Genomic DNA, 72089 nt, shown 5'->3' on the forward strand with positions numbered 1-72089 from the left:
CAGCCTTATTATTTTATGTAGATTATGCGGTACGATTTAGGGAAAGATTAACCGTAACTGGAACTAAAGCATATTGGGCAGTTCCTTCTATGAAAAATATTTTGTACGTTCCAATTGCTCAAATGAATCTCAATTCAGCCTTGGCAAAGAAAAAACAATTGGACAAACTGATAGCTCCTCAAGAAAATACACATTCGAAAATTACTGAAGCTGACTCTTCAATTTCAACAGAAAGTACGAATGCTGATAAACCAAAATCTTGTGTATTGGTTCTGAAGGCAGTCCCCATGATAAACACTGCTGAGCATAACAGGTAAGCTGCCAAATTATATAACTGTGGTGTGAAGGTATCATATTTCAGCGTTGATAGAAACTGCTAAGCAGAATTTATACCAAAAGTTATGGATGTTGGCTTCCCTTTACTCTTATCGGAACTGTTTGATGAGAAAACTAAGGGGCTATCATTGGAGGAGCTTGAAAATCATTGCAATACTATTAACACTAACTTCACTAATGAACAGGGTCAATAGGTTGAGCATGAAAGCAAGGTTCAAAGCAAAACTAAAATTTGGAACCATTTTCGTACTGGAAGGATTACGGCTAGGGTTGCAATCCAGCAGGGTTTTCAATCCAGCTGGATTTTTGCTGGACCGACATCAATCCAGCTGGATCCAACGCGGATCCAGCAATTTATATATTTTTCAAAAAACAAAAGAATTTTATCAAAAATGCCCAACAAGTTAGAAAGTCAAAATAAACCTCTTCTCGGAAGATTTCCATGCTAGCGTTACCTGGCTGCCATACTGTACTAATTTTAATTATATCAATTAACTTTAATTTAATCTATAAATAATAAAAATCTTCCTTAATAAATAATATATATAATAAATAATATCATGAATCTATTTAACCCATGAATATCCAACTCTATCATTAGCCACGGTATACTCTGAGGGAACGTGGGGCGGAGCCTATTTTCGCGCCATACGAGTGATTTACTCTTTAAGCCAATAAGAACGAATTAGGAAATGATGTCATTTTAGCGCCAGATAGTTTACGAGAGCTCGGAGAGCAGAATAGCCACGAAATGACTTCTCAGGTACGGTTCACGTTATTTTGTTCAAAATAAGCTTTACAGTTATAATTCTTTCTAGTATAAAAATATAAATTAAAAAGGAATGTTACTCCGATATTTTGAAAGCAATCTTACGCTATCGAGTGTCTGTGAGATTTATAACAATTTAAACATACAAACTATCTCTGAAAAGCTAAGCCTCGGTGAAACTTTGGAAGAAAACCTGAGTCAATTTTTGCCATATTATTATTAAATAATAAATGCTCTGTTATCATTTTATTCTAATAAAATCTATTCTAATAATAATATGAAATAGATCTATTTATTTAAATAGATTAATGATAAGTACTGCAAAAAGGAAACATAACCATAACGCGTCATTTTAGGAACTAACGCTTCGACTGCTTATAAATAACAGCTGACACAGCTGAGTTCTACTTCGACTCCGTCACTATAAATTGGCTCCGCCCCACGCGTCGCCAGAGGTGACCTAGGGTATTCCAGTTGAATATTCATGGGTTAAATAGATTCATGATAATATAGAATAAATTACGTTAATGAGTTCATAAAAACGTAAAGGTTGACGGACTTTTCCCAAAGTTGTTTGTATAAATATCGTTGCAACATAATATACCGTAACCCTAAGCACTCAACCCGTCACAAAAGTAGAGAAGAAGCCCCATACATACAGAACACATACAACATTCGCCCATGTTTGAACACAAACACACAGTAAACAAAACATTACAAAAACACGAATTTGAATACGATGAGTTTAGCCGTTACACCGGTTTTACCCTGGTGAACCTTTTCCAAAGTTCATGAAACTGCCAACGCGGTGAATACACTTTGCCAACAGTCACACCAAAAAATGGTAAAACCCCTCCTCTGGAACTCGGTTATGGTAAAGTTATATTAGAAATAGGAGTTATAAAATATTATTCTTGAAGTATTTTAAAGGATAAAATCAATCACGTTTGTATAATTTGTAACGCACGTAGGTTGGGGGCATCTATCTACACCAACTAGTTAAGTAGATTCTTGTTCACATCTTGGAAGAAAAGGTAGACAATTACAAAAAAACCAGACTATTGTAAATACTGGCAACTAGCTACATTTTATTAAATATTAAATCACATACATTAATACAAGAGGCCTTTTTTAAAACTTTTCTGGAAGGACAATCTCAAGAAACAAATGGTATCGATTGTCTTGTCTCACGCAGGGCCGTAGCCCACCTATCGAAGCGGCAACGTTCACTTTTGTGCCATTCGCGCCGCGCGAATCGCGATTCACGTGCTAATTATTTAAAAGTTAATTACTTGCGAATCCGCATCGCTGGATCCAGCTGGATTGCTGGATGAGGGATCCAGCAATTGCAATCCCTAATTACGGCTTCTAAATTCCATAGAAAATGTCATAGCAACCCTGAAAAACCATCTGCATCTTTAATTTCTATGATTTGCTATCCAAATGCCACAAAATTTGAAAGCGTTGCTACCAATTGAGGTATTGAAAATGAAGAAAGAATGAAAAGGCATATGTGATACAAATGCAAGAACAGCATATTAATTTTAAATGTGAAACTGCGGGTCTTTTTCTAAATCCACGATATCCTTATCTTGGTGCATCTCCGGATGGATTGGTGAGTTGTGACTGTTGCGGAAGAGGTATTTTGGAAGGGAAATGTCCAAATTATCTGAAGGACAAATCATACAAAGAAGGGTTTGGAACTAAAAATTTCTGCTTAAAATTAACAAAACACATCAATATTACTCTCAAGTCCAGGCCCAATTATTTGTTACTGAAAGAGACTACGTTGACTTCTGCGTATGGACTAACGTTGATTTTCATGTCGACAGAGTTTTTCCAGATGAGGGTTTTTGGGAAACTGAAGGTCCAATAGCAGAAATATTTTTTAAAAAAGCTATTTTACCCCAATTAGTTACTAAATTTTACACGGAAAATCCTACCCTTAAAGAAAACCAATCAAAAAGAAACAGAGGAAAAAAGGTTTCTTCTTTAGAAATGAACAAGCCAGAAAAAGCAGATCATATTTCGATACGTTCAAACTCTTCAGTTAGCGTAAATTCTACCTCGGTCAAATCTGGCAGACTTCTAGCCCAAGAAATTTTATCTCCTAGCAAAAGGTTTGACAGCAATCGCTCTCACAGTATTACTATGATAGATGAAAACCATGAGCATAATGATAAAAACCAAAATAAGCAAGCGATAAGTTTAAATGGTGATAATGAGCTTTGGTGCCACTGTAAAAAACCCGAATCAGGAGGAATGATTTTATGCGAATCAGAAACTTGTTCTATAAAATGGTTTCATATCCACTGTTTGAATTTTAAGAAAATACCTAAGTGTAAATGGTTTTGTACAGAGTGCAAGGATAAGGTTAAAAAAAACAACTAAAAAAAATTAAAACTTTGAATGAAACATTTAATTGTAAATTGAATTAAAAAATCTAATAGAAAAGGTAAAGAAAGGACCCTGAAATGTTTCAAAAAGTAAAAAAAAATTAAATTTAATATGTGATAATCAATACTTGTTTACATTTTATGATAAACCGTTCCTACTTAATATTTTTGTGATAAACCGTTCCTAGTTAATATTTTTGTGATAAACCGTTCCTACTTAATAATTTTGTGATAAACCGTTCCTAATAACATTTAATTTGTGATTAATATCTAGTTCAAATGTAATTGTCTGCTAGAATTTATGTACCAAAATTTTTTTTATTTTAAATTTGATATTAGTTCAAAGATTTTAAAATTGATTAACAAATCACCTCAAATTGGCCATGAAAATTAATGAAAAATAAAAATAAATTTATTTCCATTCCAAATTTTTAAATAATTATTCAATAGAGTAGTAATACTCCGTAGCTTTGGCCATGGCCGCCATTGTGGGCGTGAATTTTTTAATAATTGGAAAAAGCATTACTTTATAGACACAACTGATGGTGTAAAATTTGTTAATGCACAACAGACTCGAGCAATTTTATCAATGGTAGCTACTGTTTCACCAGGAGAACGCCCTAATCTCCGAGCTCGGAGAATTCTAATACAACATCGTGCCAAGTGGTATTCTTTGTTATTTTTTCTTGGTCTTGTTTAGCCCCTTTCCCAGCGAATAATTGTCGAGGTTTAATTTTAAAAATTACTTCGCCGACTTTTGATTGTCTAGCGTATACTTCGGGCAACTGCACTGGTGCTATTGGGGGAGTGTCATAATCGAGCTTATTGTCGTCTCGGGCTGCCTAAGACATATAGAGATTAAAAAACTAATATAGCTTAAAAAATTTTTCAAAAACATAATTTCCAATTGACCGTTGCGCGATTTCTTTTATACTGGCAAGGTAAGGGGTGGAAAGAACAATAAAATCGCGTGACGGTTAACAAATGAGTCATTTTAACAGGTGTTTTCAATAACCCTTTGAGCTGTCAAAATGATTAATAGTAGAAGGAAAGTGAGGGCGAGGCTCCGAACCCGGGTTCGGGTTTGGGTTCGGGATCGAAATCCGGGATTTAAGGGATGAAATGGGGGTAAAATCATCGAAAAGTCAATGTATTTAGGGTATTTCTCGCGACGATTTGTTTTCCCGTATATCAACATATTGTGTCCAGGCCAACTTGTTCATTTATCTACGCTTATCTCGAAAGATACTTGAACGTATATCTTATCAAGTTTTATCGTACGGAATAAGTTGAAATGATGTAAAAATTGATAACCTAGGCGACGCGTGCGCAGATTACCCCGGGGGACGCGGTTAATTTGAATTTAAGAGTGTTTTGACGTCATGGAATATTCGTTGTTAAAGTAGAATGGAAATATTTTTAAACTTCATTTTAATATCATTGTAGTACTTAAATATGCTTGACACTTGAACCAATCTCACGAGTATTTCTTAAAACGAATATCTCGATCGCGTTTTATCGTACGGAATAAGTTGAAATGATGTAAAAATTGATAACCTAGGCGGCGCGTGCGCAGATTCCCCGGGAGGCGCGGTTAATTTGAATTTAAGAGTGTTTTGACGTCATGGAATATTTGTTGTTAAAGTAGAATGGAAATATTTTTAAACTTCATTTTAATAGCATTAACGTGTAAGTAGTACTTAAATATACTTAACACTTGAACCTATCTCACGAGTATTTCAAACGAATATTTTAAGTATGAGAAACGTATTGTTCTCAAATGATACTTGAATATACTATAAAAGAGGTTGTATAGCGTTGTAGGAGGTCATTCCACGGTTAACTGCGGTAGCTATATTCAAGATGCCTAAAGCCCAACATATTTGCCCTACGTGCGCGAAAAGTTTCGCTACCAAGTCCTCCTTAAATCGGCATGTTAGAGAAGTACACGGTGATAGACATACGTTTGTCTGTGAAGTATGTGGTAAGAATGTTGCTAGATTGGAACATTTCAAGAGCCATCAACGAACTCATGACTTGAACGCACCCGGCCCTTCCGAACCCATGGACCTGTCTCGCACACCGTCACCAATGCAACGTTCGCTAGCATCTTTCCGTCCACCATCGCCATACCGTCCACCTTCACCTAGTCTGCTTCAAGAAATTCAACTGGAATCTACCCATACACAACCATCTACAGCGGATTTACCCAACAACCCAACGCCATCACCTGTTCCCGCCTCATCAATACTTGATGAAACACCACCAGCATCTCCAAGTATGGTCCAGGCCTTGAATGATACGTTAGCATCTATCCGTTACAATGCTGAAGACTATGATATTGATGCGGGGATGTTTATCGGACGTTACCGAGCCGCTTTCAGTAAATTTCTAATGGAAAGACTCACCAGTAAACGTGGAATTAAATGGTTCCTACTCGTAAGATCTGTTTATATGAGACCTTTAGGGGGTGAGGAACAAAGAGCGGAAGTACGACCCTATTTCCGGAGCACTATGCAAACAACATTAACGCCCGATGTCATTGAAAGCCAGCTGAATGAATGTCTTGAAACAATACAGTCAGCAGCGGAAAACTTTGAAGCGACAGGTATGTACTAAATATAAAAGTTATATTTTGAACTAAAACATTATATTTTTGATAGGATCGGGTTGGGTAATTGACCGTGTTCTGTATGTAGAATTAAATGTAGCATCTTACCAACCGTTGCGGGGGTCATCGTATATGGAACTACCTGAAAAACTATCTCGACGTCACGCGATTCTTAATATTAGAAACGAAAATGATGAGAAATGTTTTCTCTGGTCAATTCTAGCTAAACTTCACCCAGTTTCTAAGTTTCATCACCCTAACAGTGTTTCCAAATATACACCTTATGAAAACGAACTTGATACCACTGATATATCTTTTCCTTTCAAATTAAACGCTACGGAACTTAAAAAATTTGAATTAATGAATAATTTATCAATATCTGTGTTCGGCTTCTCGGGAGATATATTCCCTCTTTACGTAAGCTCCAACAAGTGTGGTAAGGAAAGGGAGGTTGATTTGCTATACATCACCGATGAAACTAAAGATATTGACGATGGGAATAGACATTACTGTCTTATACGAGACCTAGGAAAACTGTTACAGCATCTAACAAAACACAGAAATACAAGTTATTACTGCAGGTAATTTAATTTCCAATATATTAGTTTGCAATCTACTAATTATTTTCTGTATTAGAATGTGTCTTCACCGATTCAGCGGAAACAACGCTGAACAGCGACGTGATGCGCATATCGAAGAATGCGCCACCCACGGCGTCCAAAAAACAGTTTTCCCTACCAAGAAGAAGACGCTTTATTTTGTTAAATATGAGTGGACGGAAAAAGTAAAAATAAAAATTATTTAATTTAACTCTTAATGAAATGAAATTATTAGGTGCAGTATGTATTTTACGCCGATTTTGAAGCAATCCTACCGAGAGTTCAAGGATGTGATCTAGATCCCGATTTAAATACCAGCAAAGTAAACATGCACATCAGCTGCGCGTATTCGTGGGTGCTTGTTGGACCTAACGGTAAGTTATTTGGCAAAATTCCCTTTTAGATATATTATAAGAGAATACTTATAGGTGTACCTGTTCGAACCAATTGCTATCGAGGTCAAGATGCAACTCGAAGATTTCTGGAGTATATTCTGGAATTAGAGACGGAGTTGATGGAACTCATTGAGACCAATGTACCAATGATTATTACCCTGGAGGAGGAGGAACAGTTTCAAGCTGCTACGCATTGCTACATTTGTCAGAAGCAGCTAAATCAGGGAAATATGCCCGCTGTTCGAGATCATTGTCATTTCAGCGGTAAATATAGGGGGCCTCTGTAATCTTCAAAAGAAAGTTCCAGAATTTATCCCTGTTTTCCTTCATAACCTTAGCAGGTGATTTTATTAAGTTAATTAACCAGGAAATAAACCTAATAATAATAAATCTTCATAGATACGATTTACATCTTATATGTCAGGAGATTGGTCATTTTAAGGAACAGGCACTTGACTGTATTCCTTCCACTAGCGAAAATTATATTTCACTCAAACTAGGTTAAATATATTTAATTATGAATTAAACCTTAACAGTAATTTTATTATTATTTTTAGGGAGATTTAGGTTTTTAGACTCATCGATTTCTAAGCGATAGCCTCGATGCTCTAGTATCTAATCTCGTTTTGGAAGGAGCCAGTAAATTTCAGATTGTTAAGAAATATTTTGAAAGTGATAAAGTTCAACTGCTTTTGCGGAAGGGAGTCTACCCGTACGAGTATATGGATGATGAAAAGAAATTTGACGAGACGATGCTGCCACCTAGAGAAGCGTTTTTCAGTTCATTGAAAAATCAAAATATTTTAGAATCTGATTATTTACACGCCCAAAATGTTTGGACAGCGTTTAATATTCAAACATTAGGTAAAATTACTATAGTATAAATATTTCAAATCTCTTAACCTCGGTTTTCGTAGGGGAATACACCGACCTCTATGTGAAAAGCGATGCGTTGCTCTTAGCCGACGTTTTTGAAAATTTTAGAACATTATCTATAACTCATTATAAATTAGATCCCGCTCACGCTTACACCGCACCAGGTTTAGCCTGGCAAGCAGCTTTGAAGATGACCGATGTTCGCCTCGATCTCATACTTGATATAGATCAACACTTATTTATTGAAAAGGGTAACGCTTTTTGATATTTTAAATATTATTGTATTTACATTGAATTTTTAGGTATTCGAGGCGGTGTTTCAATGATCTCAACTCGTTATTCTGAAGCGAATAACAAATATATGCCCGACACATATGATTCGTCTAAAGAGAGCAGTTATATATGCTATTTAGGTAATTTACATTTAAAAAAAAAATTATTTTTTTAATTTTTTTTTTAATTTTAATTTTTTTTATTTTAATTATATTAATTTAACTTAATTGAAGATGCGAATAATTTGTACGGTGCTGTTATGTGTGAACCACTACCGCTAGGCGACTTCCAGTGGGTTCAGGAGGATGATTTGCAAACACTCTGTGAAAATATTCTGAGTATTCCCAATAACGTTGAAAACGGATACATTTTAGAGGTAAATAACAAGTGTTATAATTATTGAATTATATTTTTAAAGAATTGTTTCCTTTGCAGGTGGATCTTGAATATCCTCCAGAGTTGCATGACTTACATAACGATCTCCCAGTAGCGGCGGAATCTAAAGTTATTACACATGATATGCTATCTCCATACTCCAAAGATCTCTTAGGAAAATTAAATATTAAGGAGAATCAAAGTCTACCAAAACTTCTTCCTAATTTAAATAATAAAGAGAAACACATAGTACATTACCGCAATTTAAAATATTATGTAGAATTAGGTTTGAAAATAACCAAGGTTCATCGAGCTCTAACCTTCACTCAAGGAAAATGGTTAGAAAAATATGTTAGATTCAACACTGAACAGAGGAAATTATCCAAGAGTTCATTTGAAAAGAATTTCTGGTAACTAATGGTTAACTCTGTTTTCGGGTAAATCAATTTAAATAATTTATTGCTGTTTTTTCCCTTACTTCATTTAATTCTTTAGAAAAACAATGGAAAATTTACGGAAGCATATAAATTTCGAGTTGATTCATAAACCAGAAAGAATGTTAAAAGTTACAAGTTCCCCGCAGTTTGAACACTTTACCATCTTTAATGAAGAGTTAGCCGGCGCTCATAAGAAGAGAGCTAAAATTGTTCTTAACCGGCCTATATTTACCGGATTCACCATTCTAGATTTATCCAAGGAGCTCATGTATCGGTTCCATTATGGATTCATAAAAAATACGTACGGGGACAAAGCATCACTATTATTTACAGACACTGGTAATTTAATATAATATGCATTTTTTTTATTTAAATAGTACTAATATATAAAATATTTACAGACAGTCTAACGTACAACATTAAGACGGATGATGTTTATATAGACTTTGAAGTTCATAAAAACCGCTTTGACTTCTCTGATTATCCACCTTCGCATTTCCTTCATTCTAATCAGAATAAAAAAGCTCTCGGTTATTTTAAAGACGAGACAAATTCGCAGTTAATTCAAAGCTTTGTAGGACTTCGTCCAAAGCTTTATTCTATTAAATTGTACGGGGAGTCTAAGACCGCTGAAGAGATAGAAAAGGAGTTGCAATTGGGGAAATCTTTAGAGTCAATTTTAAACCATAAAAAGGTTTGTAAGGGCGTTGCCATGAACGTTATTAGAAACGTCATCCGCCACGAAGACTATGAACGTTGTCTTTTTAATCAAGAAACCATGTCAGCCGAGATGATGCGTATAGCTAGTTTCAAGCATGAACTATTTACTTTAAATACTAGAAAACTTTGTTTATCACCAAATGATGATAAGAGATACATTCTACCCTGCGGGGTTCGTACATTAGCGCACGGTCATAAAGATATTGAAAAATTATAATGAATGCTTGTATTTATGTATATATATATATAAAAAAAAACTGCTATTGCTATAAATTGTAAAAAAAATTATTTTATTGAATACATTTTGCACATGAACTCTTTAATCATTTTATCGTTTACATATTTATCTTTCTTAAACCTAGACACAATGTTATACATTTCTATTCCTTTACACCTGTTTATAGCAAAATAGATACAGAATGCTCCACACGTATTACTAGAATTACTCTGTAATTGATTAGAATTAAAAGTTACAGTTTTACTGTTTCGTTTAATAAAGTCATTAAATTTAAAATAATCTGGCGGGTTTCCAAAGGAATCCATGAATTCACAATTTTTATGTTTAGAAAAATATATTAGAACCCAGTGTTCTCCAGGTTCAGCACTCGTATCGGTATTTACAATAAATAGAGAAGGGAATATGTTTACGTATTTAGGTAGCTTGTCAGCCGCGAACACGCCTTGAAATATACTTTTAGTACTTAAATTTTTTCAAGAATTTTAGTTATCTGTAGCGAATCCATTAATTACTGTAATCGAAAATCACGGTTCGATTTTTATCAATTTCAATCAAATTTTGAAACTCAGCGTAAATTAGAATGGAAATCGTCTCCGGTAACGGTTTTGCAAATTTTAATTCTAATCTCAGGTTACTGTTTTTTACAAGATGCAAGTGATTAGCGTTGTTATTAAGATCCGAGGTTAAATTGTACGCGAATAAACAATTTCCGTTAGGGTAATCTTCCCGACTTATCTGATTCCCTTCATCTACGTTCCACTGATTAGTTTGAATGAAAAGATTGCAATACGCTTGAATATATTGATTCTCCTCAAAGTTTAGAGATAACGCTTTATGAGGGACGCTGCTACCGTCAATGTACAATCCAATGCTTGATAAATCGAAATGTTGAAAGTTGTACGGGGATTTTTTCAAATCTCCTAGAAACGCTTTTTGTTCCACAAACCCGATAACAACTTTCTTGGGTGCTTGTCCGGTAAATAAATGATCTTGCACACTAGCCATAAGACCAGCGGGTATAGAAAATGAGGTGCACTCCGAACGAGTTACAGGATATTTAGCGGTTCCATATTGTAACGCCTTGGCTTGAGCGAGCGATAGTTCCGGTATCACTTTAACTTTCCTCAGATAAAGGGAAGCTGATAAAATCTCCACTTTACATTTTACGTCGGAATGAACGCAAAAAGCTGCTCTATTTTTATCGAATTTAAATTTCAAATCAACCATATTTAATAAAAAGCGTGGTTGTTGACATAAATCAGTATGGACTACGCCTAACAAGTCAATCGCCCCTTTTTGCGCTAAACTCGCTCGTTTAGAGAAACCATCGTTATCGAAAAATGAATCGAACTTTCCAGGCGTATCCCGATAGAAAAGTGAACTCGTTAAATAACTTTTTTTCGCAGAATCTCCGAACGTTAATAAAGTTTGTATCATACTTTTATAAGCGTAATTTTGACTGGAAGGTGTTACTGATCTTTCATTAAGAAATACGTGGACGTCGCTAAAAAGCGAATGAAGAAACAAATTCTCGCGGGCGATATTGTCGGCTGGAGTTCCGGCGGCCCCACCCGCAACACCTGGAACCGCGGGTTGCGGTAGTTGACCATTATCTTTAGTTACCTTAACTCGAACGTGCAGCAAAGTTTGTGAAAGGTCTATATACGTTTCAGAGTTACCGTTGATAGAAAATGTAATTGAGGCGTTATCAACTATATTTGATATTGGATTATACTCAACCCATTCTCCACCAATAATCGAAGATTGTGTCATAGGTACTTGAAACAAATCTAGCTCGGAATTTATACACTCAACTGAGTGCGGGTGTAAAAGGGACATTATGAGAATAAATCGGAACGTTTAGGGAACCGTCCTTTCGCTATCCTGCCTGCTGTTGAAATGGCGCTTTTCGACTGAGTTCGTTTCCTTTTATTTCCGGAACCCGTCATTCTTTTAATATGATCCGTAGCTGAAGATGTTAGTCTCATGGCTTCATCAGCTGCTGAAGCTAAAGTTTCCCTTCCAGCGTTAATAGAATGCGATTTAAGCGCTGTTTTAATTGGGACTCCGCTAACAACATCGGTCGCTACTTTCGCTCCGGTACTTAAAAGTTTTTTTCCCAAGTAAGTAGCGCCTTTCTTCAGTAAAGGTACCGCGAATCTAAACGCTGAAGATAATATATTTCCTAGTCCATGTCCTCTTTGCACGGCTAAACCTCTATATACAGGTATTCCACCGAAACCAACCTGGTTTAAATAGTAACTTTCATAATCAGTTCTTGAAGGTGAATATTCAGACCTCATGATGTTAACTGTTCGCTCTCTTAAGCTAGAATGAAGGTGTGTCCTGAATGATTAAAGGTTTATAGTGAAGTCCACATTTTACGGGGTTTAAAATGTAATACAACGTGAGCTTTTCCACTATGAAACTGTATTGGCTCACCTAAATCATCTGTTATATTAATCTCTATAGTCTTAATATTATTACACACGACTGGTAGGTAATGAGGTTGTGAAAATATTTTTGTAGTTGTTTTCCCATTAGACTCGGCTTTCTCTTCGACGCTTATGATTCTTAATAGAGGTGCTAAACTATCCCCAACAACGCTATTTTCAACCAGATCAGAATAAACGAATAAGGAATGTAACCCAGCGTTCATATCAACTGGGTAGGGGGTTATCATTGAATTTAAAATGGTGAAATCATTATCTCTTCTATCCTTAAAACCTAGTAAAATCGATAGATCGGGGCCAATTACAGCCCTGATTTTCGGTTGCAATTTAACTTTAATTCGATTAGAATAATTTAAATAAGCGAATGTAACTTGTTCTTCTTCTTGGTTGTGGACGTTCATAACATGTAATAGTTCTTCCGGAGTTTTATAAAAACCCGCGGGAACTTCAATTATTTTATCATATTCGAGAGGGTCTTTAACTAGAGGGTTATCAGTCATTTTATCATATTCGAGAGGGTCTTTAATAACCAATAGATTAGGTTTTCGAACGTTATGCCATGTCCGAGGATAGCTTATTTCCGCTAACCCAACTTCGTACTGTTCCTCAAATCTTAACGGTTCAGCTAAATACGTTCGAAATTTACCAACGCTATTATCTTGGTAATATAATGACGAGGAATCTGAAGGTAGCGTTACGTAAAAACTCATTTTAAATCCACTTCTTGTATCCAAGAATTAAATGTAGGGTCGTAATCTTGCCACTTGACATACAGTTCTACGCGGCCGTCCGATTTTTTCATCTTTTTTATTACTTTTTCGATTATGAAGTAACAGTCTTTTAAATCTCGACCAACAATCTGAACCTCCTCTCGATAGAATACTCCTAAAATGGGGTTAGAATTTAAATCCATCAGCTTATATACAGGTGGGTCACGTGGTAGTCTCTCAGCTATTTTAAACAATTCTGTAGTAAAATTCGGGTTATATTTCTTATCGAAAATTGATAAATTTCTACTTATTCTACAAATATCTCCAATTTCAAACGCGTATGTTAACGGAGGAGAAAAATTTACCGAACCGTAAAGATTTTTCCATATTTTAGCAGAGTTATCTAGAGTAACTTCCGCGGGTTTACATTTAATTGATCTGTGATAACTATTGTTATAAGCGTTTATAATATCATCTAAAACGTCGATATATTTAAGGGTGTTATTCTGCGTGAAATAGCGATATAAACTAGATTTAAAACTTCTAATGAATCTTTCAATAATGGACGCTTTCATTTCCGATCGGGTAGCGAAAAATTTAATGTTCCTTCGTTGTAATTCACTCTGCACTTCTTGACAGACAAATTCGTTTCCATGATCACTTTGAATTCTTTTCGGTTGACGGCCTTTTTCAAAAACGTTACGTAACGCTTCTAAAATTGTTACACCTTTCTTATTTTTAACCGCTACAGCCATAGCGTATTTGCTAAATATGTCGATAATACATAATACGTAGCGAGATCCTGAATTATATTTAGACAGCTTCTGAAAATCTGCCAAGTCCGCTTGCCACTGTTCGTCAATTCCATAAACAATAGTTCGATTTCGTTTGAATCGTCTTCTAGCAGGTTTATGCAGCGTATATGTATCCTGCTTTATTAGAAATTGTTTTACTTTTTCCAATGAAACCTTTAAACCTTTATGTCGAGCTGAATTATAGAGCGCTCGAACTCCAGCGAATGACCCTGGGTCTGCGAGGTTAGTATAGATCTGCTCAAGTTCTTTCTCTATATTGGGTAATATTTTGATGTAATGGCATGTAACGCCAAAAAAGGAAATTAAATAATTCTAATATTATAATAACTATGATAATTAATACAGCTGTGATAATTTTCGGTGATTTTGAAAATGATTGTGATAAATAGGCTAAAAGTCCTAAAGAGACCGTTTCTGTACAACCTTCCATTGTAGGCTTATACTATGAAATGAGAACAAAATTATCAGGTTAATATATTTTATTTAGTATGTATCCAAGATCTTAGAGGACTAGGTGAAGATGATGATAACATTGAACTACTTGGCGGTGTATGAAATACAGCGAATGTTTTTAACAGTGTCAATCTTACAGGATTTTTAATTAAACGTTTTGAAATATTCGACTTATGAATGCCCTCGTAAAACTCTGTAACTCCTATAGGATCAATCGCTGTTCCAGGCGTTTTTCTCACAGCGTCATACAAAAGATCGATTATATTAGATCCTCCAATCACTTGTCCTCGAATAGAAAGCTCTCCTGAGTTAGCCCATCTAATATATCTCGGATCTTCCGTAGTCGCTCGGTATAATGAAATCGCATCACTAACATAAGTTGCAGGTAGAGAATAAGATATTTGCGCGAACCAGGTTTTAGGCCGTTCAGAGTTTTCAATAACAGGAGAGATTTGCTCTTTACGTACGTAAGTTAACCGTCGTTGGAGAGTTTGATTGTATAATGCTAATTTCTCTGATTCGTTTAAATCTGGATTATCTAGAATAGATTTCATTTCATCATCGAGTGTCTTCTCTTTTTGAAGTTCAGGTGTTTCTTCTGTTTTGGAAGGTGTATTGTTTTTTAATCTCTCCATTACATCTTCAGGTACTAGAAGCATTTTTCGAGCCATCATCGGTTTATAGCTCGGCTTATTGCACTTCCGGCGACTGAGCTAACGATAGATAGCAGTGGCGCTAATAAAAATGGAAGAAAACCACCTTTTTGTACCAGTATCTTTCGTCGTTTTGATATTGGGTTCTTCTTCGACACGTTTCGTATAACCGCGCTATGTTTCTTTAACCGCTTACGATGACGTTCTGACAGTTCAATTGTTCCGTGTAATACATTTATACAACATTCAACGAGATCCAGTATAGCTTCCTTGCTAGCGTATTTAATAGCTGTCTTTCTTTGATTTAGATTACAGGATGTCAGGAAACGTAGAAAGTCTAGGTTTTCCTTTACTCGTTTTGAGACATCCATTTAGAGATTTTCTTAGCCTTTCTTAAAGCGCAATGAACAGTTTCGGAATGAAAAGGGCAGTTTAATTCAACGTCTTCTAGTTCTGATAATTTAGGACAGCCGATATCTTCGATGTTAGTTACTGGAACACCGAGGAGTGTCGATAATACTGCAGCTTTTTCTAAACCTTTGGTGAAAAACGAAGTAGCTTTTTCCGCTATCTGATTGCAAATGTCACGTCTCGTTCTGTAAGGACGTTCGCCGTCATTCCATCGAAGATGACAAATGTTATGAGATATCCATCTGCATTGTCTTTTATCTTCGTTTGAAAGCTCTTTGAAAGGGTAGGGAGATTTGAAAGTAAACACTTCCGATTCTTCAGTTTCTAATACTACGTAAGCTAATTCTTTAATAATCCACTCTCGATTAACCCTAAAAAAATTCCCTTCTATAATACACTTCATTTTGGAATAAAGACAGCCGATTCTTCACCCGGTATTAAACCTGTTCGTAGTAAATACTGATCTGGGGTGTGAGGTTTCAAGTCAACTAATAAATACCCAAATTTCCGTGACGTAGCTTGTTGAAACGCATCAATAACGTATTTGCTATTGGTTGGAGATATCTGCCTCGCGAGATGATAAATTGTTGATTTATCTCGTGGTGATTTAAAAATAAATAGATAATGAGCATTTAAATTCAAAGTTCTTATTTCTTTTCCGGGGTAATAAAGGTTTTGCATTAAAATTAGTACGGAGGTGTTTCTGTGATGAGATCCACGAATAAATAAATTAGTTACATCTTTATTATTAGATATCTCGCATAACAAATCGTCTAAAATAACTAAATTCCTAATTTGCGGGTTTAATATATTAACATCGAGTAACCCTTCGTGAAACTCGACTGAAGGTGTGTGTTCTAATATTGATTGAAATAGTTTCGGCTGATACTCGGTATAACACCATATTATCCTCTCCGGAGGAGGGGATATGCAGGTCTTCTTATGTTGAATCAACCGTCCCACCAGGAATGACTTTCCGCATTGGGTGGACCCGGCTACAAGCCCATTCATTGGATGTTGTAAGCTTAAATCCATAATGGTTAATGAGAATCGGAACATTAGTGCAATCAATTTTATTAGTTTTTTAACAAGTTTTTAGCATTGCATATTATTAGTGACATTATATTTTTTAAAATTTCTTTCGACAATTCACAGCGAATAGTAAACATTTCAATAATATTTTCACAATCTACCGACATAATTATTTCATAAAAATGCAAATCTACACGCTTAGAATAATCCGTCATGATACAATCATGCTGGAGTTGAGATGGATGATCAATTTGACAGCCATTGCACGCTTTCTTCAGAGCTTCGTGTAATTGTTTAATTACAACGTTAGTCATCGCCTCCTTTATTTCCTTGATTTTCTTTAAACACTTCTGAATCGACTCGTACTGGTCGAGGAAATTCAACGAAGAAGATTGAGCGAAAGCTACCCCCTCTTTAGTCGGTAACAGTTTTCCATAGTTTACTCCATAACCATGGTACATTTGTCTAACATCTAAAACCTTTTGTTCGGCAAATCTATGAACCGAAAACCGTTTGGTTTCAGAACCTGTGAAAACCCACGAAGTTTCAGCTTCGTTATTGAAATAAGCTTCAATGGCATCTTTCTTTGTCCATAGCTCTTGCAGTTCCGCTTCTGTTAGTTTGATACCCTTTGTTAAATCTAATAGACCGCAGTGGATGGTTTCATCTGCATAAACGATTAACCCTTTGTCAGCAGACACAGGAAATGAACAATTCCTATAAAATAAATACATTAAGACAAAGTTAAGAATTATCACTGAGTATTCCTACTTACATTTTAAGGTTCCTCGGAGTCACTTCTAATACAATTCAGATGGTGAACTTTCTAAATATGGTCTTACTATTATACGGTTTTCCCTTTTTATACTCTGAAATTATTTATCTTCGATATCTTATTTATTAAAATGGAGTTTAAAATTAATTCCATTCTACGTATACGCATTTTGAAGTGTATCGCGTTACGTATATAGGAATTTACCCGGTCCTCATACGGAATCACGTGTACAATTACAATACTTGAGAACGATACGTTTCTCATACTTAAACTTTAGATATTCGTTTGAAATACTCGTGAGAAAGGTTCAAGTGTCAAGCATATGTAAGTACTACAATGATATTAAAATTAAGTTTAAAAATATTTCCATTCTACGTCATTTTAACAACGAATATTCCATGACGTCAAAACACTCAAATCCATGTTTTAAATTCAAATTAACCGCGCCCCAATCCGCGCACGTTAACCGCGTCCCATATTCCATGACGTCAAAAAACTCTTAAATTCAAATTAACCGCGCCTCCCGGGGGAATCTGCGCACGCGCCGCCTAGGTTATCAATTTTTACATCATTTCAACTTATTCCGTACGATAAAACGCGATAAGATATACGTTCAAGTATCTTTCGAGATAAGCGTAGATAAATGAACAAGTTGGCCTGGACACAATATGTTGATATACGGGAAAACAAATCGTCGCGAGAAATACCCTAAATACATTGACTTTTCGATGATTTTACCCCCATTTCATCCCTTAAATCCCGGATTTCGATCCCGAACCCAAACCCGAACCCGGGTTCGGAGCCTCGCCCTCACTTTCCTTCTACTATTAATTACTTAACTGTCAACCAAATTGGAATGAACCGATTTCTACCATGACTATGCGAATTTTGCGAAAGTATTGTTCACTAACCCGGCCATTTTTCCGGCAAATAAAATCGCGCGACCTCAATTTAACCGACGTAATAATTCGAGAAATATGAAATAATTAATAGGTGTTTGCGATTCTCTCGGTGTTGTCACTAAAGGTATTTGCTAAGTTTGTTGTTAGAATAATATTAAACGTCGGGCTGAAGTCACCATAGCAACGGGGAATCCTCGTACTTTCTACACCGATAAACTCCTGTTCTAAATCAATCAAAACCTGTCACAGCGTTAACAATGGAAATCGGGACCGAGTATAGCTATGCGAGCCTGAGAATTCCTTTAAAGGAGCGCTGACCCCATTTTGAATAATTTCGCGCCAGCTAATCACCGCGAAGTACACGCGCCGCGTGGTAAACGCGTGGTCACCTGGCGGGGGTAACCCCGTGGCCACTCCCACAATGTTGACCCCACCGGGCCACCTGCCGGAAGTGACACACATGGGGGAAGGAAGTGGGGACTTCCGTTGCCGACCCCCCCGTGTACCTGTACATGGAAAACCCTTGATGATTGGGGACACTCCTACTCTCCACGGGTCAAAGAAAACACAAAATAAAATTATATAAGGCCGTTGCCGTCAATATAGAAGATATAGTCTTTCTTTGTTCTTGTCTGTCAGAGGAACTACTACAGGACGGGGTCCTGGTGTCGGTCAAAAATTATGAGGTAACTTTGCGGTTTTAATAAGTATGTTCGGTCTTCGGTCAAGAAAAGAGTTAAATTGTGTTTCGCGTTTGGAACGTGAGTGAATGGACTTAAGTGTATGAACAGTGCCTGTTTAAGACTGAAAGTGTTAAAGTAATTGTGAACTAACTCAAGTCAGCTGTAAGATAAAATTGATTGTTATTATTTTTTGAATTGGAATAACCTAATTATATGCTTGAAATTATCAACTCAACCTGTGAGGCTAATTAAGTAGATTGGAAGTAATTAGTAGCGAACAGCTCTCAGCGGTTAATTAAGACAGTATATAGTTAGGTAGTTTGAATTTAGTTAAAATTACTCAGTATAATTTATGATATTAACTTAAGTGTAAGTGTGTTTTGGTTTATTTTTCAATCACGATGAACTAAGACAAATCTAGTCTTATACACTTGAGTACCAGTTCTGTACAATTACGTAGAAGGGATATATCTTGTTGGGTTATTGATGAAAGTTAAATCTAGAACGTTCCATAGACTGTTCTGAATAAAAATGAACATTTATAATTTTGCATAATTCTGGTTGCCATTTTATTTTCTAATCACTCGCCCACAACATTACAGTTCTGGCAATCCCGATTCAAATAAATTTTCGTTATAACGGCGACGGGAAATTAGTCTCGTAAATTTATCGCGCGGCCTTAGGGAGTATTCTTTTTACCAAATTTCGATAAACTATCGTTTAATTAAAATACGGCCTTCCTTTTGGTAGAATTTGGTTTTACTGCCTTTTATAGTTAGCCCGGTGTTTTTCAATATGGCAAATACCTTGGACAAAGTAGCGAGATGTTGTCCAAAAGTCGATGGAATTATTATTATATCATCTAAATATGCCCTGACGCTTTCGCTACTGAGGGTTGCAAGTAGACGGTCCACCATCCTTTGAAACGATGGTGGAGCTCCCGTCAACCCAAACCTTGGGACGGAAAAGTTCACGGTGACAGATATATGCCGCCTTAGCTCGACTACCTTCGTCTAACTGCATTTGTCAATAGCAGGATTTCATATCTAATGTGGTGATGAATTTCGGGCACTAAAATACCTTCTATTCTGGGAAGTGGGTATTTGTCTTTTCTGGTCACGTCATGAAGTTTACGATAACCAAGCAAAGCCTGGATAACCATCGTTCTTTTTAACTAAAATACAGGGGGGAATTACTTGGTTCAATAATATTAGTAGCTTACATATCGTCAAGAATTTCGTCTATTATAGCATTTTTTCTAGAATTATACAAATAAAATCACAATTGATTTCGAAAGTGAAATAACTAAAACCGAAGCGCTTGCTTTTGCTAAACGGGTTAGCGATAATATCGATAGAGCCCAGAGAACTCTTAAGAGAGCGCAGGTAAAACAAGCCATCGCAAATAATAGGGGCCGGATGCATGGCGAGTTTGACATTGGTCAATTAGTAATGAAAAGGCCCACTATTTGTCGTCTGCTGTTAATAAGTTTGCGTCCAAGCTAGCCCCTCGTTGGGATGGACCATATCAAATAGCCGGAAAATTATCTCATACAACTTATATTCTTAGTGAGATTGAATCAGTGACAATTTTAAAAGTTACTTATAATATAGCTCAGTTGAAGTTATTTGAAACCCGCGAAGGCACAACACCTTCAAGTCGGAAAGCGAAGACGCAAGGTCCAAGCAACCTGAATTTTAGGTGACACCCCATGACACTTCGATCTAACTCGAAATAGGCCACACTTGGTAAATCGTCGTAGCCCTCTCGGGACGTTCGGGTCTGGTAAGGGGGTTATGTGACCAATAAATTGGGCGCGTTGAAACGCGACCACTTGTTTAATATTTGAAAGTAGATAAAAGGGCCCAATACCCGGCCCGGTCAACTTAGGTTTTGCCCAATATATTTTATAGATGTAAATAAAGTGTTTTATTCAAGTGTTTATGTGAAACGCCCGGCAACGAGACCGCTCCCCCTTGGCATATAAGCCGGGGTCAGGAGCGAAAGAGTAGTTAGTAAGAATCGGACTCGAAAGTCATTAGTCACGATCGAAAAGCGAAAATATTGGCGCAGCCTAAAATGGTTTGAAAAAGAGTTGCTGAGTAGCCGTCATGATGAGTTCGAAGTTATGAACGTCCGATGACCGTAGTGCCCAGCCGAAATACCGGAGCGCCTTCGTCAAGCTCATCGCGGGAGCCGAATCTCGTATCGCCAGCCACCACGCATTAAGGACCGCCACAGTGAACGTCCGCCCGTCAAGCTCCACCACCCTGGAACCACCGCTCTTCGTGAGTAGCTTATGCTAACGCATTAACTTAACGCCGACGCTTAAGCCAATAGAGTTCAAAAATAGAGCATTCGTTGCTAAAATAGTGAACTAAGTACTATAGAGCGTCGCGCAGTGTTTAATTGGTACCATTCGCGATAATCCCCTTTTAATACATAAATGAGCCAGATCGTAGTTAGAATTGTTTAATTTTAAATAGTAATAGTATTAATTCACCCAAAAACCATTCGGTTAAAAATTGCAAGGTCCTTTAAACAAAAACGTCACGTCCTATAATACTCTAGGCCATAAAAGTAGTGAAATCAAATAACGGGCAAGATCTGTTATTATATTCCCATAAACGTCATAAACTGGACTTATTTATCGATAAGTGATGTGCTCTGAAGTAATATGCGCGTCCTTAGTGTTTTACTGAGTTAAAATCCTTTGTACAACCATAAAACATTTCAAAGAGAATGGCCAATGCATTGTATCAAATATATTATTTAGATCTAAATTTATTATCTTCTTAGTTTAAATTTACTCTTTTTCCTTAAACCATAATTAAATAAAGCGGACAAGTTTTTGGCTGCAGTTATTACGTCACTGCAGTCAACAACTTGTCTGCTTTCAGTAATTTGCCAGTTTCAAAAGAGTAAATCTAAACAGAGTAGATAATATATTTCGATCTAAACAATATATGCCCCTATAAATAAAATAAACAAGCCGGGCCACGTTTTGCGAAAACGAAAGAAAACTTTAAAGTCGGGAGGTTGAAATGGTCCCGTGATTAGGTAATGCTGCCATCTCCATTGTTTTTAGGAACTAATTCTTAATATATATGCTTGCCTTTCGTCCGCTACGTTGTAAATTTTATGATTTGTTCACTCTTTATACATTCTTAAGAAAATGTTTTATCTTATATCGTCCTTTTTCTTTAATTAACTTGGTAAATTATTTAACTGATATTGTATCATTAGAATCGTTACAGCTAAGCTCAGAAAACTTGTCTCTTCTAATATTAGCCATTATCTTTGAAATGTTTAATGGTTGTACAAAGGATTTTAACTCAGTAAAACACTTAGGACGCGCAAGGTCTAGCATATTACTTCAGAGCACATCGCGTGTCGATAAATAAGTCCAGTTTATGACGTTTATGGGAATATAATTACAGATTTTGCCCGTTATTTGATTTCACTACTTTTATGGCCTAAAGTAATATAGGACGTGACGTTTTTGTTTAAAGCACCTTGCAATTTTTAACCGAATGGTTTTTGGGTGGATTTAACGCATTTTGGTTTATAACAATGGAAGTGAAGTTATTATAATACCTTAAATCGTAACAAAGCGGAAATAATGATTATAAACAAAATTAAAAAGTGAACTTTTACCTATTTGGAATATTGAGAACTGCCTAGCTCTTTCGCCAACATTGTGTACGTTTAGATATTGTTTACTTTAATTTTTTGAAAACGTGACGTCATTATGCTCTTTAATTCATTTTTTAATGTTAATAAATAGGCTTGTACGATTGTTATTAAACTTTACACGTTTTGTACTGTGTTTATTACTTTTTGGCATGATTAACCGCCCTCTGGTGGCACACTTCCCACTAGGGATGCAACGGTTCCACTTTTTTGGTCTATCTCGGGTCCGGATCCAATTCCGGTTCTTAAATTTTTGCTTTATCGGTACCGGTTACGGTTCCGGTTCTTAAAATTTTAATTTATCGGTTCCAGTTCTAAAAATTTAGAACCAATCGGTTCCGGTTCCTAAACGGTTCCAGTGTGTTTAGTATTAATTAATGTTAAATACACAAGCAATTCTAATGAAGTTAAAGATAAATAAAATCAACCACATTTATTTATTTAGAATATAAAATTTGTTTTTATAAATTAAATTTTAAAAATAGTAGCTTTCTCAGTGACGTAGCTATGGGTTCGGGGTCCTCCCCCTTATAATAATTAAGGCCGAGTCGCGATTATCGCCATCTAGAGTTAGGGCTAACATGAATCGCCTTTTACAATTAGATTTAACACGTACTTACATGTTAAATATATAAAATGGTTAAAAATGGCTTGAAGCCCTAAGTGAAACGATTAAGATAAATTACGGCAATCAGCGTTTGGAGCTTTAAAAACAAAGGTTCTGGTAGAACTCGGAAGTAAAATAATTAAAAAAATTATTGCTTCTATTCTCTCGTAGGGAATTCACGTAAGCGCGTTATTTGTTTATTCCATAAAGTAGTGTAAAAATTAAATCTTGTTTAAAAATTATCACGGTTTCATCGTTTCAAGATGGAGGGGGGGGATGATATACTTTCAAGTTTTGGGGAGACATTGCCTTCCCTTCCGCTCCTCATTTCAGGGTCGTAGGAACGTTTTAGAAGTTGGAGGGGGCAAAGAGAAATGAAACGGGGGTCTAGGAGCTTAGGCCCCGATGTTGATTGAGAAATAGGTCGCGAATGTCATTAAGGCATTAACAGTAACAACAGTTATCATACGAAGTGTATTTTAGTCTTTAGAGTCGTTTATGAATTTAAGATATACAAATCCACAATAATAAAATGATAATGGTTTTGAATTTTTAAAGGAGTGTAGCTTCACCGAAAGCGTTTGTTACTGTTTAAATACTATGTAAATTGGCGGGAAAAGACACAGTTGAGCTTCTATAAGCTTTATAAGTTTTTAAATTGAAAATTTGAGCTTTTAAAGATTTCAACTGACCAAAAAATTGAAGGGGCAATAACATAAGTTGCCCCACCCAGCAATATTCTAGGGAGAGGCATTGCCCCCCTGGTTCCTACGCCCCTGCCTCATTTCATTGAAAAATATGAAGACGGGATTTCTATGACCAGTTTTGATTTCAGTTGAGTATATCGTTCTAAATGGAATCCATATTATTTCGTTCAATAAGCATTGTCATTTGTGAGATGTAAGCAAATGCATAAGTTGAAATTTCAGATTTTCTAAACAAAATCTACCCAGGCCAGCGATTATATTATGCAAACGAATTAGCCTTACCTTCAAAACTTAAGATTCAGAAACACAACTTAGTTATTAATTTACAAGGTTTAACGATCTGCTATAAAACACGTGTCTCGATACTTTTCAAATTTAAGTGTGTTATTAAGTGTGTTACATTCATTATGTACGTTGTTTGGATATTTATGCGACGGTTATTGTGGTTGTATTTATAAAGTTTTGGGCGCGCCTGTTGAAACATAATGAAATATTTGAAGCAAGTAAAACACTTGCCACGCTAAATAATTGCTCGGGAAGCACACTAGTAGCAGTAGACGACAAATATTTTTTGTGGTCTTTGCTAAATTTGTGAAATTGTGTCGAGTTTTCCAACTGAAGAGAACAAAACAAACTATCGCGAATTTCCGGATTATGCCCATTTTCAATTGAGAATACGGAAGGGTGTGTCAGTTGACAGTTAGAATTATCTGAGATAGGATAAATATGAGCTTTTATGAAAAACTAAAAGTGAGTCATTCCAGGTCAAATCAACTAGGTCCATACCCCTCAAGTTACCGATTTTGATGAAATTTGGTGAACAGGTGTAGTTATGCATAAAACCAACCCCTGTAAAGCAGAAGTGCTGAAAATGTTTTTTGAGGGGAGTTACAGGACGAAATGTTTTTTGGCGGTTTTCCATATGCCGGTTGCGCTTTAGCTATAAAATTGCTATAACTTCAGTTTGAAAAGTGATATAAATATGCCTAATGGCTTATTTTCAAGGTAATTAATCAATTAATGCCCCAGATTATTATTTTCAAAAAATTTGAATATTTGAAAACAAATTGAAATTTGAAATTTGGAAGTCACCCATTCGTGGATACCCAAAATAGCTATATTTAGAAAAATTATTTTTTTGCTTGTATTGCCTTATTTGACCATTTTTACGTGATATGTAAAAATATTTTCTTGTGTTTTCCAGTTTTAACGAAGTTACAATCAATTTACCTTACCCCCGCGCCTCAACCAATTTTATTTTTTTGGGGGGGGGATTTTTCATATTTAATTTTTTTCCTTGTGAACAACCAAATTTCCTCGTATTTTATAAAACTTATTTTTAGTTCCCCCAAAGTGAACTCCTGCTATGTAAACACTTAAAATATAATTGTTTCATTATTTGTGGAATTAGGGGCAAAGTTTACTCCACCGCACCATATTTTGTTTGTTGGTTTCTAATAGCTTAGGAACAACAGACTTGTATAGTACAGAGAAATCAATTAAATGTTTATTTTTTCAAAATAAAAGAGGGATATGTACGGGAGTAATAAACAGTAGGTCTGCATGCCTACGAGAAACAACAGAAGTACGCTTCGAATGACCTTGGCAAGGAATCACTATTTTTTAATACGTTGCGCGCCTGCGCGGTTTTTTTTCAAACAATATTTTTCAGTTTTAGTTTGGTGTGTCTCTACACGACTTTGTTTATTGGCGTTAGAAGTCGGCCAGATTTTTTGTCTTCTTACAAATTAAATTGTGAAGATAGTTTAGTTAAAGAACTAAATGCGGAGAACAATCGAAGCTAGGAAATTAAATACTATGGAAGATCAGGTTTCACTTCAGAGGAAGCTTTGTTGATTAGCATCAGAAGTGGACAAAAAAAGTGGCCTAATATTTGTCAACTGCACACAAATTCTTATTTACATCACTATAAAAAAAGACAACATATATGCTGTGACCCATTACGAAAACACAAGACAAAGATAAAAAGCAATTTGAGACCTGTAATGTTGGATCTTCATAAAAAATCTAAACGACTTGAGCTCGAATCAAACTTACTGCCTGGAATGAAACTTTGCACAAACTGCGTAAAGTTAATATCTCATATGGAACTGACAACTGCTTTTGAAGACACTGATATTGTTCAAACATCATCAAGCCTCGCTACTGATTCTCAAGGAACAGTTTCTACAACGGATGAAGTTATCATGGAAGAAGATAACTTTCAAACTCTTTTCAGTTCACCTAAAACCCCAGTTCTATCCAAAGTCAACGAATCTTTAAAAATAATCGGTGAGTCACCTGTGAAGAAGAAAAATCTCATGAAGGTGAAAAGTTACCCTTCCAATAAATTAAAATCTATTGAAGCTGTTTATGAGAAGGCGTTCGATGAAATTAGAGGGGTTTCAGTAACTGACACAGATGAAAACGTGATAGCGGAACAAAATTACTTGGATAAAATGATTAACCGACTAAAACACAAATTTAATATATCCGAAAATAGAAACGATAAAATTCAAGTTTTAACTGTATTACCCAAAGGGTGGAGTGCCTCCAAAATCAAGCAAGAATTTGGAGCAACAAACTACATGATAAGACGTACCAAGAAGCTTGTGGAAGAAAAAGGAATCTTGAGTACACCCAACCCCAAACCTGGGAAAAATTTGGATCAGAATACCAAAGAGTACACAAACAGAAAAGCCTCATTTTGTGCAATTTAAAGGAGCTACATCAAATGTTTAAGTTAATGCACAGTGAAATACAAATATCCTTTTCTAAGTTTGTCGAATTAAGACCAAAAAACTGCATACTGGCTTGATCCTCTGGTACTCATTCTACTTTCGTATGCAAGTATCATAAAAATGTGAAGTTAAAAATTGAAGGTGTTAGGTTAGGGGAACTGACGAAAGACCGTAGTTGGCATTTGAAAAGTTATAAAGATTGTCTGAAGAGCGTTGTCTGTGTCAATCCGACAGAAGACTGTTTTCTGAAAGAATGTGAGGAATGCCCAGGATTTTACGAACTCAGGAACTACATCGAAAATATAATTGATGAGGAAAGTATCGACTTTGTCAGCTTCATTCAATGGGACAACATGGATAGAAGCACTCTTGAAGTTATACAAAAAAATTCTTTAGAATTTGTGGATGAACTTCTTGAAAATTTAGAAGAGCTTTTAACGCATGATCATATTACAACAGAGCAATCGCTGTATTTACAACAGAGAAAAGCGTCCCTAGTTCCAGGCTATGCCCTCATCATCGGCGACTTTTCTGAAAATTATACGTTTATAGCACAAGACGCAATTCAGTCTTTTCACTGGGCATCGGATCAAGCCACTCTCCATCCATTTGTTTGCTATTACAGAGAACACATCGGAGGACTATTAAACCATGTTAACTATGTTGTAATATCTGATAGCGTAAAGCATGATGCTACGACTGTTCACGTGTTTTTAATGAAACTTATTGAGTTTTTGAAAAAAGCTTTAACCGGTTTGCGGGGAGTTGTTTACTTTTCAGATGGTGCTCCTTCCCAGTATAAAAATTTCAAGAATGTAACAAACTTATGCTTCCATGAAGAGGACACAAATGGAATAACCGCCGAATGGCATTTTTTTGCAACTTCCCACGACAAAGGCCTTTGTGATGGCCTTGAAGGGTGTGTGAAAAGACTCGCAGCCATGGCTAGTCTAAACAACACCATTATTCTAAATCCAGAGCAACTTTTAACTTGGGCCAAAGCAAAGTGCCATTCAAATGAAGAAGGACTTGACAAAATATCTTTTGAATTTGTGAGACAAAATGAAATAGACGAAATGGAAAGCACTTTAAAAGTTCGTTACGAAAATGCTCATCGGATCAAAGGAATTAGATCTATTCATTCAGTTGTACCGATAACAAAAAGTGAAGTATAAACCAAAATAAGGTCATCCTCAACTAAATCTACAACACTTAAGGTCCAAAAAGAATCTGAAAATCACATTTGACCTTGGTCAGATATTCGTGGGTTCATTGCTGCGGAAACGAAAAAAGCTGAAAAAGCACTAACTATAAGTGCAAAGACTTTGTAAATTCTTTAATCATTAAATTGATTTCTCTGTACTATACAAGTCTGTTGTTGATAAACTATTAGAAATCAACAAACAAAATATGGTGCGGTGGAGTAAACTTTGCCCCTAATTCCACAAATAATGAAACAATTATATTGAAGTGTTTACATAGCAGGAGTACACTTTGGGGGAACTAATAATAAGTTTTATAAAATACGAGGAAATTTGGTTGTTCGCAAGGAAAAAAATAAAATTTAAAAAATCCCCCCAAAAAAATTAAAATTGGTTGAGGCGCGGGGGTAAGGTAAATTGATTGTAACTTCGTTAAAACTGGAAAACACAAGAAAATATTTTTACAGATCACGTAATGTGATCATATAAAGCAAAACAAGCCAAAAAATAATTTTTCTAAATATAGCTATTTTGGGTATCCACGAATAGGTGACTTCCAAATTTCAAATTTCAATTTGTTTTAAAATTTTCAAATTTTTTGAAAATAATAATCTGGGGTATTAATTGATTAATTACCTTAAAAATAAGCCATTAGGCATATTTATATCACTTTTCAAACTGAAGTTATAGCGATTTTATAGCTAAAACGCAACCGGCATATGGAAAACCGCCAAAAAACATTTCGTCCTGTAACTCCCCTCAAAAAACTTTTTCAGCACTTCTGCCTTATAGGGGTTGGTTTTATGCATAACTACACCTGTTCACCAAATTTCATCAAAATCGGTAACTTGAGGGGTATGGACCTGGTTGATTTGGCTGGAATGACTCTAGTAAACTAGGAAGTTTAATTACTTAATTTCAACATATGCTAAATGTTGGTAAATAAAGTTATGAAAAACTCGGTTCCGGTTCCGGTGTCGGTTATATATAATTTTTTTTACAAATATCGGTTCCGGTTCCGGATACGGTTATCAAATTTTTATATTATCGGTTCCGGTTTCGGTTCCGGTTCCTAGAAGTTACTTGGTTCTTCTCGGTTTCGGTTCCGGTTCCGGTTATCCGTTGCATCCCTACTGCCCACCCTGACACTGGCGAGACACTTTGAACTCATTGCACCTCTTTCACTTAGAAACAACCTATAAATCAGTAGCATTCGAATGTTTAATCTATTTCTGTAATTATATTCCCATTAACTTCATAAACTGGACTTATTTATCGACAAGCTCTATGGCGGACAACCACCACCCTGACACTCACAAGAATATTGATGTCGAACTCAGCGCCCTTTTTTTCCTTCAATCCACCTATAAATATGTTTTATACATAGTTTTCAAGTATATCCGTTAAAGCGGGCATTTTAACCTTAAAGACTATTTTTTCGAACACAGCGCCACGTTTTCACCTAAAATCAACCTTCAAACATTTTGCATTAATTTTTTTTTATAGCTGGTCGCTCCGATTTAGTACTTATGTGTTTATTACTCCATGGTTTCGTTACCGACTCGCTAAAATGTCCATTTGTCGCCGTAGCTCAAGAACTATACCAGATATGAACTTCTCCTTTGGAAGGACACAATGGGATTTTAATTGGAAACTGTGTACCAAATTGCATTTAAATCGGTTCAGTAGTTTTTGCTGTAGAGCGGTCTGCGAGGAGAAGATGGAAGACGAAGAAGGAGAAGAAAATTAAGCCTAACTTTGCCCCTTTACTAAGAAACGTCGCCTAAACCCTGTTCGGTGGAATTCGTATATGTTTGTCGCGTTCTTGTAACCTTTCAAACGATACATGATTTGTTTTGATACGACCTATAGTTTTTCGGATACGAGGGGTAAAATCGGCCTCATTCTGACTCGAGATAATATAGCAAGTGCTCGGGTAGGTGCTCTACTCTATACCCGGACCTTGCATAGGGACTACCGTCCCTTTTTATTTTAGTGTGTAATCATTAGTTCATAATAGCAGTATTCCTTTAATAAAAGTGTTCATTGATTTAACTGAATCCGTTGTCATCTTTAATAATATTTAAGGCCTACAATTAATCATCATAAATAGCTAATCAGAGTGTGTAATTCATTAGGCCATTTTTAATATTTCTTTAATTATTTGGCTGACGGTATTGACTGAGTTGGCTGGGGTGGAATTATTGGACCCCAACCATAAAATCGTCACAATGATCAACTAAGAATACCTTAAACCATAATAGTATAATATTGTTACATAAGTGTGACACTTCACATTCAAAACTTTTACTGAGAACTATTCACAAGACAGACTGTTGTAGGGCTTCGTCCCCGTTTTGCATCCGCTTGCTAACGCGTCACAAGTAACCTTTGACAGCGCACCGCTAGGGGGATATTTTCTTCTGGTGATGACTTCACTCGGCTTCTGGCTCTCAGTAAAATATTCTGCAAAGTGACAAACTTATGAAACAATATTATAGACTTATGCTCGAACTTATGTTACTAGAATTCTTAATTTGGTAAAACAATCTTCTATTTACCCAGGCCATCATAGCAAAATGCAAACATAACCATCATCTGGATTTAGAAAATCTTAAATTGTTATTTTTACTTCTCCGAGGGGACAATGTTTTTATCTATTGTGTGTTTAGCGTATTTAGTTTTCAAGCGTAATTGTTCATTTATGAAGAAAATTTCGAGTGGTATACATCGTGCTCTAACATTTATGAAGGTCTGGTTTTTAACTGGGTCGTCATTACTTCGTAATTTATTTTAATCTTTTTCTCGACGGATTAAGATGTTTAATGCAGTTCATCAATTGGGTTTGTTTGTTTTTATTTATAAAGAGCCCTAACTATTCCGTCTACGGTCATTTATTGTACGTTTTAAGCCGTGTATTGCTAACGGTAATATGTTTTTCGTTTTTCCTTTCACATAATTTTTCAACTTTCGGTATTTGGGTTATTTATTCTTGATTTCGAAGTATTTGGATTAACTTGTTTCTTGGTTGAATATTCTTTTATATTTTTCTATTAGTTATTTTTGTTGTTATTTAGTACGTCTAACTCACTGTTGTAACTACTTAATTTATAAATAAATTATACTCGGTTGTTTCGTCTCAATTATTTTAATTATAATTAAAATATTATCACGGGCGGGATTGAACCAGGATAACATTTTTACTAAATAACTCTGAATTGCGGAGATATATCTTAAAGGGTCATCTCGAGAAATTAATACCACTAGGGACAATTCTTCCGAGGAGAGGTTTATTTTGGCTTGCCAACTTGTTCTAGCTTAATCTAGTACCGAAGAAATACACTGCCTACTAACAATAAACCATAATCGGCGTACTTTCTACGCGGTTGCGTAACTCACATTTTTTCTCAAAACGAATTAAATATTATTGTTACGGCATATATAAATGGTAAAAGAGTAGCGCACCTATTTTCGTTAGGCCTAAAATACCATCCGTATTTTATATATCATATGAAACTAGGACGTCTCAAAACGCGGAGCCGGCATTCTCGACAAAGACTTGAGCGGAGCGTGGGCGCTACGATAATCGTGAATTATTAGTCCAATCTTTTTTATAATTTATAATAAGTCCACTCTTTATTAAAAGTGGAAAAAATAGAAAAAGAATACGGGCGAAAAGCAAAACTCGCTAACTTTCAATGCGGGAAAAAGTACGGAAAAATAATACGGTAAAAAATATTTGTTGGCCCGAGACTAATTACCAGCTGCGGGAGGGCGAAAACGAAGATGGACAACCGGAACCGGTTTCAAGAGAGAGCGAGAGACCGAGAGCGAGGGGGGAGAAAACTGGGGGCGGTCGTCTACCGCTAATTTCCCTCTCTCTTCTTCGTCTCGTTCAGAGTCCCTTTCTTTTCTCCCCCAAGAGCGACACACACACATACCCAACTTTCCCATTGAAGTCAATTAATATGGTTTGCTGGTGACAAATGTACCATCTATGATAAGAGTCAGAAATTCATTAGGTTAAATATTCAAATCTGATATTTATTGCACAGAAAGTGCAAAGTCTCATTATACAGAGGTCAGCGTACGGGTTAATCTTTTTCGTATCACGAAGTGATTCCGGTTCGTCACAATCGATGTTTGGTAGCCGAGAGAAGCAGCACAAAGATGGGAAAACCTCCGAGCTTCCTATCGCGCTGTATAACGACTGCTAGCTAAACTAAAATTATTTTAGAGCCTAAATTATGGCAGGTGCATGGAAAAGGTGGTTGAGTCACTTTTCCTTAAAATATAAATTTGTCCATTATCAGCGGTCAAAAGTGGACAAAACTTAGTATAATATATTTATTAAAAGAAGTCAAAGCCCATCGGTTAGCGTTCTACGTTTCGCGGGTCGCTAGTCCGGGCTTACTATCAATAGCGTTTAGTTGCCAAATATTTTACACCTCTATTGATTATTTCTTTATTCAGAACTTATTATTTGATGAATTTTCGTACGTGGAATTTATTATTATTATTAAAAAATATTTAAGAAATCAGAATATGTAGGATTAACCGTTTCGTTAAATCATGAAACAATTAAAGCTAAAGACGGTTCATAAGCACCCCTCGAGTGCTTCTAATTTTGTCCGGGAGTTCGATATAAATGCCGGCAACTAGCGGTAAATATTTCACAATATCCACTTTTGGATTTTAAATCCAGACCCCATATCTTTGAATTCTTCCATCGCTTTTACGATCTGCTTCTCACCTGAATCTATCTGATTAGGTAATTCCTCAACTGATAATGTTGTGAAAGTCCGTCTTCTTAAATATGGATGCACTTGGACGGTTTACCCGTCAGCGACATCGCGTGCAAAGCGAGCTCGGATAACAAGGCACCACTTAATACAATTCTTACGTGCACGGCGTTCTAAATAATTGATAAGGCAATCTCTAGTTCGATGGATGAGACTCTGTGGGTCTATAAACGTTTCAGATGGTGTGTAGTGGGAACAGGTCACGGCACCACCCAAAGCTTCCACTACTTCGGCATCTAAGGAAATATCCTCGGTTTCGTTAAAATCGAGTTCATCAAAATGTAAATTATCGTCACCCCAGTTAGTTGGAGGGGCGAATGAAGAAGACGGTATGGGTGGGTTAGACTGGATGGGAGGTAGTGTAGATTGTGATAGAATTGGGGTTGAGGTGATAGGTAAGGTACTGGGAGAGGAAGCCGGTTGAGACGAGTGATAAATTCTACTCGATGTTGATGGAATGGTAAGATCCTCAGCTGCGGAAGTTGATGATGACACTGCCCTTTGATGAATTCGAGAATGCCGTTTCAAATTACTTTTCGATGTGAATGATTTCCCCGCAACCCTCACAACTAACTTTGATATTTTCATGCTTGTCCTTCACATGACGTTTTAACGCTTCCGACCGACTAAACTCTTTGGAACATATCACACAAGGAAACATTTCTGCGCGAGAACTAGAGTGGTGTCGCGATTGACGGTTGTAAAATAGCGAATGTGGATTAGAAAAAATTTTTAGACTCTTAAATACACGAATTGTTTCTAGTGCTTTTGATAAAATCTATCGCTTTGAAGAGGTTTGATTAAAAAATAAAAATCAATATATTACAATACAAATAATTTTATTGTTGAGAGATTACATTTTTTCAACTTCCACCGCATTTTGTAGCTCAGTTAATAATTGTTTGTCATTTTTTTCATTTTCTGGGCGATTTCGATGACCATTATCCTATGGGGTGTTCAACATGTTGATGGCTAATTGGACCATAGGCGTCCCTATCCTGGTCTTAGCCATCTAGCGACAAATTATGACAAAATAACAAAAACTTAAAGAATAAATCAACTATTCATTTTTCATATATTACAGTTAAAATCGTTTATGTGGTGAGATAATATTCAACTATTTTTTTTTAAGAAATTACATTAAAATAATTTTATTTGTCTAAAAAAATTGCTTCGTCTTACAAACAATTTTCCGTACAATAAGTTCACAGAAATTATGTTCCAGAAATGATCTAAAACTTTTTAACTTTGTTACCTTATTTTTAAAAATGGGCTTAAGATTAATTCTATACTACGTATTCACATTTTGAAGTATGTCATATTACGTTTATGGAAATTCGCCCGGTCCTCATAGGGTATTACATGTACAATTACATTACTCGAGAAAGTTTCGTTTTTCATACTAATTTATTGCTAATAAAATTACTACGATTAACATTCACCCCAATTCCAAAACATTCGCGACTTTTTCTAGGCACTAAAACTTAAGTCCTAGAAAAAATTACTCCACGATAACACACACCACATACACTACTTTAACAAACAAGCCGATCCCAAATTGATGTTTTTACACGTGTATTTTCAAATTCTACATACACTTCCCACTTCCACCTCCTTCCTATGGGATTTTAACACACACTACTTTTCTATGGGGTTTTAACATACACTTCCCATTTCCACTTCCTTCCTTTGGGATTTTAACATACACTTCTTTTCAACGGGGTTTTAACATACACTTCCCACTTCCACTTCCTTCATATGGGATTTTAACACACACTTATTTTCTAAGGGGTTTTAACATACACTTCCCACTTCCACCTCTTTCCTATGGGATTTTAACATACACTTCTTTTCTACGGGGTTTTAATAAACACTTCCCACTTCCACTTCATTTATATGGGATTTTAACACACTTTTTTCTACGGGGTTTAAACATTCAATTCCCACTTCCACTTCCTTCCTAAGTTATTTTAACATACACTTCTTTTCTACGGGGTTTTAACATACATTTCCCACTTCCACTTCATTCATATGGGATTTTAAAAGACACTTCTTTTCTACGTGGTTTTAACATTCACTTCTTTTCTACGGGGTTTTATTATTCACTTCTTTTCTACGGGGTTTTAACATACACTTCCCACTTCCATTTCCTTCCTAAAAACCAGAGCACGAATTTAACAAAGTTACTCTGTTTCAGTAACTTTTAAATGTAATCTAAAATTAATCAAGTATCGGAAAATATATAATTTATTCTAATTCAATGTTACAGCTACACCGCTTTAAAAACCAGGCATCCGGAAGGGAGGAGAAAATAACCTATTGGCCATTTCCATTTTCCCTTCAATAAACTAGCATGCTTGTATTAAATTTCCACCATTCCAATGAAAGTGTTGAAAACGGCCTACAATATATATTTAAATATTATTTATTGGATTAGTGTAAAATATTTGTAATATTTAAATAACAATACTGGTAATTATAAATTTTCCGTTTAAACAGTATATAATTAAGGAAGTTTGATTAATTCTAGCAGCTCTCGAGTTTAATAGGGTAAAAAACAATATAAGTGCCCCTATACCTTGTATGATTCAAGAAAAATCAGTATCAATATAATAGGAGAGGCATACAGGAAAAAATCTATTATCTCGGATACAAATTTTTCTTACACTTGTCACCCTGTTTTTATTTAGAAAAATGTATAAATTATGAAGTTAAAACCCTGTACAAAACGTACTCATTGGTTAGCTGCTTAAATTAAAGCATGCGTATCTTGTTTTAAAGAAGTCGTATTAAAATAAGTTATTCTATTAAATCTCAAACGGTGGACGCTGAGAAATAAAAATTGCAGAAACCGTCTACACATCCCAAGGGCAAATACAGTTGTAGGACGAGGTTTAACGAACGAACCATCCGGCGCTTATTATACAGGGTATTTACCAGGCAAATACGTATCGATAAATTTTACGGCGCGTTATTTCAATACTCAATCATCAAATAGTTATATATATACTTCCAGTATTATATAAATTATAAAATAGGTAGTTATCTCAATAGAATTCCTAAAGCTTTATTTAAAAAAATAAAAACGCACGTAAGCTGGATTCGGTTAAAATTTTTCAAAGAATCGTTGATAGTAGAATTTTAGAACTCTTAAGAATGTTTATGCCTGTAGGACGGTAGGTTAGAAAATATTAGTTTTGGAGATTTGAACGTTTGACCTTCACCTAGTTGTAGTACCTTTTCTGTAATAATCAAAGCAATAAAAGGGCCGTATTGTAGAGTTCGAATCTCTTGCATGTATAGTTTTCAGAGAATAGTTAAAATAATAATTCTGAAAAATTACTTACTAAATGTGTAAATTTAATTTAAATTTATTTCATTAAATTAAACAAATCGATAAAATAAAATAAAATAAAATAAAATAAGACTTTTAACTCAATTATATGGACTAATATATATCTATATATTTGGGCTCTCCGTTTTGAGAGCCATTATTCAGTGTATTAAAAAGCTGCGAGTAATACAAAAATATTTCAAAATATTAAAATGACTCTGTTTGAAAAGCTTTTGTTGGATAAGACTACGAAAAAGAAAAAAAAACCACTTCTAGCTATAAAATAACTATACTAGCTAGGATAGTATAATATAATTTTTGAAAGACGCCAATTTTGTTATATTTAGGTTCTTACGTATGCAAATTTATGATTTACAAACATGAAAATTTCCCATTTAATATAGACTACAACATAAAGGTTCAAAACTATTTCGCTCCGTTTATAGGCTGTTTCTAGCGGTATTGCGAGGCAAAAACCTCGTTAACCTACATCCGGCTTAACTATCAATCCTAAAAGGTGTAAAATTTACGAAATTATCCTCACAAGCGCTCGCTCTTTATTAAATTGTGAATGACTTCGATAAAAGCATACCTTATTAAGAAACTAAAAATAAATCTTTATAATAAGTTACGAAATTACGAAACAAAAAAATATTAGTATATTGAACGGTAAATTTGTATTTGATATTTTAGCTTAATGAAATCCTCCACCGACATTAACTTAAAGCAACCTTCAAAAGTGTTGTCGAGAGGCAGTGTAATTAGGATGGATTTTTCACTTAACTATGATAAAACATATTTAATTATATTATTGAAAATACAGACTTTTACATGAAAGTTCAAAATAAAATAGATAATTAAGTTAAAGAGGAAAGATAGTTAAAAGCTTATGTAATTGAAATTTGTAGCTAAAATAAATGTTAATGAAAACATCAAAGTATAAAAATATAATTAAAAATCAAATATCTTTAAATAAGTCTCAAAAAATAAACTAGTACCTTAATCTGTTTGATTTTAGAGAAATTATTAATGTAATGGAAAATCTTACACCTTGGTTTTGTCTACATTTTTCTCTCAAAATAAATGGCTCAATTTAGCTTAGAGATTTATTTTGTTTGTTTTCTTGGATTTTTATAAATAAGAAGTAAGATAAAAAAATTGTAAAAATTTGTCCTTAAGTAATTCAAATTCAAATTCAAATATATTTCATTTTTTTTTAAAGTTTAGTATTTTTGGTTAGAAGGCCAAATCAACTTGCGACTTCTAGCCCTCTTAGGCTCTTCAATTGTAGAAACTCCAATTAATCTGAGTAAGATAACTAGAACTAGAAAAGTTCCAAACAAAATTTGCTTCAGTGGATAAAAATGGTCTTCCTTGAAATTTTTTCTTCTTAATGGTATTGTAATTTTAAAATTAAAATGGAAAATAAGAGCGAGATCACCTCCCAATTTGTTTGGAACTGATCGTTAAATAGCGTTTGCAAATATAAGGTATCGTTTCGTTTGAGTTATGCGGTGGTGTAACTAGGTTTTCAGTTGGATTGAAGTTTTCTGGGTTACACACAAAGTTGGGTTTAAAACAATTTGCCAAGCCAAAATATATCTCTTCAGAAGAGTTTGCCCTTGGGCGTCTTAACTACTGAACACGGTACTTTACGAGATACCTTCGCAATTTAGAGTGCCGTCCTAAAAACGTATTCCCGATCGGTAAAATATGGTTTATTATAATTAAAATGAATTATTAAAACTGTTATAACGGTGATCCTTTTTTAATGAAAAAATAAAGAAAACGGACCGAAAAACTAAGAATTTAATTTCAATTTTATATATTTAACCGAGACCCGCACGATAAATTTACGAGAATTTATTCCCGTTGCCGCTACATCGAAATTTTATTTGGTTCGAGATTGCCTAAACTGTATGTAAAGGGTGGAAAAAGAAAAACACAAAGACAAAAGTGTATTCTTCTTTAGATTAAGTTAGTAATTTAAAAAGTTCAAAATTACTTTACCAAGACCGCAATAAATTCAAATTATAAAAATACAACTACGTCCTCTCTTACAGTACGTACGTCGCTCAAAACAGTCAACACAAACAAGCACTTTAAATCTTTCAATCCTTCACGTTCGCGCACACACAATTCAAAGTTCAACAATTCTTCCTTAATGTAGAAGCCCAAACCATTCATTTTGCAAATTAATTACTATTAATTTAACACTCGAACCCTGTCTGGCAGACGTTCGACTTCTGACATTAACTTACATAATGACTAACGAATAGAAAAATATATAACAAAAATCCAATCAATCAGGCTTCAGATCAAAAATAAAGTTTAAAAAAATATTTTAATGGTTAACCAAACGATCAGGCTTCAAAGCAAAATTAACCAATCAAAAAATATAATAACGCAATCAAGCAAACAAATTAATTCAAATACTTAGAAATCAAGCAAAAGTCAATCAAAACACTATTACCTTACATCAACAAAGCACAAAATACCACTTGACCAAATATATCAATAAACGTCAAACCAGCGCCACCACATAAATACAACGATATCACACATTTTAAGTCGATTTGAAACCCCGAAATTACGAACTTTCGACGTAGTTATAATCAAACCGGGTAAGCTTCAAGACACGACGTAAACCATTTAAAGGTTCCACAAAAAAAATTATCAATTTCGCGGAAGAAGTTAAAAATTCTTAAAAATAAATAAATAAATAAAAAACAAACGACACAAAGCTTCCTCCAAAAATGAACCATTTAAGTGGGCTTAATTATTTAATGTACTGGGTGATATATATATTTCTACTGATTATCCAAAACTCTTTTTCTCGACACCTGGTTAGTAATCAACATTGGCCATATTTAATTTATTGTTATTTTAATTTTTTTATATAAAAGCCAATAATAAAAATTACGGTGGTTTAATCTTTAATTATAATATAAAGTTAATTTTCAAACAAATTTAACCTTTGTTTGAAAGTTTTCACAATCAATTTGTGAAAAACGAATCTTAAAATATTTTAAAAAGCAATACACAAAAATAGATTGAATCAGAATGAAATAAAATGATTTCAAAATAAAACTCAAAACAATATAATAATTATTATTTTGACTTCAGATAGAACAACCCAGCAAACACAAACACGTCCTATGGACATCCGATAGACGTCACACTCGGATCTTGCCTTCGTCCGTAGGTCATCCCAAAATCCGGTGTTGACGTCGGTTGGACGTTAAAGGACGTCCAAATGTCCGGTTTGTCTATAGCCGTAGTACGTCCCGGGGACGAGTTTTCGGACGTCCAATGGCGATTACGGCGGTCGGCCCCTGGATGTCTTTCTGTAAAACCTAGAGATGTCTTTAGGCCTTTAATTTGGTTCAATCAGGCTCAATAAGGATGAAACTAGGACGTTCATTGGATATCGTATTCTGAACAAATAATTTAAAAAGCCAAACTTGATATTAAAATTTTATTCAAAACATTAAAATCCAAGATAATGGAAAAAATACAGCAACAAGTGTACAATTTGATTGTAATAACACGAACACTGCAAGTATTAGCAGTTAACATATAAATTACAAAACTTATATAGTTATTTAATTTTTATATAACAAAATAAACTATTAAACAATTAAATTAACTTCCTTATACAAATGTAAAAAAACAAAATTAATTTTTATATCAGAAGCAAAATAAAACTAAGCCATTTAATACTATTCCTTAAAATATAATTAAGACTATCGGATGAAAAATGTACTCTAGCTTAATTTTAATATCTATCCAAATCTTACTTTTGGAATTACAATTTAACTATATAAATTATCACAGTATAAAATAAAGCTTTAGACGAACCGTTCAGTGAGAGTAATGAATAATAAACTTAAAAAGTTAAATTTAAACATGTACAGGTCCAAAATGAACTTTAAAAACAGCGAACCTTCCCTAACATTCGGAGAATTCAACGGAAATCTTACTTTTGGAATTCCAAATTCAATATATAAAATATAACATAATGAAATAAAGCTTTAGGCGAACCACTCAGTGAGAGTAATGAATAATAAACTTAAAAAGTTAAATTGAAACATGTACAGGTCCAAAATGAACTTTAAAAACAGCGAACCTTCCTTAACTTTCGGAGAATACACTGCAAATCTTACTTTTGGAATTCCAAATTCAATATATAAAATATAACAATAAGAAATAAAGCTTTAGGTGAACCGTTCAGTGAGAGCAATGAATAATAAACTTAAAAAGTTAAATTGAAACATGTACAGGTCCAAAATGAACTTTAAAAACAGCGAACCTTCCTTAACTTTCGGAGAATACACTGCAAATCTTACTTTTGCAAAATACAAATACACTAAACTATTCACAGAACACATTTGAGCTATAAGTCCACCATTAAGTGAGAGTGAAGGTAACGAGTCAAAGTAGACTTTGATCAAACATATTTTCTTCCTACCTCTGTAAAAGACGCATTTAAAAAATCGATTTAAAATCATTAAAAAAATCAAACCGTTTCTTAATAAAATACTTACTCGTATGATGTAGTCTGTTAATTTATTCGTTGTGTCTGCTATAATTTCGGTTAATTGGGAGTAGCGATGGATGATTTTAGTTGTTGATTTATCCATTCTTAAGGCCATTCTTCAATATAATGAATTTTGCGCCAATTTCGCAGAAGTTCTTAAGGATGGGTTATCAACAATTTCTTCAGGTTCTAATCTTACTCCATCCGCTTCGTAAATGGCGTCTAAATACTCCTTTTGTTCTTGATATGTGTTAATATTAGGTGGAAATCCTGAATTTTTAACTTTTACTCTAAAAAAAATGTCAATATATGGTTTGAAAAAATTGGTTGTAATATTGTAATGGTACACCTCGAAAATTTCTAACAGCTGGTATTTACACTCTTTTATTGAGTAGTAGATTTCCACCGAAGGTAAAACCACCGTTATAGCTCGTTCATCAATACTATGGGTACATTTTTCATCATTATTTATCACACAACTACCACATAAAGGATAATAAAGTTTCTTATTAAAACGGTAGGGAAGAACGGGTAAGTAGAGGTCTCTGGGGGGGGGAGAGGATTCGACAACTAATTATTCCAAAATAGGCGTCAGGTGCATAATCAAAGTTGTGTGTGATAGCTTTAACATTTTTACAACCATATTCCTTTTTTGTAAGCAATACGCATACAGACTACAAAAGTCAAAATATCGGATTTGTTCTCCAACTGAGGGGTCTATTTCATGGTACAGCTTAATGGTTTCTACACGCCCTCCAACTAAAGAATCTCTAGGGTTAATTTTAGGAATAATTTTAATTGTATTAAAAAAGCTTTCGCTTCATTATTTTTTCTCAACAAGTCTAATATCTCACATTCAAAAATTTTAATATATGTGTGGTTTGGTAAATTTTCTTCAATAAATTCTTTTCGGTCTAATTCATTTTCTAAAATTTCTTTAAATGTTTTTCCGATAATTGGATTAAAGCTCGAGCCAGAAAAATGTTTTGGACAACCGTGCCAGAAATCACCCATTACATCAATTACTATGGGTGGATTTTCACAGTAACCATCTACAAAATACGGACCTACGGCCTGTTCCCCGGCCCCCGGATCTGACCGTTTGCAAAATTAAATTATTTTCCTTCTCGTACCAAGATAAATATTTTAATGCAATCTCACTTTGATTCTGTCTACTTGCCAAAGCGATAGCTGGGATAGTACATAGCGTACGTGGTTCTAAAAACTTGTCGATAAAAACATTGTTAAGTGCCCCAGAAAGAGAAATACCCCCATAATTACTGATATCAATTTCAATTAGTTCTTTATATAAGACGCGAAATTTCTGCATAGCTAAGCGTAATAAATTAAAATCTAAAAGACAATCCGCTCTTGATTCTGATTTAATACAATATACTGGTTCGAGCTATTTGTGTGAATACCAATTTTTAAATTCTCGGTATTCCATCTCTTTCATTTTATTGGGTTCAAAAAATTTTTCGTCCGGAATTTTACCTGAATAGTTTAAAGTCTCTTTTGTCCAAAAAATATAGGGAAAATATCCTTTAGATTTAGGCAAAGAAAACATTTTAGGAAAATGCCTTAGTGGAGCACTAATATAATTTAAAGAATCTACAAAACGAATGTCTACCCCTTTAATATAAATAGTAACAATTTTGGCTCCATCATAAATAACCTCGGGAATGACAAGTTTAATTAATTTAGAAATAATAAACATTCCAACGAAAGATCTCAAATTATGGGCCATTACGATGAGGTTGGTAAATTTCGGTCTAATTGTCTTTCTTTTACGTTTCCCATCAGTAAGTAAAATAATTTCATGTTGAAACAAAAAATTGAGAAAGTTATTTACACAATATTGTCCTTCAAAAACCGTGGTTTCAACAGGATGATTTAAGATTTCACTTTGTGCCACTAACAAAATAGGCTTATGAATATCATGCTCGACTACAGTTTCAATATCGAAATATACATAGGATCGTGGTTTCTTTTTAAAGGTTGACTGTTTAACATAATGTTGATTAGAAGAATATTCAATTTTACAAGAGTTGCAAGCTGTTTCACATTTGTGAGTTTTTAAAGTTTCAAATTGAATACAGCATTTTTCGCATCTGTGGAAAAGCTTGCAAGTTTCATTTTTAAAATGAAAATTGTAACATTCACCTTGTTTCAAATATCTATTACAAAGTTTACAACGAATTAAAGGAATTTCTAAAATTTCGTGAAAATTTTGACTTAAACACCTTTTACAATTAATATTTCTAGTGTCAAAGCAGTGGTGCTTGTTTCTATGTGTGGTGGAATAAAAAAAAATTCACAGTCTAAGCACGAAGCTACGCCACCCCAAATAGAATGTAGATTTTTAGCTAAATGAACGTGCGTGCCAATTTTTACAAGTAGAATTTTGTTTTCGGAAGGCGAAAAACCTTTGAAATAAATTTGAAAATTTTCCGCTGCGTTAAATATTATAATCTGATATTTTGGGGCTAAAAATATTTGAAATTTAGCTATATCAACAATTTCTACAGATCCTTGTGTAATTCCTACATCCTTATGCAATTGTTTAGCGGCTTTAGTTTGTAATTTACTACGAAAGAGTGTTAAGGAGCGATATTCTTTAAGAACATTTATTAATGGAAGTTTTTTCTTTTTGTATTCGGCAATTTGACAGAGTTTTTGTCCGACTGTGAGGGCTCTCGCTACGCATAAATTATCTATGTTGTTTATATAGTAAAAATTGGTTTTAGTTTTTAAAAAAGCATCAAGATCGATAATATCTCTGTTTTTTAACGATAAAACATTTCTACCCTTTTTTGTGGTGATTTTAAAAGAATTATACTAAATTTAATTTCTCCATCTAGTAAGAAATCTTTTTTCGATTGAGCAATGCGAGCTATATGGCTAAATATTCGAGAAACAGTTAACTGATCAATTTTAATAAATTTAATGTTAATTGGATGTTCTAAATTTTCCGATTGAATTGCAAATCTGAGGAAATCGAAACCTGGTGGCTCTTGTTTTACGTAATTGATAATTTTGGACATAATCTTTTCAAATACTGTAAAAAATAAATGTGTGGGGATTTCGTTTAAATCTATTAGTTCTAATTCAATATCACGTTGTTTACATTTCCACTTTTTTGAATTTCTAAGACTTAATTTTTTAATTATATAAAACTTTTTATAATTAAAACTGTTTAAAGATGAAAAGTCTAATTCAGAGTCCGAATCGTAATCACTGGAGTTTTCCATATTCTAAGTTCGTTTCCAGGTCTAAAATGTTATTCTAATTACTATTACGAATAATTAATTAATGAGTTTAACTCACCTTCGTGGGTGGGCAAACAATTTTTCCTTCCGTCTGGTCAATTATCTTTTTCAGCCTGTTTGTTGAGTTTATGATTCGAACAACGTCCAGGGATAGGGTGTTGGCTAAGAATTTCACTCTTTTATAATCTCCCTTCCACAGCTCATCTTGAGGAAGATGCTTAATGTCTAGATATATGCCCTTGTCGCTCGCCTTCTTTCTCGGAGTTTTAGTTTCGTAAGAAACTCCACTTTTTTTCACTTTCACTGATTGTTCGATACCGACTTCTTCGATATTTGACATACGACGTACCTCTTGAATAAAATCTACATCCGATTCGTCCGAATCTAATAACATCTCCTCTTCAGGCCTATCAAAAACTGAAACTGCTTGACTCGCGGAGCTTTGACTATCGCTTGTGGAAGCCATTTTAGGCTGTTATGTTTTAATAGTAAAATTTTGCCCTTTTATACCAAAAGTATTTTTTTTCGTTAATTTTTTCAAAAATATAAAACCTTGAATATTAAAATGTTTAATACTACAAGGATAGCACCTAGTTATAATTTATCGGTATCTAAATGGTATTTAAAATTGTTTGTGAATGCCAATTTAAATATAGACATGTATAAAAATATAAAATTATTAATTATTTTTTGAAGGACTTTATATTTAATCAGTTTTTTTATCATTGAATCAAATATTTTCCGTGACAAAAAAGAAAACTCCCTAAGAGTTTTAATATTTTTGCTTTAAAATCGATTACAGATGTAAGAATTTTGTTAATTACAGGGTTAGATGTTTTAAAATTCTATGGGAAGAAATATATTTCTGCGAGGTATAAAATTTAAACGAAGGGATAAAAATTATATTTCTGCAGGGTGTATTTCATAAAAAAATTGTCTTTTGACTTGATTTTAAACAGGTTAAAACAGGATGTAAAAAATTAAATATTTCTAAAATTTTTCTTATAAAAGAGTGTCTTTACCGTATTCGTTTTATAAATCATGGGATCTCGCGAAGTTTTGACTTTTTCCGGTAAGATTTCTTATCCTCTCGCTATTAACCCTTTTTCACTTAAATATCTAGCATTACGCAAAGTTAGGAATTATAATCTTTTTAAAATTAACGATGTTTCAATTAGACTTGAAAATTACTGTATGAAAACAGTCTTTCTTGAGTGTCAAGCATTAGTAGAACCTTTTAAAAAAAAACATTTTTGCGTGCCCCTTTATAAAAAAATCTTTTAAATTATCTCCATCCGTTTTTGCTTCAGTTTTTTCCAAATGAATCAATAACAACTCTTGTCTATTTGACGTTCATTCTAATAATATTTTCTGTCCCCACGATGGTTTTGAGTTGGACGGCTTATTGTTCCACACTCAAACCACTCTTGAGGGCTGGTTTTCCTATGAAATTTTACGTTTAATTGGAAAACATATGCGATTATATCAAAATTTAAATAAGATCCCATGGTTTCGACAACATAGAAATCGTAGGAACCTTCAACACGACCTTTTAATTCTCTATCAATTACAACAACTTTCTTTCTTTCGAAAAAAACAATTAACTATAACTAACGACTTTCGCCTAACAAGATATACCATCCCTTTAGAATTAGGAATGATAGTTCTATTTTTTATTAATGATTTGGATCGACAAGAAGGTAAAATAGTTGCAACTTTAGAGTAAGAAATACTAATTTTAAAAAATATTTACAATAATTAAGATAAATATTTTTATTTAGTTGCAAATTATCTCCACAAAATTCAAATTTAAACGATCGTCGGCGAATTTTACAACTACGACTCAAGGTATTTACAATATTTTTTATTTATTTATTTTAAAAAATTAAATTTTTTTTTTTAAAATAGGATTCAAATCTCATAAAATTTTAATTTTGTAAATTAGACATTTTTTATTTAAAAAACTTTATTTGTGTTTTTTAATTGTTTTTATTTGGTGAAAGATGTTAATTTTTGAAATGTTTTTATTTGGTGAAAGATGTTAATTTTTGAAATGTTTTTATTTGGTGAAAGATGTTAATTTTTGAAATGTTTTATATTTTTTATTTAAAATGTTTTCTTTTTAAAGAGTTTAAGTGTTTTTTAATCATGTTTTCGAAAATAACTAGTTTTATTAATTTAATTCAGGCGGTGGAGGCTCTTTTTAAACTTCATAATCTACTTTTTCTTTTTTAACTAGTTTTATTAATTTAATGTTGGGATTGTTGCAAAGCCCTTTTTTTTCTATATTATACATCCTTTGTTGTCATCTTTTTTATACAATAAATTTTCCAGAAATTGTATTATGCTTATCTTTTTGACAGGTATCAAATTTTTTGGTTAAAAATTAGTTGGTTGATATAAAGATCTTTTTTTTGTTTTTATTAGTATTTTTTTATATTTTCTTTTATTATTATTATTATTATTTAAAAAACTTCTTGAAAACTTTTTGTTTAAAACTGATTTAAACAAAGTTCATCTGGGATACAATCTATTGCTCATTTCAAACTACCCTCTGGGTTACAATCTATTGCTCTTTTCAAACTACCCATTGGTCATTTATTATTCTTATTTTTTTGATTTTTTCATGTCTTCTATATACTTTTTTCTATACTAATATCGTGCTTAAACTATAGTGTTTGTATCTATTTTTCCACGTATTGGTGTGACGTGTCATGTTGCATTTCTATAAATATTGTTCACTGGTTAAGATTATCTTTTGTAAAATACTCTCATGTCGCATTTAGTTTGTACCCTTTAAACGTTCAGGCTCAGAGATTGGTTTTTAAGAAATGCAAATGATATGACAAGTGTTTAGAAACTTTGAGTTTCGTGACATCCATTTCGAAAGTTGGGGGCCCAGAAATTAAGGCGATAAGAAGACCGAAACTTCAATGGGTCCCTTCGAGTTTAAAATGTCAAATTAACCATTGTCCTAGAGAGCCCCGTTTCGGAGATATTAAATCTTTATTTTTCCTTGACCCCAATGGTTATCATAAATTAATTGGTTGTTTTAAAGAGATAAAGTGATAAACAGATTGTCAAATATCAAAAGGTTATTTAGAGATCGTTCAGAAGAATGCACCGTCAGATTTTAAACTAAAGTTAAGATGGAAAGATTGACTAATTATTAAATATTACAAGTTAATGATAACATCAACTAAGCCCTAGTAGTGAGTGATACGCAAAAAGCAAACACACAATGAAAGTGTTATATATTTTAATGAATACCCAAAAATTATTTACAACAACTGTTCAAAATGCCCACCTGGGGCTCTAATACACAAACGACAACGTCGTAAAAATGATTCACGAACGTTGGGTTTGAAAGCTAAGTCTTTGAGATGTCCCCAAAGATAAAATTCGCATGAATTCAAATCAAGAGTACGTGCCGGCCATGGAATGGCTCCTCCTCATCCTACCCACGTCAAGAAATCGAGATGATGTGGTGGCACTTCAGCGTGCAAGAACCACATTCGCTGATTTTTTATTTGGTGCGATGCGACAACAGCTCCGTGAGGGTTGTTTTGGCACCACAAGTGGTTATTGTGCAAATTGAGAATACCATCTCGGGAGAAATTGACCTCATCGCATGCTAGGATGATACTTGGGAACTGCGGATCTGCACTGTCCACAAACCACTTGCTAAAGTTAGTGGTTTGTGGACAGTTAGGATAGTCGCTTCGGTTAAGGCTTGAACTTTTCAAAGGTGGTAAAAGTGATAACGATGTCCATGTAGAATTCTCTACACCATGACATGATTTACGTCCAGCTGCTTTCCAACTTGCCGAGTACTTGTACTTGGCTCATAGTCAAAAATTTTCGGTACCTCAATTTTTCCATACAAATGAATTTTGAAAGCCGAAAATTTAAACGTAGTTTGAAATTAAAGTAATTACCGGTTCTTCTACATAAAGTGGGACGTTTCATAACCCCTCTCGCGAGGGTAGGAGTTGGTCAGTATATCTTAAGCGCCGGTCTACACTTTCAAATGCTCTTACGATGTCATTTACGTTCGAAATTTTTTGACACCTAGGTAGTGATGATGTAATTTTCGGTATAAAACATCTTGTTTATTTGGAAATGTAATCGCTTTGTTATCACACTTGCGATAGTGATGGCAAATTTTACCAACTCGGAAAACTCGGGCATGCACTTCTTGTACGGACGAGCCGAAGGAAGAGGAGATGAAGCCCGTAGATTGTACCAAGACACCTTCCCTAATATGAGAAAACCGAATAGACGAACATTTGAATGAGTGGATCGGTGCTTACGAGAAACTGTCCAACTGCAACCCTCGCGAGAGGGAGTGCGAAACGTTCCACTTGATGTAGAAGAACCGGTAATAACTTCAATTTCAAACTACGACTTTACTACGTTTAAATTTTCACAATTATAAAACCGTTTGTCTGGAAAGTTTCAGGTACAATTTTGGAGTTGGTAAAATTTGCAGAACTATCGCAATTGTCAAGTGTGATAACAATGTCATTTTCGATGATGAGCCAAGTTGGAAGGAAGCTGGGCGTTAACCATGCGAAGAATTCTAAATAAGCATCGTTATCACCCTTACCACCTTCAAACGAAGCCGACTTTAATCTTCGTATCAACTTCTGTCAATGGTTTGTGGACAGTACACAGGACGATCCGCAGTTCCCAATTATCATCCTAGCATACGATGAGGCCAATTTAGTGGGACCCTACTAGGGATGCAACGGTTCCACTTTTTTGGACTATCTCGGTTCCGGTTCTTAAATTTTCGCTTTATCGGTTACGGCTACGGTTACGGTTCTTAAATTTTTACTTTAATGGTTCCGGTTTCGGTTCCGTTTATCAAAATTTAGAACGATCGGTTCCGGTTCCTAAACGGTTCTTATACGGTTCCAGTGTGTTTAGTATTAATTAAAGAAAGTTCAATACATAAACAATTCAAATGCAATTTAGATAAATAAAATCCACCACATTTATTTATTAAGAATATAAAATTTGTTTCTGGTAAATTATTTTAAAAATAGTAGCTTTTTTCAGTGGCGTAGCTAAGGGTTCGGGGCCCTACCGTGAAACGGTTTTCGGGGGCCCTTATAATCATTGATGTTTTTCAAGGAGGGGAGGGGGGACTTCCCTTCATGGGTATCGGGTGTAGCATGCCGTGTAGCTACTCTTGCGAGTCGCGACTATCGCCAGGTACAATTATTATAACAAAAAAGTTCTTCGAACGAAAAAAAAAAGGTTAGAGCTCGCTATAGCTGCAGCCCTAAAGGGACTATTTATTTTGTTAAGGTTTGGAAATTTTTGTAATTGTAATTAATATTTTTTTCATTTTTATTGTTGATTAATATGTCAAATTCATGGAAATAGTATTAAAAATAATCCTGTGAACAACCGAATGACGTCATTCAGCCTTTCAAATCACAGTCCACTGCTCCTCCAATTTTTAACACCAAATCTTTGATCAAATATTGCCCACAAAGGTATCCATGTTTATATTTATTTTCTTCCCTACACATTTAACATAAAAATTTTAAAATGTATTATTATTACTAGCTTCAATACCCGGCTTCGCCCGGGGTCTTTTTGATTTGTACTTACTAAAAGTACGGTACCATAACAAAACCGTCTTCAGAGAACTTCGTATTTTTATTTCCTTCTGATGATTCTTCCTAATAACTTTTGGGAGAGCTAACAATTCTCGAGTTTTAATTTCCAAATGACTTGTGTTGAGTCCGTTGAAGAGCCCCCAAATTTGACCCCTTCTACCGGTCCGTCAATGTAGAGCCTAGGGGGCCTCCATTAATTACGTGAGGCGGTCTTGCGACTCCCCTCCCCCTTTAGTGAGATTTGGCTCGTCCCCCTCCCTCCCCTGTAGAGTCTTCAACTGGGATAGAAGTTCCGACTTTTAATTCAAATGACCGACTGAAAAATCATTTGAATTCCTTTTACTAATTCTAAATTATGCGCAAATAATATTTCATGTACATATGCATGCGTTTAAATTATACATATTTTTACTTTTTATCAATATAATTTTGACAGCATTATATTTACGAATCAAAAAGACTTAAGAACGAAGTAGTAAAATTTTCACTAAATGCGCGACATTTTTCAACATCCCCCCCCCCCCTAATATCACGTGAGATTTTGCAAAATGCGTATTATTAGTGTAAATGCGTTAAGGCCCAAACACACATACGGTTCGCAAGCGATTTCGCCAGCGAAATTTCGTGGGCGAAGGCTATGTGTGCATCCTCCTTAATTTGCGTTGGTTTTATTTATTTATGCCCAAAGGTGTTTTGTGTAGGATTAGGCATATTTCAGTGGATAACCATGTTTTACTTAATTTTACCCAGTTTTATCACAATTTTACACTGTTTCTTGCGGGGAAAAAATACGTGAGATTTGCCGAAACCCCCGCTCTCCTCCACGTGAGATTGTGTGGGATTCAACTCGACCCCCTCCCTCCCCTAAACTCCTCACGAAATTTATGAACGCTCCCCTATGGACGACTAAGAGAAGCCCTTCCCGTCAAAACCTCCAGCTGAGAGGTTAAAGTCCAAAGTAGGGTAACATAAGACTGAAAATGGAATTAGATTAATAACCATGTCAGGTATTTGAAATTAGGCGCGTTTAGTAGGAAATCAGGCCCTGAACATTGAGTTAAAGTTTCAAAGCTTTAGAGCTAACCGTTCTCGAGTTTTTAGGAACATGACATACAAATAAACAAATAAATAAATAAATAAATAAATAAAAGGACAAACTTTAAGACTTATAGTTATAGATTTTATTTTTTGTAGCAGATAACTGCAATAAATAAATAAAATAATTAATAATTTCGGGCAGCGTTGAAAAGTATCCTATACAATTCAGCGGGTTTTAAGGCGGAGGGAAATACACTCCGCGGCTGGTTCTGGTCAGCCTTGGAAATAAGGTTTATATCTTAACTGGTCCTTATGACCAGTAACCCCTAGATGATTATTAAACTGGTCCTTGTGGCCAGTGACCCCTGGCTTATGAATTATTAACCTGCTCTGATATAAAATGTTCTAATGTCATTTTATGGCCTAAAAAACATATACTATGTTTAGAAGTTAGATTATTTTGGTAACATTATTTTTTAACGAAATGGGAAAATCAAAACTTTTAGAAACCCTGAATTAATAAACTGGTCATCTATTTTTTGTTATTTTTCAAATTAATTAACTGGACACGGTGACCAGTGATCGCACAAATTTTGAATAAATAAACTGGTCTAAGCAATTAATAAACTGGTCTTTGACCACCTGACAACCGTCATTTCCAAGACTAGTTCTGGTAGAATTTGGAAGACTGGAGTTCAGACTCCCGAGCTCGTTCTCAATCGAGATCCCGATGACTGATTGTAAATAAAAATAAAAAATGATTTTTACTATTCTCTCGTAACGAACTCGCGTAAGCGCATTAATCTATTTCGATTAATCAGTAAAGTAGGGTAGAAATTAAATCTACTGTTTAAAATTCCAGGGTTTCACCGTTTCAAGATGAGGCGGTTGTAGAAGTTATGTACTTTCACGTTTTGGAATGATAATACCTTCCCTCCCGGTCCTCATTTCATTGAAGAAAAGATAAAGGCGGAATTTTAGTAGAGTATATCGTTCGAAATGGATTCTACATTATTTCGTTAAATAAGGGTTCGTTAATGTAAAAGTTGCAATTTTAGATTTTTTTAACCAAAACTTCCCAGGCCAGCGATTAAAGTATGTAAACAAATTAACCTTACCTTACAAACTTGAAATTTAAACTTTTAACAGCAAAGACAACTTAGTTATTAATTTACCGCGTTTAACGAATAACGATCTGCTATAAAACACGTGTCTCGATTCTTTTCAAAATTCAGTAGGACTCCCAACTCTATGTTAATTTCACTATGCACGTTGTTGGGATATTTATGCGACTGTTATTTCTGTTGTATTTATAAAGTTTGGGCTCGCCTGTGGCTAGTACCCGGCTTTTCGGCATAGAAATCTAAATACATATTTGAAGCAAGCAAAGCATTAACTTAAGCTGATAAGAGGAAAAACAACGCGCGGTTGCACTGCACACAGGCCCATAGGCAATTTGCCTCCACCCATTATTCGGTTTGTGGGGGTGTTATCTATGCCACTGGCTTTTACGCCGTTTCTCCTTTCAGTTGGTTCCAAAAGGGGTCGTGAATTTTTTTCTGCCCCACACGGATGGCATCATGGCACACTAGTAGCACTACATTTGGGAAATTATGCCGAGCTGCCGACTGAAGAAAATAAAACTAAAACTATCGTGGATTGCCAGTTTACAAAGCAAACATTTTGTGGATGAGTCACTAGCCCATTTTCAATTGAGATGCGTAAGGCGGTATCATTGACACTTACGTAGAAACGCACATAGCGGATAAAGATGGGCTTATATGAAAAACAAATAATAGTATGTTAGTAAGTTTAAGTAGTATAAGTACTAAATTTCAAAATGCGCTAAATGGTGGTAAAAAAGTTAAAGAACCGTTTAAAAACCGTTAATAATAATAAATAAACTCGGTTCCGGTTTCGGTTATAATTTTTTTACAAATATCGGTTTCGGTTCTGGATACGGTTATCAAATTTTGTTATTATCGGTTCCGGTTTCGGTTCCGGTTCCTAGATTTTACCCGGTTCTTCTCGGTTCCGTTTCCGGTTATCCGTTGCATCCATAGACCCTACTACCTTCCGCTTAGGCTTAATGGAGAGTGGAACCTAGAATTTCTTCAACAAGCCTTACCAGAGTTACTAGAGGACGCCCCGTTAGCGACTAGACAGCGAATGTGGTTCTTGCATAATGGAGTGCCAGCACATTTCAGCCCTACCTTAACAGATCATCTTGAAGCGGAATTTTCTTTGAGGTGGGTAGGAGGAGGAGGAGCCATTCCATAGCTGGCCCAATCTTCCGATTTTAACCCATGTGATTTTTAACTTTAATTGACTTAGTTCACAAAACCGAAGTCCGAGATGTCGACGACTAAAAAACAACCGATAAATTGATGAAAACAATTGGGGTCAAGGAAGCATAATGATTTCACATTTGCGTTGATTTCGATGTTTTTTAGGCCAAGTTTGAGAGCTCGTAACTCTGAAACGGGGCTTTTTAGGACCATGGTTCATTTTACCTGTTGAACTCCTAGATACCCTAAGAATACAATATGAAAGTTGCGGTTCTATTATTCGTAACACCCTGTACATACTTAACGTGGAAGTCGGATAACTACTCAGACTACTGAATCCAGATCGGTTTTTTGAGATAATTTATGTTTAAAATTTAAATGAAATTGCTGGGTGAGGTGAATATAAAAGTTTAACCTAATCCAACTATCCAATAACCTTTAGTTAACTGAAAATAACTACCTGTTTCAACTGATCAAATGACCGTTTCAAGCACTATATTCAACACCTCTAAGTGAATCTAATAAAACGGCTTGATCAACTTTCTAAAGCTACGTTCACACTTACCCCTAAATTCGCTTCGTTTTAGATAACTAGTTTTTAAAACCAGCGTGAGAAATCACTTCGTGTTAGTTCGGGAAGCAACTAGTCCAAGTCGGTTCCCTTAGAATCGCTTTCAAAACGACAAGGCAGGGAAGTAAAATTGTTCGTATTTTCAAAAATAATGGGGATAAAACTCTAAATAATGTCAAATAATATTACTATATGTATATTAAACATGATTAACTAATTGTTGTGGGATACATTTTAGTATTTTCAAAATTTTAGTCATAATTTGAAAGGGCGTTAAGCCTTGGCTATAAGCGAACCAGGCTGAATAGATTTCGCACGTGTGAACCAAGAATTATCGTCGGCGGTCAAAACTGGCATTCAAACCGTCCTAAACTGGGTCTTAGGCTTTAGTGTGAACGTGGTTTAAGTTTCATAGAAACGGGTGGTGCCTCAATCACCGTATAAAGTGGCGCACATGCTCAGATCATTTTGATGAAATGTTTTTTAAATATCCCAGTAAAATGTTTATTTTGGAATAATTCATTGGATATAATCAGTATACATATTTAAAGAACTTAGTTTATAAAATGCTCTTCAAAGAAAAAATTGGCGTCAGGCTAAAACGCTTTCCAAATTACCGCAATTTTGTACCACGATTTTTCTCCATCCTTGTCTATCGGACAGTATTTGACGTCTATGCCACTGTTTAAGTATAAAAACAAATAAATGAAGATAAATTTTATTGTAGGACTACTAAGAAACTTAAATAAATTTTATTCGTAAGCATACAAAAAATGGATGAGAACGGTCCTCTGAGAAAAAAATTAAAGAGTACTCAATAATTTGGATTGCTTTGCAGCGCCATTCCCCGTTTGTGGGAAATTCCGAAACTAACAGTATTAATTATTGAGATAAAAGGAGGGAAATGTTATCAAGTTTGTGTCGGGTTCTTCTTTGGAAGATGCTCTGTTTTCATTACCATAATGTGTATACGGATGTTTGATTTTTTGAGAAGATAATAGTTGTAATAAAAATAATAACATGGCATCCTCTAATGTATTTATAAAAATAATTAAAGCAATAAAACAAAATATCATGTTTTTATCATATTATTAGTTTATATTTAAAGAAATGGTTTTAAATATTTAACCTCTGCATTTTCAATTTTAAACCCTATATATTTTAATATATTTATTCGAATTTTTAATATCGATAATTCGTCGAATTCCTTCAAAATATTAAGGAACTAGTTTCAGTTGCCTAGTTTTGAGTGTAAGATTTATTTATCGTAATTGAGATATGGAAATTGAAATAATTAAACTGTTCCTCGTGTATTAATGAATGCCTTGTAAAGAAAAATTGCCATCTTGGCACGAAAATGTGAGCGCCAGCATTTTGTACAAACGACGATTGGCAACATTGCTTTCATCGTTATTTTTTTAGAAATCAGCAAGTAGGGTTTCTTCGAACGAAATTATTTAATAGACAAATTTAAAACATAAACCATGGGGTTAGATGGCACCTGCGTAAATATATCACTAAATAATAATTAGGCTTGCTCAATTTTTAAAAAGATTGCTAATTACCGATAAATAGAAAGTAATAAAAATTTATTCGCTGACGTTTCGTTTTAATAATATTTAATAAATAAATTAAATAGTAATTACCTATAACAATCATTATTACGTATAAAAAAATTTAGAATCAACTTACTATTTGTTTAGGTAGTCAATCATGAAAACCTGATGTGGCATTTTCTCATCAAAATCTTCCTTAATATTTCGAAACAGATCAAGTTAGATTTTAATCGTTTTAGATAAACGAATTATATTTAGGTTCTAAGCTAAGCAATACCTAAAACTGGGCATTAGTTATAATTCAATATTTTTAAGGAATAATATTACTTCAAATTGGTAAATGTTAATGGTTCTTTCACTTATATTTTTACTTGAAGCGCTGCAAAAAATATAAAATAAATGAATAGGGAACTAACTAAGAATATTTAAAAAAGGAATATCTCTAAATGTTTTAAAAGGTCTCTACGCAGCAACGTCGTTTTGTAGGAATGGGGAAGCCTAATCTGTTTTATCGAGCGATACAATTTGTTCCTGTGGCTTACTTTCTTTGGGAACCCATGTTTTAAAACTATTACACCAAATTATTTAAAATATTTTATTTGAGTTGATAAAGTTAGGTATTATATTTTATGGAGCATTATCTCTACTTTGGTGGCACTTAATTTTTTTTAATTTAAAATTTTATCTTATTCTAAACTCTAAATCTTTAATGTGGAAACTACTTAGCTTAGACCACAGATTTATATTAAAGCAAATTATTGTTTGTTCTCAAATACTTATTTGTCTCAAAATAAGTACAAATAAGAATATTAATTATATGTTTTTTAAATCAATATTCAAATAGGTTCATTTTGTTTATCTATAAAATGAAAACTTGTAGTAATATTTATCAAAGGATATAAATAATATTAAAAAAAAATTCAAACCTGTAGGCGAAATAATACATATTAAATCGTAAAAAACTCTTTTCTTTCGACTGACCTGCGAAACACTTGGCAGACTTTCTTCCGATTCATATTCGCGTTTATTGATCGATTACCATCTGTTAAAATTGTAAAGTTTCAATAATGTTGAAGTACTTTCTAAGTCACCCGGGTTAGACAAAATGGAAATACAAAATCACGCGATAAGCGACTTTTTTTCAAAGTTTCATCACCTTTTTCTCTCTAAATCTACTCTAATGCTTAACGACCTGGGCTTTTTTTTCAAAACATCATCTAAGGCGTAGAATCTAAGGCAAAACAAATCTGATAAAGAATTTGAAACTTTTGCTGGGGTAATATTGAGTTGCTGGAATCGAACAACAATACTTGAATTATAAATAGTATAAATGTGCTAACCAACCCTTATGGGCTATGCAAAACACGGTAGCTTATGAAACCTTTATTCATATTGATTTGGTGGAAAAGTCATTAGTGCATAAAAAGTGGGACGGACTGTCGCCTTCCGAATGCTAAGCAGTGCACGATCGATTTTAACTTAATTACACAGTGGTCAGACCTGAAAAGAAATTTTATGTTGTATTATTTAGTTTACTTACAGAAGAAACTTTATTTGAAAGTTGAGTATAATCAAGATTGTATTTACTTTTCCTAAATATAAATAATTATATTATTGGTATAATATACTTAAGTTCCAGCTTGAAAACGAAATCTTTATTACCATTAGATTGCTGTTAATACTAGCTACGACTTCTTTTAACGTAACTAGCGCCACCAACTTCTAGCTTCTGGTAAACCTACTGACATAAATGAAAATTCATTGATCCACTATAAATAAAAAAGCTCATACTCCCTTTAAGAAAGAAAAGTTAATTGGGACACGTATATTTTCTACCTATGAAATACATACTTACACAGCGTCATGAAAATTTCTGCGAAGATTTTATGGTCATAATCGATATATTTTACTTTGACTAGTCCTAGTCACTTGCATTTTTTGTGCATTCATTTCTGCTAAAATTGGTTTCCATTTAATCAGTCTTAAACCTTACGATCGGTTAATTCAATTAAAAGGACCAATTTTGTATTAATTTAAAGACATTGGACAGGATTTGCAAACGGAGGCGAATTCAAAAGTCAAAAACTTTTACGTCGCTAAATAAATTATAATAATAATCTTTTTGATATTTCTGAAACGCGAAGAATTGTTTTTTTTCGAATTTTAGACCTTAAGGAACTATGCATTGAATATATCTGTATTAACCAAACCAGCCATTGAAATAAAATAATTGGTTGTTCGGAAATTGAAGGCGATTTAGAATTGCACGGTTTTTTAGACGGAGAGTTTAATTTCTTTAGGTTAAATAAGTTTCAATGATAAGCTATATGGGCCATATATTCAGAAACCGAAACTACTGAACTACCTACCTTCCCTTATTAAAAGAAAAAGGACATTGGTCAATACAGGGCAAATTGAAAAGGTTTTCATCAAAACATTAAAGGGAATATCACCTGTAGTATTTATGTCGCCCTTCCAAAGAGTTCCGATATTGAATGCGTCTTTATTTGAGCTTTTATATTATCAGCGCTGTTTAGTGGTTAGTTAGAATCATCCGTAACTAATACGTTTAAGTTTATGTTGCTTTTATGGGAAAAAGTTCTTTAAAGGTCTGCTTTCTAAGAACGAGGACAGCTACCGCGCAGATACCTTTGTATATTTATACTCGTAAATAAAATTTTCGTGTTAAGTTAATTTTTATCTAGTGCTTAAAATAGTTTTATTTAAATACAAGTTTAACAGTTAAAATGAAAGTGAACTTTCCGTAGCTATTATTGTCAAGTTATGTAGCATAGAACTCGTAAATTACAACTGTATTTTTTAAAAATTTCAAGGCTTGTTAATTGTGGGATTTTTCTCTTGGATTTTGAAAATTTGTATATTTATGGATTGTAAGCTCTTATCTCAATGGTTTAATAAGTTTCCGGAAAGATGTTTTATTATTGATTACTCTTTGAACTTTCCTAAACATTTTGCAACTGTTTTTCAATTTGAAGTGGATATACGATGTTTTCCAACCGTGCAGATTTTAATTCGCTTCGCCGTCAGAGCTCAAACCGCATATATTGACAGAAATCGTTACATTCACATAGTTTTCCTTCAATAACATTTATTTTTGACAAAAATCGAATTCAGTCCGCTTGCAAAGACTGACTTAGTTAGAAACAGCTAATATCTTTCGCTCAAACTTTTGGTTTTTGTTTCTGTAGCAGATGTTTAAAACTTTGCCATAGCCGCACTACTGTAGTTGGAAATAATAAATTTGAAAATAATACCTAAAATTCTGTCGGGGGGGGGGGGGGGTTAAAAAGGAAGAGCATTTAACAAGGCTCTTTCGTAGCACCCTATAGGTTTAACATGAGAACGGGGTGTCCCAGTGTTACTTAGTCCATTGGCCACGCCCACTACCTCGTAAATTTACGGTATGGTCAGCTCAAAATCTTCAAAGTTCCCAGTTTTTAGTCATATACATAGCCGTTTGGAAAAAAGAAGTCGCAATTCTCAAAGTCAAGATCATCCTATTTTTTGTAGGGTTTTAAAAGATTTTGCAATATTTACGACATTTAGTTTTTGAAGGAGGAAAGTACTATTTTCAAAGGTCAAAATAACCATTTGGGCACCTTTGCATTCAGCCAAGGATCGAGATCCCGAACTAAAAATACCGATATATTTTTTATTAGGTTAGTAGAACTCCGGAAGAATTCAGCTTAACAATGTGTGTGTTTTTTTAATAAATAATAAATATTGGGGAAGTACACTGATATTTTAAAGGTACTTTAATGCATCGGTTTATAATACCAATAGAAAAAAAACAAATTTAATTTTAGCCGGAAAACCGATTTTTTTGGGTCAGACGGATTTCGAAATGCTACTAGAAATACTTTTTGCTGTAAGTGGCAAACAAGAGCTTATTATTGAGCGTATTGTTAGGTAACTCATTGATAATTTTTTTTAAAGAGAAAGTGTGTAAATAACATAACAGCTAAGGTCATTCGATAACTTCTGTTCATTTATTTATACTGCAACCTATATTTTAAAGAAGTATTTTGGTTTAACTTTTGTGCTCTTATTAGTCGATATTTATGGTACGTCACAACTCCAAAATCAGCGGGTTGGGAATGAATATTTTGGACACCCTGGAGGCCTGGGAGGCTATTCTGTAACTTTTTTAGTTGTCGAACTCGATGTCGAAGCGAACGCGATCTCGAACGACCCCGTATCGATCGAGATTTGCTATTCTGTAACTCGTTCGATTTGAGATCGATACCGTAGAAGTCGATTTTCGACAAGAGGAGAGATGTCGAACGTAAGACGTACTTCCGGTTGACAGGGAGAGTCTAAGCTAGTAACGTAACAGCCACGTGACTACAGTAACAAATGGGAGATGAGTATATTTTTAGCAGACGACCAAACATAAGCACATCTTTTTCACAACAACAAACTCTTATTATTTAGAAGCGAATGAAATGTTGAAAACGTGAAAATTAAGTGCTGCGTTTACGAATGAGAACTTTGACAAAATGTGGGATGTTATTACTGAATGGTTGAACGCTGATGGTACGGGACCCTGCAAAACTGCAGATTAATGGAGAAAAGAAAGAAAATTTCTAAAACTCTTTTTCTGAGAAATTTTAATATAATTTCAGGTGTTGGCTGATTGGAAAAGCAACTGTAAGTCAAAGAAATCATTAAATGCAACGGGTGGTGGTGATAAGACCATTGAAGTTCTTACAGCAGCAAGAGAAGCCGGGTTAGATCCCAGCTATTGGTACTGGGTTAAAACTCCGAACAACTCCTTCTGTGTTGAGTTTATAAGTTTTCTCCTCACTGGTTAAAGGGGTTTTCCCCGAGCTTATTCGGTTTCCCCTTCCATAAAAACTTGTTGAGGTTATCGGTAATAGTTAGTGTAGAGAGCTGTTGACTCACGTGGCATGAAGGGCTTGTCAACACCCTCCTACGTATCTAGCTGATTATTTATTATTACACCGCTAGAAGAAAAACTGTTGACAGTCTACGGAAGATAACTTACGGAAGAATATGGTCTAGCTTTGATGTGGGTTTGAAATATAACTTAGATTTCACATTAGTTTAACTATTTTTGTAGCAGCGTGCACAAGCACAAACCCTTAAAAACAAAGAAATTAAATGGGAAACTTCTGCAAATAATACCTGAAGATCGGAAAATTCAATGCAAAATCTAAAAACAATCTAACATCAAGGGATCCAGAATCAGTATCATAAAGATTTATCAACAGTCATGTCTTCTGGTATTATTCATAGCAATTCCTCAATGTTTTATGATCATGAAAACTTTATCGTATATAAAGATATCATCGAGCATACTGATGGTAATACTGAATTGATGAGGCGGATCAAGAAGTCAGCAAAAAGTAAGCTTGTATCCTTCCTAAATCAAATTTAATACCGTGACCGATTGGAAATTCAATATTTAAATTTTAGATAGTCTAGCAAAGCGCGAAAAACTGATAGGTGGAAGGACAACTTCAATAACTCAACTGGAAAATATTTCAGAATTACTATAAAAGCCAACAGATTCCCAAAATGATGTATACAAAGGTATTGCATGATCGCTAGAGAGGCACGAAAAAACAACGTACGAAATTGCAAAGCTTGAAATTAGCTACTCAAAGGCGTACAAAGTTTTGTTTAAGGGAATTTATATTGAATAACCATTGATAGTCATAATTTGTTTTAAAAAATATAAAACAACAAAGTTTTGTTGAAGGAAATTTATATTGAATAACCATTGATAGTCATAATTTGTTTAAAAAATATAAAACAACAAAGTTTTGTTGAAGGTAATTCATATTGAATAAACAATTGCGTATTTTAATTTGTTAAACTAATTTCATTAAAACACATTAGATAAGATAATATTATGTGAATCTCCTTCTGACGATTTAATTCCGTGTTTGTTGCCCTGCTAACCTCCACGTATCTGTTAGATTTCCTGCTGGTGGTGCTACATCTTCTCAATCCATAACCTATCATTAGGGCCATATTATCCCGCTCTTAAAGGTTCCAATTCATTGTAATCATTCGGAACAAACCCGAAACTCTAGTTTTCTCCATAAACCTTTACATAATTACACATGTTATTATCAAGCATTTCTCAGCCATAATTTGATGTTTATTTGAGAGTTACCTCATCTCTGCAGCCACTCTTTCAATCTCATTACAGATAAATTTTATCCAATTAGGGGCCAAAACCATTGAAATCACTGTAGAAACATCTTTCAAAACACCGGAGGCTGTTGGTTGACTTATTTCAAGAAATATGTCTTGGTCAACTCAAAGTTAGAAAGAACCAACCGCATAACAGTGAAGCTCGATTAAAATCTAAATAGATATAATACTTAGTACATTAAATAGAAATTAATGTGCAAGAGATTTTTAGAGACCTACCTTGCTATCTACAGAGCTGCTCACATAACTCTACATTTATGTGCATTTCTAGGCGATCTAATTTACCAAAGTTTTGGTTTGTTAGTTCAAAAGCCTTTGATTTATCTCGTATAACCCGTTGCCTTCTTAAATTTTCTCGATATATTTGTCTTGCTAAATTAATCAATTGAAGGCGAGCTAAACTTACAACAGCCATTAATTTTCACGCTCTGTGATACTTCAGACGAACAGAATCTCATTGGAGGAGAGCTAGTCGAAAGCGATGTTGACAGCTATTTCCCTGTCGACATCGTCATTTTCGAGAACTCCGTTCGAGATCGAGAGAGATGTCGATCGACAACTCGGTTTCGAAGCTTACAGAATAGCCTACCAGGCCCAGTCTCTCAACTTCAGGTTGTATTTTAAGGTTCATTTATCTCGTGGTTAATATTAGCGTGGCAAAGTTTCTGCTTTATCTCAACATAATAGTCTAGGTTTCAAGCATATCGTGTGATTTATGTTCAACGGATATATTTTAAGAAAGTGCATTCCACCTTCCTTTAAATGGAACATGTACTAAGTAATGTTAAATTGTCTACTTACACTCTCTACTTGTTTTTAATATAACTAGCTTCATCTCTATCTTCTTCTAAAGAAGTTCCGTATTATCCCGTGGCAGGGCCCCTGAGCTTCTAGCTCTTTGGGCACCTAAATCCCTTAACATTTCCGTCCCCCTTGTGGAGCACAGGTCCTTGCTCTTGGTGAACCACTAGGCTTCAGCCCAGTCAGCCTTATGAATAATGCGGAACTGGCTTAACATGGCGGAAGAATATATGATTCGGTGAGCCACCAGAACTATGAAAGTTTATACTCCCTTTAAGTTTCAATAAAAAATTAAAACATTGTGGAAATTCAAGTATAACAGGAACAAATAAATTCGCTAATTACAATTCATAAGGAAAAAAAATTATTTCCTCTGTTTTGTGAAGAGTAACTCACCTTACATAATAACCACGTCTGCTCTCTCCAAATCTGCCAAGATGATGGATCAGACGATGCTACGTCGTAGGGGAATTGATTTTGGCTGGCCCTCGAAACTTTGAGCCACCCTCCGCAAATTCTCCGTTCTGTGGCTCGTGATACTTCGAAACACCCTCCAAAACAACCCCCCTTACCCCAAAAACAATTTAACCGTGGTTCGCGAATTCTCCGTTGGGTGGCTCTCGAAGTTACCACCACCTTCCTTCCACTCCTGTTCAAAATTTCACTTTGTTTAGAATTATAGCCGTCCTATTTTAAAGTTTAATTAGTATGAGCAATGTACTTTAAAATCACAATAATTACCTAAATTTTCCATATCCACACTGCGAAGACTGCACAGCTAAGTACCGCAATTCTCCAACGTAGTGTGCAAATAGGCTTAGTATCGGAAATGGGAAGTGGAAATATTTATCAGCCTTTTTTTACGAGCAGCTTTGACAGGTTACAAGGTTAGAGTGGCAGTGCTGTTCAAGCTCGATTTAGAAACTTTCCGTCTTGTTCAAAATGCATTTTAGGAGTAGGGAACGAACTTTTTGTATTTTAGAGTGCCCTGCACGCGTCAGCTGTAGCAGCTCTAATATTAAATAGTTTTTAGAGCAATCCTAAATGGACCAACTAAAATTATAACTTCCCAAAATAACCGTGCACTTATAGATTGCAATATAGGCTCAACTCAATAAAGATTTTGGAATTTAAAGTCCACGTGCGAAACGTGCATGCCAATAAAATATTAAAAGGCTTAAGCTTATTTTATACTTTATTTTATTTCTATAAAATAAAATGAATAAAAATAAAACATATAATATGTTGCTCTTTCGTCACAAGACACAGCCTTATTAGTATGATCTTCGCACGTCCGATTTTCACGCACGCTAGAAAACCTATATTCCTCGGGTCTGAAGCGTGCACTCTTAGACTTGTTAATGTTATGTACGGTAACGTAAGAGCCACATTTAAACAAAAAAAAGAACTATTTAATGTTCTTTCAAAACATAAGCTTATAGGTTCCTTTAAACCATTGTACCCGACATTTAAATGCTTAATTTAATATGGCTTTATCGTAGGGATAAAGACTTATTTCAACAGTTAAAAATTTTTTAACAATGTTTATTTAACGATAAAAAATTTCAAGTTCCATTTCACCGCAATTTTTAATATCACATCACCGTTAATTAACATCTTACGATAAAAGTGGTGAACAAGTCCGTAGCTTTTAGTGTACCAAAGTGATTACGTAACTGATTACATATTTAACATTTTAAAGGGCTGTTCTAAGTTTCAAGTTTCATTTGCCTGTAATCGGTGTACAAGTCCGCAGCTTTGACTGTTCCAAAGCGATTGCGTAACTTAAAACCCTCTTAGCTTTCCGAAAGTAATGCATAGCCCCTCTATTGTGATAATTTAAATTTACTATAACGATGATATTGCCTTGTTAATAAATAATTTATTAAAAATATATCAAATACCAATTGAGTATGACACGAAAATTCTTATTTTTCAAAACATTAAGTAATTGCAATTGGTAATTTTTTGTTAATAATTTTCAAAGTAAAATACCCTATTTATGGCAATAATGATTATAGTTATATTATGGAAGTTAGGGATTTGCTATAAAATTAATTTCATATTTTTCAAAAAATTTAGTTTGAGTAATTTGCAAAATAAGCAATTTAGCTTTTTCTTATAATTAGCCAGCTATTTATTGTCTGCTGTAAGTAATTAACTTATCTCCAAATATTAGAAAATTGGTATATTACTTTAATTAGCAAGTTATTAATTTATAACAAAACGTAATTTCGTATTACTAATATAAGCAATGTGTAAAAATAGTAAATTAGTAACTCATGTAATTTCCTTAAAAGTAATTTAAAAATTTTACAAGTAAAGAAACAAATTCCATGGAATATATCAATTAAGAACCAAACCTAATTCCATTACTGGCAAGGTATGGCCAAGTCCCTAGACTTGGAACCTTTTAACAATTAGGCCTAATTTTAAGATAAAAGCCCAATTTTATATATATACAACACTAAAAATGATTGGTTGAACCATAGTTACTTTAGATTTCCTACATCCACGATTGAAAAACAATTTAGAAATCTGTTAAAACGAATTAAGGAATCGATGAACTCAAAGCATGACTAACTGTCTACAGCCTACATGCATAAACGTTTCAAGAAAATCTATTGTTTATATTTCCTTTTCATAAAAATGTATTAAACTACTCTATACCGTTTGTTTCTCGTTGTATGACTCTGCGGGTAGGTGAGACAAAACGTAATTTTAACGGAAAAAGGTAAATCTCCTCAGATTAAAAAACGATTAGGAGGTGTTTTTTAGAATAGCGTGGTACTAGACCTTAACAATGTGCGCGTTAAAACGTTGCTCGGGGTTTTCGATTAACGCTTCACAATAGCGATATGGTTTTATGGATTCGAAAAACAAAGAACAAAAAACTCTCTTATATGCTGATGTACATTGAATAATATCACGAAGTAATTATCGATCCCCATTACCCGAGAAATAAATATAAAAGAGAGATTGAATAGCTGGACAACGAATTTTCTAAAATGTACTTGTACATAATGATAAGCACCTATGTTTCCGGCAAAAATTATTCCTTCTGCGTAGTTGTGAAAGATCTGTGTTCTAGTATTGTCGTTAAAACGCATTAAAGAAGTACATGGCTCGGATAAAACACAGATAAACATCAAAGCTTAAACATAGTTAGAATTCGCCTTATAATTTTCCATTAAGTTTATATTCCAGATAAAAAACCTACTTAGATTAAAATGGTTCGAAATGAAGTTGGCCAAGTCATCGAGCGACTTGTAATGCCATTCATTCCGGTGGCCGGGTTAGATTGCGTAGAAGGGTAGTGGAAAACCCTGCACGTCACGCTGTTAAAGTAGCAGTTTCCTTGAAGTTCAAATCAGATTCGCCACCAAGCTTGGGGGGAAAACGCGCTTAATTCAGCTTGGCGACATGAACGAATCGGAGAAAATTGAAATCAAACACGGCTATCAATTCCTAGATGACATTAATGAGGTACATTTAGGTCATTCGGGCAGTGAGGTAAATCTTTCTTTGTATTTTTACCATAAACCAATATTTATTTTCGAAAATTTTAGTTTATTAGCAAGCCTTAAAAGTAAGTTATTTATAAGGAAACGGTCAAACTTTAACCAGTTGAATAGCCTTCTAGCCCGTTTAAAACTAAAATTTACGGCGAAAACCCCATAAAAATATTAAGCGGTTAATTATTAATAAATTAAAGAAATTTCGGGAAATTGAAAAGCGCGTCCACTGTGACACCTGGTGAGAAATCGGCGAAACACTCCTTGCTTGATTAAAATTTATAAACAATTTTGTGATGTTTTAATGGGGAACTCACCTGACACTTATTAATGCCTTTTGTTCTCGGACTAAGGTACATTTTTTTTGTATTTCTAGAATGTAAAGAGAGAAAATGGATTCTACGGTGTCTATATGAAGAGAGGCCCTTCAGAATCTATTATGGCTTTTGTGTTCTTGAATTTAGCGAATATAAAGTAAGATCTTTAATAGAATCTCAACGGATATTTAAATACATAGAAGTTTATCACCCAATTTCAATATTAAAAACTACTTTTCCCCGATAACGCCTTATTAAACGATTAAATCAAATAGCGACTTTAAAATGAAATTGTATTTCAGACTAGTTTACGAAAAAAACCAATTCAGTTCATCTGTCATATATCCAAGGGAAGTCATCGATGGAGTAAGTACAGGTTTATTAAACGATACACGTAGGAATCGTGATGCATATGCCTCTATATTCTTAAAGGTTTTAGATGTTCAAATCGTGATGCCGACTGGAATCGTGTTGGAGAAAACTTTAAGAGAAAACAGGATTTCGACCTCTCAATCATTTGACTGGACTGCCTATCATATTTTTAGTTGTTTGAACCAACAATTCGAAAGAAATGAACAAGTTCTACTACCACATCAGTCTCTGGATCACGCCACTTGGAATTTACTATTGCTTAGTTTCGTTACAATTTCGTTGATCACTGTCTTTCTCTTTGTCGATGAAACGTCAAACACGAAATGGATCAGTTCAATCTGGGAGAGTCTCTTCTTCTTCTATTCCCAACTTCTTTTCAATAATTGCACAGGTAACACTTCAAGAAAAACCAATAATATTTTCCATTGTTAACAAAGCGGTTTTTAGAAACGTTTTCTAGTTCCATTCGTTTATTTTAAAGTAGTCTTTTGGAGATTTTCTGTAAAACGGACAGCAGGGCCTCTTCCAGGTCATATGGTTGAATAGGGTTCCAGTAAAAATTTGTAAACCATTTCTTAAAAACGAAATGTTTACAAAATAACAGAGTAATAGTGTCCGCTATCTATGTGCCAGTGGAAAACGTTTTATTTCACAGATGCATCAAAAGTGATTTAAGTTTCCCATTGGTAGATACAATTTTTCTGTATTTTGACACTTTTGACTTAGAAATCATTGGAATAGAGCGGCGTCACAGCACAGCCTGGAGACTCCTTCTATCGGGCTGGCTTCTGGGTGCCTCTTTGATTTTACACAAATGCTACCTTTGCCACATGAAAGGCGAGATGGCAACCGAAAAAACAATGAAATACATCAACACTGTAGAAAATGTCTTCAACAGACCCGATATTGAAGAATACAATGCGAGAGAATATTTGTTTGACGATAATTATCAGGTATTATAGTTTTTATAGTAACGTCTGATTGAAATGTATGCACATTGAAATTTCCTTATCAATTATAATCAACAAAATGGAAAGAAAAGTATACTCTTATTCAGCCAATCGTTCAGTAATTGTAGCGTCTTTCTGCCAAATTATCGCAAATAAAAAGCCTCTAAATTTTTCCATGATACTTTTGCGTTATAATCAGATATCAGATGAAACACCTTATCCTTAATACTTTAGAAAGGGCTTTCATTGGCTTGTTTCTTGCCTTTTATCATAATATCTTCTCAATCTATCTCAATTTTGAGTATCTTGTAACCTCTATAAAATTGAAGTACCACCAATAAAATAAATAAATATAGTATTTAAAAGGCGAGAAATGTATTTTCACAATTTCGCATAATCCAAAATGTACTTTTATAAATTCCTTTATCTTTTGCACGCGCTCGATTAAGCTCTCTTTTCAATTAAAGCTAAGCGCTTAACAACTTCAGGTAACGTTTTCGATACGTTAGTAATAACTTGAAAGGACGATTCATTATTTTTGGGGCAACTGCCGAAGCAATGGTTATTTATTAGTTCCTATCATTCGGAGAACTTGCCAAAGCTTTCTTTAACGTTTCTGTGGATTGCTTTTGGGGTTTGTTTCAAATCTACACGTTGTAACTACTCAGCAACGCCTAAAACGGGTTTAAAATTTCACACGTATTTCGGGTAGATTGTTCTAGATAATTGAACATTCCAAGTTTTACTCGCAGCTCTGTTACATAAGTGAGTCGGTCCAACAAAGCTAGAGCTCTAACTTTTTCATCGACGGGTCGAATGCCTGTTCCCTCGACAACATTACCTAAAAACCTGAATGCTGAATTCACATTCATTCAAAGAAAAGGCAATATCTTTCTCATTTAGTCTTCAAAGAAACATCGTGGCTCTCTACGTCGTTTCCCCGAATGACAATATCATGTTGTTGACTGTCACATTTGGTGGATTAAACACCAAAGGATGTTCCACGAGCTAAGATTTCAATGCCGAGTTCGCGTTGGCTCGGTCATAATGTGCTTCCTCCCCCCCCCCCGCGCTTAACTCCCCTAGGGACACCGGATATGATTTTGTAGCGCCATCTCGTATTTTTTTAAATAATTTCCTGGTTTATTGGAATTTCGTGATTTTCGTCTGCTCTTTTAGTTGAAGATTATAACCACATGGATCAAAACACGCTTCTTTTATCAATCTTCAATTTCGTTTAAAATTACAAATAGTAAATAGTGAAAAGGCTGAATCTGCCAAGCTTCAAATCCTAAAATAAAGCCGAATATATATTAAAATGAATGTAAATATTAAGATAATCAAGCATGGAATTGCACGCCCGTTTGTTTGCCCCTGGATAGAAAACAATTTCCGGTTGGCGGGCTCGCGCTGCTAGGTGGCAAGGTTACAGAGTATTTTTGAGTTTTTTCGCTCGTGGAACATTCTTTAGTGTTTAATCCATGGGTCAATGTGCATTAATTAAAGAGGCTGAAAATGTCCCGACAGGGAAATTGAAGTAAACGGTAGACTTTTGTACCAGAACGACGCAAGTAATCTTGTCAAATAGTTCAAATCTGATGCAAGAGTAATTTACTAATATCCAGAATTGCAGTCCTATTTTTAAAATATCTTTCCACTGAATAACCCTTTATCAAGTTGTGATGAAGAGTTGATCATTGAAGTATTTCCCTTGTTATTCATGACTTAAGATTTGAGTTGCAAACAGGCCATTTTTCTACGCAACGAAATTTTATTTTAAACTTTTTGAATATGCACTTTAAAGGTTTTTACCCACCTACCGGTAATCAAATAAAAAATTTAAATAATAACAAATGATATTTTTCTGAAATTTACAAAAAAAAACTCCAACCTACTAAACTCATAAACAATTCTAGGTTATAAAATTTTTGAGACAAAAAGCATTAACTCATTGCATAACAAATCCTTAATAAAAGACTCTTTAAAACTCGTCTACATAGACTAAACACTATATTTGAGCTATTGAAGATAAACACTAGTAAAAACGAGTTTTGGATCTCAAAACGAGGCCAGTATTTATAATGGTAAATTTTTCGTTCCGAAGTAAGCGTCGATTTTTTTTGGGCCTCAAGAAAAAAGTTACTTGAGAAGTGGGTTTCACGGCGTCAATACTAGTAATTTACCAGAGTGCCAAAATCGTTTACGGAGTATCAAAGGACCATGTAACCAACTCGATAATTTAAGGTGTCATCGACGTTTGTAGGGCCTTTAATAAGGGTGGAGATCTGGTTTTGACACCTGGATGGCAAACAACCTATAAAAGCTTCTGCTCTCCCCCCTTAGTTTTGCCACCGAGTCCTTCACTTTAACCCTTCTATTAAAACATGTTGAGGGTAACGGTTCTAATAATAATTAGGTGCCTTTGACTCTCACTACCTAAAAACGCAAATTAACCCAACCTCTTTCAATAATGGCATTTCAAACCACACGTTCACTCGGGCCTACATGTATGATCATTTTACCCCAACAGCGCAAAGTCTTATCCTTGGCAAGTTGTAATGCTATAAATACAATGTAATAAAGATCAGCTCAAACACAAAATTTGAGGTTAATAATTTAAAACCAAGCTCAGACAGAAGCTTAAGATTGTAAATACCGAAAACGAAAATTTTCTAGGAAACTATCAGGGCCTTACTAATGATTGCTGACTGACGAAACTAATGACTTGGCCCTTAAACCTTAAAATGTAACTCTAATGATAACAATTAATAAACTTGAACTTGAACTTTAGCGAGCCCATTAAATATTGGAAGTAAATTTTTCTGTTTATTTAAAATTCACCTTTTTTAAATTAAGTAACATGGCGTTGTTGGAAATTATAACCTATGGTCTGAATCAAGGAAACTTTTGCTAAAACCATTTAACATAAATGTCAAAACTTTAACCTTCAAAATTAATTTGCCAATGGATGGAGCTGTCACACTGATTTATTCTCTAAACCATTCTCATTCATTTTCTTTGAATGGGTTTATATCACAAGTGGTAACAGTTCCCAATAACGATAAATTGTGAAAACAGAAACGAGACAAAATGACGGTTATTTTAGATATAATCAACCCTAAACGAAAGACTGTTTTCCTAAAATTAGAAACCGATGAGCCTTTCAAATAACATGTCCTAAACTCTTTTAGGGATCAATTCTATTTCGACTTTACTTTGAATTTATGTGCGAATTACACAGCGTTGGGTATTAAAAGTTGTTGTAGTTTTAGAAAGTTGCTGTTATGAGGAATTTTGGTGGCTGTTAACTGAAAAAGGAGAAACAGAGTTGATAATTCGAGTAGACAAATTAATATCTTTGCAGAGGTATCTTTTAAATAGTGCTAACATCGCTTCTAATTAGGAATTTTGGTGGCTTGTAACTGAAAAAGGAGAAACAGAGTTGATAATTCGAGTAGACAAATTAATATCTTTGGAGAGGTATCTTTTAAATAGTGCTAACATCGCTTCTAATAAGAACCTTTAACAATATTCGTAGCAAATCTGGACACCAGAAATAAAAATATTTCTGGAAAAAGCAAAACAACGAAATGTGTATGCAGCGAACCTCGTGCATCAGAAGTCAGCATTCCTCGCTCCATTTTATTGGCTACCATTTCTACGCAGGGAGAGCCGAAACTGTCAGAATGTTTACCGAGGAAAAAAGGCGTATTTATCGAGGACTGCAAACTTGTTTTTTTCAGCCAATTTTCCGCCATTGATTCTGGAGTCGATTCAATATCGGTGAGAAGTTCTGAATATAATACACGCCGTTGATAAGAGTGGCATTAGGGGGGAAGAAATGACAGGGGTCTCTGTCCTAATGAGGCAGAACCCGCGCCAGTTGACAGTAGAATGGTCAGATGATCTTTTCTTTTACAGAGTTTCGAGATTTGTGGAGACTCAGCAGAGAACACCGTACGACCTACTGTATGAATTTGAAAGGAGCCGAGTGAATCAGACAGATTCTCGACTTCCACCGAAAGCAATCGCAATGTTCTTTTTGATGCCCATTTTCGTCGTCTGGTTCTGGGGAACGGCGCTTTCAATCATTGTCTTCTGCCTCGAAATTGCCCATCGAAAAACCTTCAAAAATGAAAGAGAATACGCCACCCCAAAGATAAACCAAGTGTCAGCGTTGGAAGGTTTTGCGCAAAGTGAAATATGCCCATGAAACTTTGTTCCAACAATTGCCCAACCAAAAACATACGAATTTCATTTTTAACGTTCCCTTGAAATCATTTAAGCATATTTTGTTTCGCGAAATAAGGTAATACACAATTTTCAGTATTCTTGTCGTCAGGTGTCACATTTAAAAGTAAGTTATTACTAATGAATTATGGACTTGATGATGTAAGTTCGTTTGAATGTAGGAGACGTAATACGTGACGACTTTGGTTAGCAATATCCAACCTACGATCCTTCGTAACTGCCTATAAACAATAAAACAATTTCTTTGATCGAGTCGTACGTAACTCCCTTAATAATAATAATAATATTAATATTAATTATAATTTATTAACACATTTAGGTTATACACATCTTTCGGAAACCAACTCGAAAAACGACTTTTAGGCCTGAGCAACAACAAAAAAACGAGATAAATAAGTAGATAGATAAATGAAAAAAAAAACAAAACATAAAAAAATACTATATATTTTTACACATATTGAAGATAACTGTAATTTAAAATTAAGCTTAAGGTTAGTCCTCGTGTACTCTACTAGCAGTATACTAGTTTGCCTGGTACCATAATGCGCAAATTTAATGAATTTCAAAGGATTATACCATTTTTAATTTAATAATTTTAAGATTAGCACCACACAAGAATTATCAGAGATTTGAAAAATTGTTAACAAGTCTCTTTTTTGCGTATTTTTATATTTAGAACGGTTAACCATTGTAGATTCGGTTGCCAAATGCAATAAACCGTAACTTTTTGTCAAATCGATCAAGCGATGCGTTTTTGTGTTTGTTTTATTAAGATTGATGTTG

At 34.4% G+C, this 72089-nt stretch overlaps 2 protein-coding genes across 2 annotated transcripts; one reads left to right on the forward strand and one right to left on the reverse strand.

Moving 5' to 3' along the window:
• Positions 1 to 5223: 5223 nt before the first annotated feature.
• LOC149956300 (uncharacterized) lies at positions 5224 to 7681 on the forward strand. The gene is made up of 3 exons (XM_090166836.1): positions 5224 to 6109; positions 6165 to 6376; positions 7664 to 7681. The coding sequence occupies exons 1-3, from the start codon at positions 5365 to 5367 to the stop codon at positions 7679 to 7681; spliced, it is 975 nt and encodes a 324-aa protein (XP_090022962.1). The 5' UTR covers positions 5224 to 5364.
• A 6104-nt stretch (positions 7682 to 13785) lies between these two features.
• LOC149956301 (uncharacterized) lies at positions 13786 to 17347 on the reverse strand. The gene is made up of 3 exons (XM_090166837.1): positions 17328 to 17347; positions 16960 to 17269; positions 13786 to 13794 (listed from the first exon to the last, which is right to left on the reverse strand). Coding segments are annotated over exons 1-3 (321 nt in total). The 5' UTR covers positions 17330 to 17347.
• Between the last annotated feature and the right edge of the window lie 54742 nt (positions 17348 to 72089).

The sequence above is a fragment of the Leiobunum rupestre genome, chromosome 2 (genome assembly GCF_980474605.1).
Source record: "Leiobunum rupestre chromosome 2, qqLeiRupe1.1.hap1, whole genome shotgun sequence".
NCBI lineage: Eukaryota > Metazoa > Arthropoda > Arachnida > Opiliones > Sclerosomatidae > Leiobunum > Leiobunum rupestre.

Excerpts from the sequence above, each read along its gene's own strand:
- LOC149956300 (XM_090166836.1), top strand. The coding sequence starts at position 5,365 with ATGCCTAAAGCCCAACATATTTGCCCTACGTGCGCGAAAAGTTTCGCT. Across the intron at positions 6,110-6,164 it reads GGAAAACTTTGAAGCGACAG|GATCGGGTTGGGTAATTGAC; the intron begins GTATGTACTAAA and ends TATTTTTGATAG.